At 41.0% G+C, this 72089-nt stretch overlaps 1 protein-coding gene across 1 annotated transcript; it reads right to left on the reverse strand.

Annotated features, from left to right (window-relative positions):
* Positions 1 to 17686: 17686 nt before the first annotated feature.
* LOC121878873 (T-cell leukemia homeobox protein 2-like) lies at positions 17687 to 34995 on the reverse strand. Its single transcript, XM_042385295.1, has 4 exons — positions 34353 to 34995; positions 22718 to 22812; positions 21065 to 21198; positions 17687 to 19705 (listed from the first exon to the last, which is right to left on the reverse strand). The coding sequence occupies exons 1-4, from the start codon at positions 34873 to 34875 to the stop codon at positions 19450 to 19452; spliced, it is 1008 nt and encodes a 335-aa protein (XP_042241229.1). The 5' UTR covers positions 34876 to 34995; the 3' UTR covers positions 17687 to 19449.
* Between the last annotated feature and the right edge of the window lie 37094 nt (positions 34996 to 72089).

Consider the following 72089-nt stretch of genomic DNA (forward strand, 5'->3'; position numbering starts at 1 on the left):
GGGGGGTAGGGGGGGTGGTGAGATGGTGGTTAAGTAGGAGGATAGAAGGAGGAGATCGAGACGGTATAGGATGAGAAGGGGGATGAAAGGGGGAAGGGGGACAGGAGGTATAGAAGAGCCTGGTCCCCCTGGAATATATTGTTAATTCAGGAGTTTAGGTCATCATATACCACTGAAGAACACATATATCACCACCACCACCACGACACCCCCTCACCACCACCACCACCACCCCCCCACCCACCACCATCCCCACCACCACCCACCACCACCACGACCCCCCCTCACCACCACCACATCCCCACCACCACCCCCCACCCCCACCCCCACTGGAAGAAGAAGATGATGATGAAGACAATGTTTCTTTGATGTAGATGCCTTATGCAGATTCCTTTTAGTCCAGCAGTTATTAAAGGGACTGCCGGAGCGTCTGGTAGATTAGTGCTCATGGTTTAGTAAGTGGGGCGGGAGAGGGGGGGGGAGAGAGAGAGGGAGAGGGAGTGAGAGGTTAAGAAGAAAGGGGTGAGAGGGGAGGCGTAGAAGAGAGGCGGCAGGTGTGTGTATGTGTAATAGTTAGCCAGTGCAGTTGGCGAGTTGTCCGGTCTTCTCGAACTATTCCTTGACACTGGGTCCATGCTGCTCGTTGGCGACAGCTTCTGCTTCTTAAATAAATTCAGGCCTAGATGGTCCTAGGGCCGGCCATCCTGGTACACGGGGGGCAACCATTATATTATTATTATATGTACGTGTATGTATGTATGTATGTATGTATGTATGTATGTATGTATGTAGGGAGGAGAGGGGATGAGAGTAATAACCCTCCTTCATTATAATTTAATTTACTAATTTCTATTCTAACTTATCGTCGTTAAATTGTATGTATCATATCCGAGAAATATGATCAATTAACCTCTAAAACACTAAACGGGTAAGAAACATCAATCACCTCAAATCACCAACAGGAAACGGATATCACTGTTAACAGATGTTCATGAGTGTGTGTGTGTGTGTGTGTGTGTGTGTGTGTGTGTGTGTGTGTGTAGCTCACGGGTGATGATATGAAATGAATGGAACAGTGAAAAAATAAACATTGGTAAAATAACCCTTATTTTAAGTGAAACTAAAGGTGATTTTTCCGCCACAAACATTCAAAATATTTGTTACACGTCAAGTATATTAGAGTCATTTATTAATACAGCAAATTTAAGCTTCATAAATCTATAGGTAATTAGATATATTTAATTTTTCAAAGAAGAAATTAATATCACCTTTTAAATAAGAGACACGTATTTATTTTATTTTTCATGGACGTCAGTGCTCGAGGATTCTGGACGCGGGGACAGCGAGCCTTTTTTGACACTAAGGTTTTCGATCCCATGGCCGCATGTCACCGTAACTAGCTCTCGATGCTGCACACAGGAGGAACGAGAATCAGGGCAGCTTCACTCTCTGGTGTTCACAACCTCCGGTGGGATGGGACCAAATGTAAGATATTTCTACGCCAGACTCGCTGAGGTGTTATCTGAACAGAAGCAGCAGCCCAGAAGTTATGTTACAGCCTGGTTGAGATGCCGACTGTCCTTTTCTCTGCTTAGGTTTGCATACTCTGCCTCAGGGGAACGAGATCTTCGGCCCTAAAGCCGACAACGGTCGCAGATATTGACTAAGAGGCAACAGTCACTGAATGCCGCATACTTATGTTACTTGTATATTATTTGTAATTCGTAACCCATTCCCCAAATATGTAACTGTATATTTTCAGCCTTCTGGCCGCCAAGCTCTTTCAATAAACCGTTAATTATTATTATTATCATTATTATTATTATTATTATTATTATTATTATTATTATTATTATTATTATTATTAGATCTGCGGCTCAACTAACTCAACACAGCCAGGATAGCTTCTTATGTATTAGAATATTTAATATTAAGGTAATAAAATGGCGGCGAAGGTGTGGCTGTTGGGGGAGGCTGGAGGCCACGTTAAAAAAAGTAGTAGTAGCAGTAGAAGTAGTAGTAGAAGTAGTAGTAGTAGTAGTAATAGTAGTAGTAGAAGTAGTTATCATTAAGGTGCCGTAGAGCAACTGGTCAACACGTAAGGTAAACAACGGGGGAGGAACTCCAGCTGATTAATATTGAGTAGAAAGTAAATAAACAAGTCTTCACGGTGATGACGGTGGCAGGTGTGTGTGTTGACGGTAGAGTAAATTACACACGTCCATTTTATAAAGATAGATAGATAGATAGATAGATAGATAGATAGATAAATAGATTTTTGTGTTTATCTATTTGAGTTACAATGTAAAGCAAACTGTATATATATCTCGTGTCCAAATATATGCAAACCTCTGCATTCATATGAGTTTTTATACCCAGATATGTATTCAACTCTGCACAAATGTTGAGTGCACGCGCGTGTGCAAGGGTGGCGTTGGCGTGCAGCGGCAGGTGGCGGCCCAAAACCCATTTATCGCCTCCGGTCGTAACTAAATGACTCATGCTCGACATTTCTCAAGCCCAAGTCATTACCATATTCCCGGAATCGAACAGTCTCTCCAGCTTGAGCCACGACAACCAATCATAACTCTGTCCTCATCCCACAGTCACTTGGGATTGGCTAACGTCGCCTCGTCTCAGCAAGGACACCGAGGTTTCGTCAATTAGTCTCTGGTTTATGGCTTGTTTAATTATTTTACTATTGGTTCGTGTCCTGAGGTAGGTCGGCGGTGGCCGTTTGAGACGTCCTGATTGAAACCCTGAAGTAGTCTTGGTCATCACGCACATATACCCGGGTTGTGGTGTGGTGGTGTGGTGTGGTGTGGTGGTGGTGTGGTGTGGTGTGGTGGTGGTGTGGTGTGGTGTGGTGTGGTGGTGGTGGTGTGGTGGTGGTGGGTGGTGTGTGTGGTGTGGTGTGTGGGGTGGTGTGGTGTGGTGTGGTGGTGGTGTGGTGGTGGTGTGGTGTGGTGGTGGTGTGGTGTGGTGTGGGGTGGTGTGGTGTGGTGTGGTTGTGGTGTGGTGGTGGTGGTGGTGTGGGTGTGGTGTGGTGTGGGGTGGTGTGGTGTGGTGTGGTGGTGGTGTGGTGTGGTGTGGTGTGGCCGCCAAACTACACAAACATATAACGCCACAAACTCCTCCATAATGTCAAAATCATAAATAAACATGGATAGAAAATTTTTATATAGTTAACACGGCTCAATGAATTATGTTAACCAGGTAATTAAATGCAATAATTTATGTAATACGGTTTTATCTGATGATGAAGATGTGGCATAATGGCTGAGACTCGTATCATGTTAGTAGTATAGTTTAATATACTTCACACATGTCTAACTCCACACATGTCTAACTTCACACGTGTCACTCCACACATGTCCAACTCCACACATGTCTAACTCCACACATGTCTAACTCCACACATGTCTAATTCCACACATGTCTAACTCCACACATGTCTAACTCCACACATGTCTAACTCTACACATGTCTAACTCCACACATGTCTAACTCCACACATGTCTAACTCCACACATGTCTAACTCCACACATGTCTAACTCCACACATGTCTAACTCCACACATGTCTAACTCCACACATGTCTAACTCCACACATGTCCAACTCCACACATGTCTAACTCCACACATGTCTAACTCCACACATGTCTAACTCCACACATGTCTAACTCCACACATGTCTAACTTCACATATAAATAATTACACCAAAATAAAAAAATATCTATATGTGTCAGCCCATCCACATATCTATCTACCTGTATATCTAAAAAATTCATATGATACGAAATTAACCCTTTAACTACGATGACTTAAATCCTTTTGAGTAAGATGGATTTGTACTCAAGCAGTTAAGTCATCATACTCAAAGGTTGTTGTTGTACTCAGGGGTTAAGTCATTGTATTTAGGGGTTTAAGTCATTGTACGCAGGGTTAAGTTATTGTACTCAGGGGTTAAGTCATTGTACTCAAGGGTTAAGTCATTGTATTCAGGGGTTAAGTCATTGTACTCAAGGGTTAACTCATTGCAATCAGGGGTTTAAGTCATTGTACGCAGGGTTAAGTTATTGTACTCAGGGGTTAAGTCATTGTACTCAGGGGTTAAGTCATTGTACTCAGGGGTTAAGTCATTGTACTCAAGGGTTAAGTCATTGTACGCAGGGTTAAGTTATTGTACCTAGGGGTTCAAGTCATTGTACTCATAGATTAAATCATTATATTTTGGAATTAACTCATTGTATTGACAGACAGACAGACAGACAGACAGACAGACAGACAGAAAAACTGACTGACTGACTGACTGACTGACTGACGGGGGAGGAGAAGGGGGATGGGGAGGGGGAGGAGAAAGGAAGAGGTGAATGAGGTTTAGAAAGAGAGGAGGAAGAGAGAGGAAGAAGAAGGAAAAAGAAGATAATGTAGAGAAGGAGAATGAAAGGGGTGGAGAAAATAAGGATGAACATGAAAGGAGGGGAAGGGGTAGGAGGGGAAGAAGGGGAAGAAGAGAAGGAGTAGAAGCAGAAGAAGAGAGGAGGGGAAAGAGAATGTGTTTGAGAAGAGGGAGAGTTTGAAAAGGAGGATGAGGTGGAGAAGGAGAGGGAAAAGAAGGAAGAGAGGGGGTGGGGGCGGTGGAGAAGTAGTTTGTGAAGGAAGAGGAGGAGAAGGAAGAGAAGGAAGAAGAAAAGGAAGAAGAGAAGGAAGAGAAGAAGAAGGAAGAACAAAAGAAGGAGGAGGAGGAGGAGGAGGAGAAAGAAGAGGAGGAAAAGAAAGAAGAAGAGAAGGAAGAGAAGGGAAAGGAAGAGAAGAAAGAAGAGAAGGAGTTTGAGAAGGAAGAGAAGAAGACTAGAAGGAAGACTAGAAGGAGGAGGAGGAGGAGGAGGAGGAGGAGGTGTCGACTATCCCCAGAGTAATAAACAGAGAGCGTTAATTCACCTCAGCTTCTAGTGACGCCATAAACAGCTCGAGTATTTCCGAGACAACCTTCCCGTGTACGCTGCTGGGTCCTCTACCTGTACACGACAGGTAGACGGGTTAAAACAGACAGATAGACAGGTAAATAGATGGATGGGTCAAAACAGAGAGATAGACAGGTAAGTAGACAGATGGATGGGTCAAAACAGAGAACAGATGGGCAGACAGTGGATGGGTTAAAAAAAAGACTGACAGACAATGAGGAGGAGGAAGTACTGGCTAAAATGTAAAACAGATTAACAGGTAACTTAGAGAGTAAATAGATGTATGATAGGCAGGTAGGGAGAGAAAGATGACAGAAAGGGTGGTGGGCACTCAAAAAAGATGACGTAAGAGGTAGACAGACAGAAAGACAGACATAAGATAGGTGATGAAGGACGATAGGTGTGGTAGACAAAAAGAGATTGGAGAGGCCTAAGTAGGGACAATGGAGGATTAAAATCTGTTGGTAAATTGTTGGATGAGTGGGTATTGTGGGGGAGGGTACCAGGCCCAGGTGGAGAGGGGGGGGGTACATGTGAAAAGGGAGGATAAAGGCTAAAAGTGACAAGAATATAGGAGAGGGGAAGGAGGGGTGGAGGGGAAGGAGGGGGGAGGGGGTGTTCTCATTTAGCAAGTAGGCTAAAGCGATAAACCCTGTTAAATTAGAGATTGCTTAGTTTAGCTAAATGAAAGTTGGGTTAGTTAAATTGTAAGATTGCTAGGTTAAATAAACCCAGTTTTAATATGTTAGATTGTTGTGCTTAGTTAAACTGCTAGTTTACAGATTGTCTATTAGTTAAATCAAATTTAATCAGTTGTTAGATTAGTTAGGTTAGTTAAATCAAGTTAGTTTCTGGTTACAGATTGCTGTGTTATTAAATCTTGCTTGTTGAAAATTTGATATGTAAACTGGTTACCTAAGGAGTGTTATCCTATTAATGTTCAACATAGCGGTAACATTTTATAGTTAACTAAAAATTATTACTACGACCTAAAGGAACTGTTTTATCTGTTAATCGATCGGGTTAAACAGTTTCAGAGTCAGTTACAGTTTCAGGTCCAGTTTCAGTAACGTTCCAGCTACAGTTTCAGGTCCAGTTTCAGTTTCAGGTCCAGTTACAGTTTCACGTCCAGTTTCAGTAACGTTCCAGCTACAGTTTCAGGTCCAGTTTCAGTTTCAGGTCCAGCTACAGTTTCACGTCCAGTTTCAGTAACGTTCCAGCTACAGTTTCAGGTCTAGTTTCAGTTTCAGGTCCAGCTACAGTTTCACTTCTATCCGAGCGCCAGAATGAACACTAAAATGAACGCGTCTCTCCATTGTATGGTGATAATATGTCGCCGGGTAATTCAATTTTAGTCAACCATACATTGTGACCATCCGTGTGTAAAGGAAGAAGGAGGAAGAGGAAATAGGAAGAGGGAGGAGGAGGAAAGGTAAAGAGGAAGAAGGAGGAAGGAGGAAGAGAGAAAAGGAGAAAGGATGATGATATAAGAAGAAAATGGAAGGCAGGCGTCAGGGGAGACTCAGCCATAGGAACTTTATTACCGCGGTCATCAATAACAACAATTTGCTGCATTGTCCGGCCTACTGTCGCCTGAAATAGTGACAATTGACCCGCCTTTGTTGAACCTAACCCGGCCCAGAAGGAGGGAGGGAGGGAGGGGGGAGAAGAGAGAGGGGAGAGAGAGGGAAGGTGAGAGGGAGAGAGGGGGAAAGATATAATGGACAATTTAAAACTATTACAACATTATAGTGAAAGTGGATGGTTGTGTAGAGAGGGAGGAGGGAGGGAGGGAGGGAGGGAGGTGGGGAGGGATGGAAGGAGGAGGGACAGAATGGAAAGAGGAGATGATAGAATGGAGGAAAGAAGGGAGAGAGGGAAAAATGAGGAAAGGAGAGAATGGAGGGAGGGAGGGAAAGGAGAGGAAGGAGGGAGGGAGGGAGGGAAGGGATTATGTTTATCAAAGAGTTCACAAAATTAGATCATTCATACAAGTGATTTTACACATTTTACACACCTTTGTCCCTCCCTCCCTCCCTCGCCATCACTACACAGCCAGTCCTTCACAAGTCACTACCGCAGACAGTCTCATCTTCACTGACTCCACTCCTATACCCATTCTCTTCCTTCCTTCCTTCCTTCCTCCCTTCCTTCCTCCCTTCCTTCCTTCCTTCCTTCCTTCCTCCCTCCCCCCCGCCAGAATACATCAAAGCCTCTTCGTTGATTCAGAATTAAGTTTCATTGTAACTGGCAATTAGACAATAATGAAGGCAGCGAGGCGGGACAGTCGGCTGCCACATAAAGCCAAATAATTGAACAAAACCATCACGACCACGCGGGCTTTTCCGGACAAGTGAACATCGACTTGCGTAATGTTATTAGTCTACCGCCCGACCCCATTATATCAAACCATCCATTATATTTAACATACTAAAGGAGGTACATACTAATTTATTCTCTATTTTATAGGTGTTATTGTGTAATATCCAGGTGAGTGAGAAGACTTTCGATACAGGTAAGGTGATGGTAGTTGGGATGTTCCGGCCACCAGGGTCAGTAGGTGTGGGCGAGGGGGTAATTGATTGCCATCTGTTCCCTGTAACTTGTCGTTTCCCATCTAACAAAGTCATTTTCAGAGACGATGGTTCAGGGTGGCTGCCTTACAGTGTCTCTCCTCTATATTTCTCTATCTAATCTATAACAGAATTCAGTTATATATTCTTCACTTTATACACGGTAGTAACAAGGACTGATCGAGCCACTGAAGAAAATGCATTTTCATAATGGAGATGTCTGGCGTGTGACGGCCATGACGCAAGTTACCCGCGTGTGACAACCACTGCGTCACGCCCTGGGCCTAACCAATAGGCACTCAGAAACCGAACAGGCGCGAAATGATTAATGACCAATTAGCTGCCAGAATGCTCGTCAAATGGCCAATCAATAAACTTTATGGAGTGGGACACACTGTATCAAATGCTTGTTTAGGAGATACGGGCACAGCAGATGCTATCAATCACCCGCGGTAGGCAGAGGAACGTCGACCTTCGAGCCATAAGTCCTAAAGATTACAATGGCGTATTGGAACTACTTTGCCTATCAAAAGGGTTTTCATGATAAATTAGACCGTATTGACACCGGCCATAAGACCTAAAACCTATAGTCGCATAACCTTGATCCCGTTGGTTCGCCAGGAACTAAATAGAATTTTAACGCTCAATAGATTATGGAAATTCGCCAATCCTTTTTAATTACCAATGTGTCCCTTGATGTCCACGCCCCGTGCAGTTTGTCTTTGAATGAACATATAAAAATGTTGGGTCGGGTCTCCCAGCGGGGATTTCCAGCTGAACAGTTTGGATGATGATAATAAACAATAAACATGAGTGTGTGTGTGTGTGTGTGTGTGTGAGTGTGTGTGTGTGTGTGTGTGTGTGTGTGTGTGTGAGTGTGTGTGTGTGTGAGTGTGTGTGTGTGTGTGTGTGAGTGTGTGTGTGTGTGTGTGTGTGTGTGTGTGTGTGTGTGAGGTGTGTGTGTGTGTGTGTGTGTGTGTGTGTGTGTGTGTGTGAGTGTGTGTGTGTGTGTGTGTGTGTGTGAGTGTGTGCTCGGCCACCACAACAGCTGACGTCTTGTATTTCTGTTACGGATGCTCGCTTGACTCCTCAGTAGATGACGTCATATGTTTAGATCCGTACGCTATGGGTTTATTAAATCATGTCAAAAGTTTACGGTACCTCGTCGACGACCATCCATAAATTATTAACACTAGCTGATGAAGAGAGAGAGAGAGAGAGAGAGAGAGAGAGAGAGAGAGAGAGAGAGAGAGAGAGAGTCAGAAAAGATGAGGAGGGGGGGAGGGAGGGGAGGGAGGATGTACTACAGCTACCAAAACAAAAAAAATAAATGTCGAAAAAAGTTCAGAAAATAATAGGTTGTTGTCGATACGAAAGTTTAAAAAACGTTGGAGTCTTAAAGTTCAAATATAATTGTTATTATTTGTTCGTGACTGTGAGGATTACGGAAGGACAATAGCGTGAGTCGAGAACAAACACTCGCTGACATTTTTAGGTGACGGTAAAACAAAATAATATTAAGTATTCTGCACATCACCAAAAGTTACTGAAAAAACTGTTTAAGGAAGGTATATTTTTAGGGGGTATTATTATTAAGTGTGTGTGTGTGTGTGTGTGTGTGTGTGTGTGTGTGTGTGTGTGTGTGTGTGTGTGTGTGTGTGTGTGTAGTGATCACAGAGGAAAAGGATCGATCACCACCCAGACAGCAGGAGGAACCATAACGAGGGGGACATATGCTCTGACACACACACACACACACACACACACACACACACACACACACACTTCATTCGACGTCTTTATCTTCTCACTCATTTTACTCTCATTTGCTGCTTCCTTGATGTCTGTCTTTCTCGCTTTTTTCTCATCTCCTTTCTTCACTCCTCCTCTATGTCATCCACTCTCTTTACTAATCTCTCACTAAACACTTCATTTCCTCTCTTCTAGGGGGCTTATTTAGTTCTCCTTGTCTCTCTCTATTTATTGTTTATCACATGTCTGTCATTTACATTCACTTTCAATTTTATCTTCGTTCACAATTTACTAAGCTGTATATGAGTACCTGTATGTTACCTGCTGTTACCTGTATGTCAACGTTTACCTGTAATCCCTGTAACCAATCACCAACAACAGCTGTAACAACTCAATTTTGAATAAATGATCGACTCTAACTACCACAACCACCATCAACAACTACCACCATCCCGCTGTGGCTGTATACCTAACAAGGGGTGGTGGGCGGGGGGGAGAAGGAGATAGGGGAGGAGAGGAAGGGAAGAGAAGGGGAGGGAAGGGGAGGGTAAGGGAGGGGACGAACCTATCTGTAACCACTGTCAGGTAGTTAAGCTATCACCCTTTACGACCCTTCCCTCCCCTCCTATTGTTAAGGCCAATCGACCAGCCAATCAGCTCTCTATAGTCAAGTGTCACACGGTGTACCAAGGCGCTACAGACACGTGCCGGCAGTGGTAACAGCTCTGTAACAATGAGTATCTAGAGGTGTTTTAGCTTCCTTCCTTCCTTCCTTCCTTCCTTCCTTCCTTCCTTCCTTCCTTCCTTCTTTCCTTCCTCCACATCTCCTTCTCTTCCTCTCTACCTCTCTCTCTCCCTCTCTCCCCTCCTCCCTCCATCTCTCCCTCTCTTCCTCTCTCCCCTTCTCATCCCTACACACCGCCTCTCCCCTCTTTCCCCTCACCTCCTTCCCCTAACCTAACCCAACCCTTCATATCCACCCTTAACACCCCTACCTCTCCCCTTCTTGGTAACCTCCCCTCTCCCCTGTCTCATTTGCGTCTCCCCTCTCTCTTCCCCTCTCTCCCCTCCCAACACCGCTTACCATCTCCCCACTCACTTTCACTCCCCTATCGTATCTTCTTCCCACTCTATTGAACCCCTCCCACTCTTCCTTCTCCTCCTCCTTTCATCATCTCCCCCCACCTAACAGACTTCCTCCCTGTCTGCCTCCCCTACCAAGACCCCCTTCCCTTTGATTACCACTCAATAGTTTTGACTTTTAAACAAGACTTTTTGTATGTATGGGGGTAGGGGTAGGGAGGGGGGAAGTCACCAGCAAGTAGTAATCATAGGAGTGAGTGAGTAGAACTTCTCTCTCTCTACCTCTCCCCTCCCCCTCTCCCCCCTCTCTCCCCTCCCTCCCTCTACCTCCCTCTCCCCTCTTCTACCCATTGTTAAGCCAGAGTCAAACAACTGTTAATTACACTCTAGTACAACTCATCACGGGGGAGGGGGTGAGGGAGGGTGAGAGGGGGGGGAACGAGGGGAAATAAGAGGGAGATAAAAGTGGGAAGATAAGAGGGAGAGGGGAGAGGGGAGATAAGAAAGGGAGGGATAGGAATGAGAAGAAGGGGTAGAGGGGGAGAAGGGGAGGAAGAGAACAGGTGATGAAAACGTATAGGTAATATTAGGATAATTAATCTTCAGGTAACCCAACTAATACCACAAATTAGCTGAAATAACATAACAAAAGCCAATTATAACAAAGACGAACAAAAGTCACCAAGAACTTCAATAAAAAAATCAAGAGACAGTGATGTAATTAACTCAATCGTTTATCAATAAATACAATGATTCTACCTATAAACAATACCTTATACTTTCTTTAATTAATGCTATCTTGTCTCCTACTTAGAATTACACTTATAAACAGGAAGTATATAACAAGTACACTTTTCTACTTAACCCAGTATAAGTAAAGGCAATACCGTGGATGATCAGTCAGTCAGTCAGTTAGTCAGCTAGTCAGTCACTCAGCTAGCCAGTCAGTCAGTCAGTCAGTTAGCCAGCCAGGCAGTCAGTCAGTCAGTCAGTCAGTTGCTTCTCACTGTTATTTACCTGAGTTGGACAATGGAGAGGAGGGAGGAGGGAGGAGAGCTATTATGTAGAGTTTAAAGTTTATCTGGGGTGAGGAGGGAGGGAAAGGAGAGAGGGAGGGAGGGAAGGGTGAAGGAGGGAGAGAGGAAGGGTGAGAGAGGGAGGGAGGAAGAGAGAGGGAGGGAAGGGTGAGAGAGAGGAAGGGAGAGGAAGGGGAGAGGAGGAGGGAGGAAGGGTGAAAGGAAGGGGGGGAGAGGGGAGGGGGAAGGAGAGAGGGAGGGAGGGAAGGGAGAGAGGGAGGGAGGGAAGGGTGAGAGAGGGAGGGAAGGAAGGGTGAGAGAGGGAGGGAAGGAAGGGTGAGAGAGAGAGGGAGGAGGAAGGGTGAGAGAGAGGAGGAGGAAGGGGAAGGGGAGAGAGGGAGGGAGGAGGGTGAGAGAGGGAGGGAGGGAAGGGGAGAGGAGGGGAGAGAGGAAGGGGGAGAGAGAGAGGGAGGGAGGGAAGGGAGAGAGGGAGGGAGGGAGGTGAGAGAGGAGGTGAGGAAGAGGGAGGTAGGGTGAGAGAGGGGGAGGGAGGGAAGGAAGGTGAGGGAGTGAGCTGTGTGAGAGTGCTGTATTGTATTTTATTGTATTATTATTGTATGTTGTATCGTGTTGTATTATTTGTATCGTCCTTTGGGGTTTTCACATTTCACCAATCATTAATTTAGTCACCAGCAGTTAACAGTCAGCAGTTAACAGCAGTTAACAGTCACCAGCAGTTAACAGTCACCAGCAGTTAACAGTCAGCAGTTAACAGTTAACAGTCACAGAGTTAACAGTCACCAGCAGTTAACAGTCACCAGCAGTTAACAGTCACAGCAGCAGTCACCAACAGGTCACCAGCAGTTAACAGTCACCAGCAGTTAACAGTCACCAACAGTTAACAGTCACCAGCAGTTAACAGTCACCAGCAGTTAACGAAGTCTGGGTTCATTAAGTCTGTCATTTGAGGTAACTGGGATGGTATGACTGAGGGGGGAGGGGGAGAGGAGGGGAGGGAGGGAGGGGGAAGAAAGGAGGAAGGAGGAGAAAGGAGGAAGGAGGGGAAAGAAAGCGAAAGAAGGAGACGGAGGAGCAAAGAGAGGAAAGGGGGAGGAGAGGTAGAAGAAAAGAACTAGAAAAGGAATTGAGGGAAGGACGAAAGGAGGATGGAAATGAGGAAGGAAGAGGGGAGGGAAGGAAGGAATGAAGGAAGGAGGAGAGAGGAGAGAATTGCCATACTTGACCCAACTGATAGAGATTTTTTTCAACTGTCTCAATAAATACCAATTCATACTTTTTGTAAGACATGACGTCACTCTCTCCTAGCCAATCACAACGCTGCTGACGGGGCTCTATACGTGACGTCATAATACACACGTTCTTCCTACAGGTAACAACACTTACCTTTATCCTGTAGTCACCTGTGTCCCTGTAGTGATCATGTAGTAGTTCCCGAGTGCACCAAAATTCTTACTTGTGCACTATAATTTTTTTCTTGTGAACCATAATTTTTTTCCTTGTGCACCATAAATTTCCCTAAAACACCATAAATTTCCCTAAAACACCATAAACAAAATTTTGTGCACCATAAATTTTCCTAGAACACCATAATTTTTTCTAGAACATCATAAATTTCCTTAAAACACAATAAAATTTTCCTTGTGTACCATAAATTTCCCTAAAACACCATAATTCTTACTTGTGCACCATAAATTTTCCCAGTGCACTATACATTACCATACAGGCATCAATATGTTAGTTATTTCACATTCACTATGTTCTATGTCCACATGTTCTGAGTTAATACACCATCACTACCCTCAAAAGCACTGTAAACATAATAGATTAAAGCACTGTAGTCAAGTTTCCATGTCACTGTAATAACTAAATTTATCACTGTACTCGAGAGACAACAGTGATGTGGAAGGTTATTGTATTTTTTCACTGTATTTTCGAATCGTAAATAAGGAAAAGTCCATCACTGCAGTAGGTCTTCGTTGTATTTGTTGTATTGCGTAACTTAAATACACTGTTGCGTCACTGTAATTGAACTACATCCGTGTAGTTGAAATTCACTGCTGTGTCACTGTAATAGAGCTGTTTCACTGCTTTTGAATCAGAAATCAACGCATCTTTTTCACTGCTGTAGTTAGATCACTGAAGATTGGACAGACGGGGTTAAATTTGGGTAGGTTAGTGTAGCGTTAGGTCGTGTGTGTGTGTTTGTGTGTGTGTATCGTGTAGAATAAGAGCCGTCGACGTTGTGTGCCTGTAGTATACACGTCTGTCTGCTTGGCTCGTTACTGCGTCGTTACTCCTTCTGCGTCTTCGTCTGCGTCGTAATGTGTGTGCGTCTATCTGTCAACCTTCCTACTCGTGTACTGCCCTGGTCCTCCTTCTCCTCCCTCCTCCAGGTGTTGCCGTGCATGAGGTGGTCACGCTAAACAGGCAAACTACTTATCGGTGCCTAAGTGGTTGTTTGAGCTCTCGTTATGGAGGAGGGTAACTGGGCCCAAGGAACATACTATATGTCTTCAATATTCAAATTACATTCAATAATTTACTATCCTAATTTTTTTATTCATTTATCCATTTAATTACTTATTAATGTTTCTAATTAGGTTATGAAGCTAATTTATGGTGTATAATTTATTCCATATAGATACTTAGGAATATTTGTATTGAAATATATCCCAATAGAGATAAATTTATTCTAGCTAATCAAATGTCTTAATTTATCTTATCCTTTGTATTTTCTAAGTATTTTTCTATCTGTTTATAGTTTATTTTTTATGTTTTATAATGATAAAATAAAGAGTTTTTTCTCTGAGGGTTTCTGTCCAGGGATTTTTTTTTTCTGGGGGATTTTATTTACGGAGAATTTTTTTTTCTCGGGAATTTTGTGTTGGGAAATTTTTATCTGGTGTTATGTCCTGTACTGTGAGGTTGTCTGGGGATTTTTTTCGGGTAGATAATGTCTAGCAAGATTTTATAATTCTGGGTGTTTTATTTTAGTGGGATTTTGTTGTACGTTGGAATTTTATCCTTTACAGTTATATCAAGTGGGATTTTGTCTTATGGGGATTTTTTGGCGTAATGGGATATTATAGATTAGCCAAGACACTGTTTGAATTTCCCATAATTTACGATCTACCTGCATATACATTTTCCTTTAAACAAATTACATGTCTATTAAATGTATTTACCTTATATAGTTCATTATATTATGCTATGTTATAAAATATATATAGTGTTGTATTATGTATAGTGTTATAGTGTTATAGTGTTATAGTGTTATAACATAGATGACTTTACAGGGCATTACGATGTTTTCTTGTTTTCTCTATAGTTTTCGCCCCAGCCAGATCTCTCTCTCTCTCTCTCTCTCTCTCTCTCTCTCACCGGAAGCCAAGCACAGGCAAACGTTTTTAACCCCTTGAATGTGACGTCCTGTGGTCATCGTACACAAGGGGTTAAGTCATCATCCACAAGGGGTTAAGTCATCTTCCTCAAGTTCTCAAGGGGAAGTCATCGTCCTCAAGTCCTCAAAGGGAAGTCATCGTCCTCAAGAGGTTAAGTCATCGTCCTCAAGGGGTTAATGTGTTCGCCTGAAGATGTAATGTACATGTTTGTATATGATCTTGGCTTTTAGCGCGAACTGTTAGGTGATAACTAGTAAATGACCAAGACAAAAAAGTAAAAACAAATAATGAAAGACGAGAGATAATGAGAATATTCGATTATTTAGAGAATATTTAGAGAAACGAACAAGAGATAAATCAACAAGAAGTGGCTTTTAGTCTTTTTGAAGTACTTGTATCACCGAGAATGATTTTAAGCTAAGTGTCAACCAAACATGTCGTCAGTGGTTTAGATAACAAAAGCTTTCCTTATAAACGTTGTTAAGTATATAACTGTACTTTAAAAGCCAAACCTTTCAAGCATTTTTTTCCCTTACAACACAGCGCTAAGTGGCATCAGCTAATAATGAGGAATTGAAAGTTAAGTAGAAATAACGACGTCATGAATATTAGAACCATGCAAGAAACGCTCGGGAAAGGTTGAAGATGGCTGCTTACATTTAATAGAAATTTATTTATATTCTACTGTCTATTTCATACCAGATAAATTTATATGGATTTTTAGGTTAGTAGAAGAGGCATAGATGGAGAGTGAATGAGAGGGATATATAGATGGAGAGAGAGAGAAGGGTGGATGAGACAGTAAGAGAAAGAGAAAGGCAAGACAGAGAAAGGAGGGGGAAGAGTTAAAGATGGAGAGACAGAGATAGGGAGAGAGAAAGCAAGAGAGAATGGAACTGAAAGTGTTGAGAGAGAGAGAGAGAGAGATAGAGAGAGAGATAAAGAGAGGAAGATACAAAATCAGAAAGAAAAAAGAGAGAGAGAAAAGAAGAAAAGAAAGATAGACAAAGCAAGAACGAAAGAGAGAGATAAAGAGAGAGAGAGAGAGAGTCGTGTAATATTATCAGTTCATCGTGAGTTAAGGAGATACACCATTGTATTTTTACCAACACTTACACCTCTTCCTGCCTCACCACTATGCTGCCATCACCACTATGCTGCCTCACCACTATGCTGCCATCACCACTATGCTGTCTCACCACTATGCTGCCTCACCACTATGCTGCCATCACCACTATGCTGCCATCACCTATGCTCACCACTATGCCTCACCACTATGCTGTCACTATGCTACCTCACCACTGCTGCCTCACCACTATGCTGCCATCACCACTATGCTGCCATCACCACTATGCTGCCTCACCACTATGCTGCCATCACCACTATGCTGTCTCTCACTATGCTGCCTCACCACTATGCTGTCTCACCACTATGCTACCTCACCACTATGCTGCCTCACCACTATGCTGTCTCACCACTATGTTGCCATCACCACTATGCTGCCTCACCACTATGCTGCCATCATCACTATGCCTCACCACTATGCTGCCATCATCACTATGCTGCCTCACCACTATGCTGCCTCACCACTATGCCATCACCACTCACCACTATGCTGCCTCACCACTATGCTGCCTCACCACTATGCTGCCTCACCACTATGCTGCCATCATCACTATGCTGCCTCACCACTATGATGTCAGATTGTTGTGTATCAGCTGGTGTCAAGTGGTAGTGTCAAGTGGTAGTGTCAAATGATGGTGTCAGATGCCTCAAACATACCTGTAGTCACCACGCTTAACACAGTGCCATCTATAATACATATGCCCAGGTAACACCACTGAGACACATCTCACCTGTATATGTTAATTAATAATTACCTTCACTTCCTTAATAATATCAAGACGTCATAAGAATTAAAAATTACAGATTATAAAAAGTATCATTATTTTTATTCTTTCTTAATTACATAGACTTAATGACACTTAGGAATTACTATTACTTTTAATTGTATGTTCTATTGCGTAACTACCTGGTATAGAGAGTTGAAGTTAATGAGGTAATTAGTGTAATCACCTTTGTTGTGTTTTTAACGTTGTGATGTCATTATGTAAATTTGGGATCAGGTGATTATTTGTGGGGTTAGGTTAGGCTAGGTCAGGTTAGGTTAGGTTAGGCTAGGTCAGGTTAGGATAGGCTAGGTCAGGTCAGGCTAGGTCAGGTTAGGTTAGGTTAGGTTATAGCTTAGATGAGGTTAACGTTAGGGTCTTTAATCATCAGGTGAAATAACCTTGGGTGTCTAATCTTCACATGATCCAAGAAATAAGTTTATTTTAAATATTTCGTCTCATTATCTCGTCTTATTTACATACACACCTGTTCCCGCCATTAGCTGTTATCTCCCTTTGTTTTCCTTCTGTTGGCTAGATAACTTCCATCATTTATTTATATTTATTTAATTTATGTGTTGGGTGTGGATAAGGGAACACAGAAACCTTAAAGAAGGAGAGAATATGATAATGGAGAGAGAGAGAGTAGTAAAGAGGAAGAGGTAAAAGGGAGGAGAGAGAGAGAGAGAAGTAAAGATTGAAGTCAGTAATATTAATAGAATCATATCGAAATACACAAGAAAATGGAGAGAGAGAGAGAGAGAGAGAGAGAGAGAGAGAGAGAGAGAGAGAGAGAGAGAGAGAGAGAGAGAGATGAATATCGATGGGAAGAGAAATAAAAAAAGGCAAGACAAGGAGAGAGAGACTAAAAGAGAAAGTATACATACCATATTCTGCTAGACGGATACAGAGACAGACAGACAGACAGTATGTAACATCACACTACTTAGAGTTATTTGACGAGGCCAATAAATCACCACCACTTGTAATTATTTCCTTTATTTACATAATTTAATACAGAAACACATTTAGATCAGCATGAGCATTACATTTCGTTATATACAAATAATTTACAAACTTTTTTTTCTTTTTAACTTTGTACAAAATGTACATCAACAAGGTTTGTTTTATTATTATTATATCACGTACACCTACACACAAACACCGCTGAGTCGATCACAAACACATTTACATTTGATCGGTCGCGGATCTTAACTAAGTTGTGATCAGGAAGAAACTTCTTGTAGGGAGAGAAAAGTCTTGAGAAATTTCCCCTAAGGTGGATGAAATGTTTTTATTAGGTGAAGGGGGAGGGGGGGGGGAGAGGTCACCTGGTACTCAGGTGTTATAGCTGGGAACAACAGGTAATATAATCTGGAAACTAATTGGACGCAAGATCACAGTAATATCAACTAATTTGGAACAGGTAAAATGAGATATAAACCGCAGTAATTAACCTGATTGGCCAGGTAAGATGATTTGACATTTACCTGTTGAAAGAACCAGGTACAGTACAGTAAATACAGTTGACCCACCTGAGGGAACAGTTCTAAAACACTCTCCCTTGTAATCACTCGGTGCATCATTATTATTATTATTATTATTATTATTATCATTATTATTATTATCATTATTATTATTATTATTATTATTATTATTATAGACGGTTAACAATCATATGGTAAAGATATAATGCCACACAATCACAATATAGCTTTAATAAAAACTGTCTCAACTTGACGAGTTAATGTAAAATATGTAATTCCAGGCGTCTGCGGGGAGAGTGATGGCGCCACTGTACACCCACACAACTCAAGGGAGGGGCAATTAAGCCATTTGATTAACTATCATTAGGATAAAAGGAGAGTTTGGTGTGGGATGAGTAATTAGCACTAGAGTAACAACAATTAATGGAGGACTGTAGAGGTGTGTTGTAATAACTTGCTTCTTACAACATGTCAGTCAGTCGGTTGTTACTCGGTTGTGAAGGTATCCGGAGAGAATAGTATAGGTTAGCAAGAGGGAAATATCCGTGCGTAGAAATCAACACTAATTCACATCTGGCGGAACAGGTGTGAGAGAGTTAGTGTTTGTTTTGTTCCTCAGTCATGGTGAACATCGAGGTGGGTCCAGTGTTCAAGACGTCAGGAGCGGATGTATGTGAATAACTTAGAAGACTCTGGTCGTGACTTCGAAAACGCTGGGCTTGACTTCAAGACGTGGAGCAGAGGAAGCCAAAAACTTCATATGTAGACGCCTAAGTAAGTCAATACTAGACGTCAACACAAGTCAGTCTGTATTGAGTGAAAGCAAAGTCGTCTACTCGGTCAAGTCTGGAAGTAAACATTGGGAAGCACAGACCAGCCCAGACTTTCAACGTCAAGATCCGTCAAGTCTAGATGGAGGCGTTGAAGTGAAGACCATTATCTCCAGGCGTTGAAGTGAGGACCATTATCTCCAGGCGTTGAAGTGAGGACCATTATCTCCAGGCGTTGAAGTGAAGACCATTATCTCCAGGCGTTGAAGTGAGGACCATTATCTCCAGGCGTTGAAGTGAGGACCATTATCTCCAGGCGTTGAAGTGAGGACGCATCATCTCCAGGCATTGAAGTAAGGTACCATCATCTCCAGGCGTTGAAGTGAGGACGCATCATCTCCAGGCGTCGAGGAGCAGCAGGAGGTAGTGGTATATGGCAGACTATGGCGACGTGAGCGAGCAGGGGGGAAAGACCTGCACTGGGTAACTTCAAGAACAGGTCGGGGAGACAACAGGGGTGCTACCATAAGGATCCTGCTCGGGGCCGGTGGGCGTGGGAGTGGGTTTGTTCCTCTCCGCCCACGGTTTGATGTTCTCGAGGGCGCAGAGGGAGGCGTTAGAGTTGTAGAGGGGCGTGGTGGGTGGGTCGGTGAGGAGGCCCTTCGACAGTGCCTCCGCCTGTAGTGACATCATGAGGCGGTTGGTGGCCTGTCTCTCAGCCTCACGCTCCTCCGCCGCTTGTCTTCTGTAGGAGGCACAGACAGGGACGTTAGTGAGAGATAATGAGGTACTGGTGTTGGTGAGAGAGAGAGATTACAGGTGTTAGTGAGAGAGAAAATTTAATTACAGGTGTTTGCGAGAGAGAGAGTTAAATTACAGGTGTTGGCGAAGAACAGGTGTTGGCGTAGTACAAGTATTCAGACATCGAGTGAACAGGTGTAAAGTGGTGGTTTAAACTAAATTTTTGACACAGGTGTTATAGGTCGCGAGGTAAGCCCCATTTATTAACTATTTTTGTTAAACTGTAAAGAAGAAAAGTTGTTTTTGTAATAAATATCCAGAAACCTAACCTAACCTAACCTAACCTAACATAACATAATAAACTTACTAGCAAATCAGTTATGTCAATTATTATACCATGTCAGATTAGGTTAATTTAGAAAGTTAATTTTCAGGAAACAGACTTCAGTGAATATTGATAATTATAACAACTTTTCTTTAACAAAAGTTTGATGGAAAAATAATAAAGTTTATTTAGTAAAGGCAGTTCAGTATTACCCCATAGTTATACAGTGTTAAATTATACACACTAAGATTATACGCGAGATTATAGTGTATTATTGAAGCGAATCAATAAGTATACTTGAAGAATTATACATTTTCATGATTTATAAAGAAACACATACACACACACACACACACACACACACACACACACACACACACACACACACACACACACACACACACACACACACACACACACACACACACACACACACACACACACACACACACACACACACACACACACACACATACACACACACACACACACACACACACACACACACACACACACACACACACACACACACACACACACACACACACACACACACACACACACACACACACAAAAGACAACTTGAAAAAAAACAAGCCACAAATTGCAGAAAAAACAAACACGAGAACAAGAAAACTTACAAAGAAATTATAAAAAAAACACGACTAATGGTAGATAAAAATTAAGCGAAAGAAGGAATTGGAAAAACAAAGACAATTATAAGAGATAAGAACACGAAATTTGAAACAAAAAAACAAAGAAAGCAAGGTAGAAATTACAAAAAATAACAAAGAAGAGAACAAACAACAACTAAACAAACAAACAAAAAATCAAGGATCAAACTATAAAAAAACAAGAAAAGAAGAAACAAACAACAACAACAAACACAAAACAAGGGAGATATCACAAACACAAACAAGACATTTTAAAAAAAAGTGAAAATAACAAAACAATTAACATAAACCAGAACGAAAAGAAAAAACAAACAAAAAAAACAAGAGATTTAATTAACAAGAAACAACATTTAAAAAAACTGACCTCCATTTGGTTCTCCTGTTCTGAAACCACGTCTTGACCTGAGCATCTGTCATGTTGAGTTGTTTGGCCAGTTGGGCTCTCTCGCTCGACGCCAGGTACTTCTGTTTGTTGAAGCGCTTCTCTAGCTCGTTCACCTGTGGGGGCAAGAGAGCCAGAGGAACGTGAGGGAACGGTGAAATGTTTCCAGTGAGAGTTGAGGTGTGAGAAAAGCGACGAGGAGGAGGAGGAAGAGTTGTCACATAAGGGAAGTGGTGGGTTGTGGTGGTGGTGGTGGTGGTGAGTGGTGGTGATAGTTGTGGTGGTGGTGGTAAGTGGTGGTGGTGAGTGTAGTAGGAATGTGTTAAGTGGTGGTAGAAGGCATAGCGGTGGTAGTGAGGGGCGTAATAGGAATTCGTTAAGTGGCACTATGGTAAGGTATGGTGATGGTGGTGGGTAATGGCTGGTAGGTGAAAGATATACTAGAGAAGAAAGATGAGGCAAACGTGTGACAGAACGCAAGGAAGGAGGGAGGAGAGGGAAAGGAGGGAAGGGGGGCGGATGGATGATAGGCTGTGTTGCACGTGGACAAGAGAGGTAAGGGGAGGTGAAACGTGTCAGAGAAGAGGGAGTAAGACACCACGGAATGTATGAACAAGAGTGACAAGGGACCCCACAAGACCACCCTGTAGAAGAACCCGTCTCCAGGGAGTGAGGAGGGTGTGACTGCGACCATTACTATACTATACCTCAGGAGGGGACTGTCACGCATGAAAGGACCCGTGGAATATAGTATTACAAGGGCGTGGAAGGTTCAGAGGAGTGCCTGAAGAAGGAGGAGGAGGAGGAATGGGGATAGGGCTTGAGAGAGGGAGAACGATATCCAGAGGAAGGGGTTATGAAGTATTCAACACAACACACTGTATCGTCAAACCCTTGAATGGATCACAAGGAGGCGTCGTCGATCGCCTCATGGTATATAGGTGTTGAAGGGTGGTGAGCAATTTAAGGCAGACATGAAGAGCGTGTCAAACGTTCAAAGGGGCATAAGACATTGTAGGAGAGGGGTGTGAGACAATGCAAGCGAGAGTGGTGAGGTGGTGGGAACGTTGATGAATACTGCATGAGAGGTGACGACGGTGTGTGTGTGTGTCTGTGTGTGTGTGTGTGTGTGTGTGTGTGTCTGTGTGTGTGTGTGTGTGTGTGTGTGTTGAAGGTGTTCTGTACAGGTGAATATTACAATGACACCTAAAGGGCGTTACTCTTTCTCTCTCTCTTATAGTTATTTTATCCAAGAGTAATTACTTAAGAAAATAACTCAACTTTTATTACGTGATTTACCTCCTCTTAACTATGTGGTTTATTTAGGTTAAAGGGATGAGTCAACCCAATCACAAATACAAAGACTTATGCAGCACTTTTATTTATATTACACCTTAATGACCTTACCTGTGACTCCACAATAATATCGTAATTGGCAGTAAACCATAACAGTACCTTCTCTTTTAATTACATCTTCCAAAACATATAAATTACCACATAACTTTCGTAAACAAATAATAAAAAATAAATGTGTTTTGATTCCAATCTCGTGTATGACTCAGCCCAGTAGGCATATAATTATTTAAGTGAGTTCCTGTAGGTGTAGGTGAAGGAGGAGTGACTTAAGTAACTCACCTGTACTCTGGTGAAGGAGGTGCGGGGCTTCTTGCGTTTAGGAGGCGTCCGGCTCTGGTAGGGGTGACCCACACGACGTGATAGAGGGAAGGGTCCTGAGGGAGGAGAGAGAGAGAGACACACACTTAGCTGTTGGGCCTTAGCAACGTGGAGCGTCCCTAGCAACATGTAATCTCTTTAGCGACTTTTAGTGTAACCTTAGCAACATATGAGGCTTCCCTAGCAACGTGTAGCTTCCTTAGCAACATGTGGCGTCCCTAGCAACGTATAACGACTCAACAACATGTAAAAGAGTAGATAAATAAATACAAAGTAAACGAGAAAAAATAGAAAAGAGAATAATGTAACACCAGGAAAATTGCTTAATGAAATAAAGAATTAATAACAGCATCAATAATAATAATGCACACCAAATGTATAGATATAATGTTCTTTCACCTATCTTATTAATATGGCTTCACTCATACAAACATCACCTAGCACTAGTGTGATAAGCGGCACGTAGAAACAGAGAAAAAAAACTTAACACTGATATCTAGGACAGTCAATGAATAATAAGCTTTAAAAACACGTTATATATAAACGTTTAATACAATAGAAAATATAATCGGAATCACACAAGCGTTTCTACCACAACCCAAACAAAATGTCACAACACATCCCCCACACACAGTAGCTCACGGCGTCAAAAATATCGCCAGAAAGCTTCACCCATAACACTCACAACAAGGTCTAGGTTATCCACTGGGGAGTTACCATTTTGTTGCCACAGTTGCCACAGTCGCCACGTGCTCGCCAGACACAACAACGACTCGTGGCGGCTTACATGTGATATCAATAGTGTGAAATGTGGCACCGTCGGGTTTATTTGTTTACATTATGTATCGGGAAGTCAGACACGCGATAATTATTCATTTCAAAGATTTACAATTACTTGGAATTTATTAGAGTAGTTTAAAGACTTGCAGTATAGAGATCAGGTTCTAATCTGTTTGGTGATTTGAATAATATTCTTTCAATTATCCCATATCGGTTTAACTCGCCCAGGGTCCAGGACAAACAAGGTAATAAACAAAACAGACCATATTATTCAAGTACGTCTGGCGGTCTGTTATGGTGACGATACAGCGGACAGCAACCAACAATTTAAAATAACAAAATACTTTATTCATAGCTTTATAACCATCTTCAGTCATCTTTCAGAGGCTAAACTTAAACGAGTATATATTTATTTTATCCGAATACTGCAATTTGGCAAGTATTTAACATAGAGAATACGAAATAAACGGATAGAGGTGTTGTGTCAGGCGGTCGCTGGCAACACCACAAGGAGTGCAGACCCCATATTTTACTCGTCCACGTAATCAGTCCGCGCGGCGTTTCCCATAACTCTTTGCTATCTTTCTAAACTCAATACCTCATAATTCTACCATCTAGTTACAATTTATTTATATTCTCCAACGTTTATAAGACTTATTTACATATTCTAATCCATATTTAACTTAATTAATTGCAAAGGAATGAGTAAATAAACCAGGAGAATATTCAATGCTGGTAACTTCTCCCAGTAGAACCAAACCCAGTGACAAATGCTCTATTAGTGGTTTGATTTCCTGTGAATATAAGTGTCCCTGTGAGAGGCCATTTTATCGACTCGCCTGTTGTAATGTCGGCTAATGGAGTTTACTAACTTTACCGGTGTGTCTAGACTCCCACAACCCCACAGTCTTTGTTGTGGTTGTTGTTGAGGGTTGTTAAGGTCCATTCAATACTCCTTTGAAAACTACTACTGAAATATATTTACCTGTACGTATACACAGGCATACAACTTGACGCATACAATTACAGGTGATATTTGTGAATTTTAATATCAGAAACGAGTATAATATAGCTAATCCTTAATTAATACACATATATAAATAGTGTATATATTTATGATGAAGGTAATATAAGAAATAAGATAGATTTAATCTGAGTATAAATAGTAGTACGGGTGTTCCTATAATTGACACGCCATTATTTTATCTTAATGACGTATTATACAGGTAATTAAGCAATTCCGCAGTTAGAATAAAATGTTAATATATAAGTGTAGAGTAGATGAGAGTTATTTGTTGTGATAGTGTAAGCAAGAGGAGGTGCGTGTGTGTGTGTGTGCGTTTTTCACACACACACACACTTATGCACACACACACACACACACACACACACACACATAGACCAAAAGGAAGGTCGGCGACACAATCAATAGAAATATTTAATTCCGTAATTATTGACCTGGTGTGTGTGTGTGTGTGGTGACCCAGGTTCTGTCAACACACATCTTCCCTCCCTAGAATGATATTCCCTCCCTCCTTCCCTTCCCTCCCAGAATACTCTTCCTTCGATCCTCCTCCCTCTTTCCCTTCCCTTACCCCACCTTCCTTCATTCCTTCCTTTCTCCCTCCCCTCTCCTTTCCTTCCTATTTCCCTCCCACTCTCCCTCACTCCTTCCCTTCTCCCTGACACCCCTCTCCCTCCTTCCTAGCCAGCTTTCATCCCTCCTTCCCTCCCTCCGTCGAATCACCAGGGGCGGCAGTTGGGTCATTAGGAGGTAACAAGAGCCAAGGGACCTGGGCACTATAATGAGTGGTTGCCGCAGTAAACATATTCAAAAGAGAGACACTCACACCAGACCTCCCTATTTACGCCCTCAAGAATACATTACTGGGTGTAAAAACCTAAATTGCTACACCCGGGGCCCGCCAAGAAGCCTATATTGTGTAAGTGTGTTGGTTGGTTGGTTATTGGTTGGTGGTTGGTTGGTAGTGGTGGTGGTGGTTGTTGTTGGTTAGTAAGGGAGTAGGTTGGTGGTGGTAGTGGTTGTTGTTGGTTAGTAAGGGAGTAGGTTGGTGGTGGTGGTGGTGGTTGTGGTGGTAGTTGCTTGACAGGTGTAGGATAGTTGTAGTTGTTAAATGGAGTTGTGGTTAGTAGTCGTATTGGTTGTAGTGTGGCATTGATAGTGGTTATTGTTGGTGGGAGGGGGATAGTGATGGTGATAGTGATGGTGAAAGTGATGGTGTTGGGTGTGGGTATAGACTGACAGTAGTATAGTGCCAAATAAGGTCACACATCTTGGCATCAGGTACAGACGGTGCCAGAGTAAGGACGGCAGTCAACTAGGAGGATGAGTTGCCGGATCCAAATATACACTGTTTGTTATTATGTTTGAATTAGATGTGTGAGTGTTTGTGTATGCTTGTGTGTGTGTGTGTGTATACTGTATGTATTTGTGTTTGCGCTGTGTGTGTGTGTGTGTGTGAATACTATTAACAACAAGCACAAAACAAACACACAAACAGCACCACCCTTCAACACACCACAGACGGGCTTTAAAAAACAAACAAAAATATTAACAACAATGATTGAACACACACACACACACACACACACACACACACACCCACACACACACACCCACACACACACACCGTTAATATTGTTCACCCTAACACAAAAACTAATTCATTGCCAATAGTGTGATCCAAAACAATAAAATAACAACAAACAAAATAAAATTGTTCGAAAAAAAATGAAACGCGTCTATAAGGATTTAATTTGTGTTTTATAATTTCGTTCGTACGTTGTGTAGAGAGAGACTTAACGCGTCAATATTGCACGGGGGTTGAGCCGAGTTGCACAAAATGTTGCTCGAGTGTTGCAATTAATTTAGTTCAACAAGAGTGATTTTGAGTTATGTTTGTTTGTTTACATTTAACTGTATATATAAGTGAATATTATTATGTATTAACTCTCCTGGATATTATTATAATCTCTGTGACTGATCGTTGTTATAATTCTCAGGGTGCTTCTCTTGATATGATTTAAATACTAAAATTCAAAATAACATCTGACAGTAAAGTTATTCCTTATTGACAAATAATAATAATAATAATAATAATAATAATAATAATAATAATAATAATAATGATAATTATAATTATAATATAATTATAATAATTATAATAATAATAATAAAAATAATAATAATAATGACGATAATAATAATGATAATAATGATAATAATAATTATGATAATAATATGATAATAATAATAACAAAAAATTAAAATAATAATATAATAATAATATAATAATGATAATAGTCATTATAAAGATAATGATAATGATAATAATTAATATAATAATAATAATATAATAATAATATAATTATAATATACAATAATGATAATAATTTTTATAATGATAATGATAATGATTTTAATGATACTAATAATTATGATAATAATATAATAATATAATAATATTAATAATAATAATAATGATAATGGTAATAATGATAATAATAATTATGATAATACTACTACTACTACTACTAATAATAATAATAATAGTAATAATACATAATAATCATAAACATTAATAATTTTGAGGATATTAAATATAATAAAATTATATTAATAACACGATTGTATTTTTCTAAAGTTCCCGTAATAGTTAAGATAACATTCATAATAATAATTATTATAATACCATTACACTATTATTGTGGACATAATATTAGTAGTTTAATATTTAATTTATATCAATATTAATTTAATAGTTTTCATCACTGTTAATCTAATATTAATATCATTAAAATTATTATGATAACTAATGCATCTTTTTCTCTCATTAATTCCTAGGTACTCAAAAATTCCGCTTATGATCAAGATATAAAGCATTAACCCAACCAACCCATTGAAACTAAATTCTCATTCCAATAAATTTCCATTATTTTCTCCTTTCAATCATTCAACTAATTCCCATTCACTCTAATTATCATTTATTTATCTTAAAGTAACACCAATATCAATCATCACAATAATCATTCATAATTCTGTAAATTCTCATCATGGTTCAGTTATCCAAACCCATCACGACTCATTCCCGGTGACTCATTCCTATTCCGGAATTCCCGAGGGTGACACTGGCGGGGTGGCGGAGCGAGGAGGGTTCGGGGAGCGTGTGAGTGAACCCCGAAACATGGTTCATTGATACTTCCTTCATATTGTTTCGAACCCCTCTAGGATTCATGGACAGGATTCGAGTTTCGTTCAATAAGGTGATGGAATATATTTCGATATATTTCATTGTGGTTTATGACATGTATTCAAAGATTCATTTATTTCGATATATGATACATTTTGAAATATTTATTCAGTGAGAGTTTGAAGAATTAAAAACAAAATTCATTCACTGAGGTTTTGAGACATTTTGGGAAGGTTTATTCGAAGCAGTTATTAGAAACTTCGAAGGAATAATTAATTTCTGTATTTTTTGTTGACAATTATCTTTACATATTAACTACATGTAAATATCACATAAATACTAGCATTAGAAAAGTTTTTTTAAGGAATATTAAATGAAAATAGAGATAAATTATCCTTTAAAATCATTTAATTCTCTATATATAAAAGTTGTTTATATCATTAATGAGTCGGTATTTTAATTCAGGTTAAATGTCCCCCAATTTTAATAGAATGGTTAGGTTAGGTTAGGTTGGGTTAGGTTGGGTTGGGTTAGGTTAGGTTAGGTTGGGTTGGGTTAGGTTAGGTTGGGGCCTATTAGGACCGGGGCCCATTTGACCCATACCCGTTCTCTTGACCAATGAGAAAGCTTACCTATGTAAACAAAGCATACACTAACAACCACAGCAGGGTAGTTTGCATTCACCCGCACCTCTGATTGGTCAAGCGACAGGTTAGTAGCGGCGGTAACAGTATATATATTGAGCTCAAAGGCTGACATCCCAGCAGTTAATCCTCACATTTCCTCAGTGAGAGAAAGTTACCTACATCCTGGACTTGGTATAGCGAGAGACTCTACCTCACTCCTACCTGACTTAAGGTATTGTAAACTATAATAATATTTTTTAAAGTGATTTATTTGTGATGTGAAAATCGTGAAGTGACTTAGTAATTCATGATGTTATTGCGACGTTAAATAAGGTGATTTGTGAGTTATTTATTAATACTGAAGGTAAGTGATTGAATCTACTATCATCAGGGAGTAGCGGTGGGGTATAGTGGGAGTGTTTGGTGGAGGAGTTGGAGTGATACCTGGAGGTTTTGAAACAGGTGAGGCTCAGAGGAGTCTTAGGATCATCATGAGACTCCTCGGGAAACGTTTACCGAGGAGCCTTGTGTGCGTATGTGTGTCTGTGTCCTGTCGGGAATCTTCGTTATATTCATTCACCTGTTCCTCCCTCGGGTAAATTTAGATCTTCAGAGGAAATCCAGAATCGATCGTAACTCACAATTCAGAAAAAATTCCCATCTATAAAAAAAAAAGATTAATTCAGTTAACTATTCCTGAAGTAAAGTCATTCCCGATGATTCATTCCTAGTCTGGTATTCCCAAGGGTGGTACTGTGTCGACGTTGGTGGGGAGAGAGAGAGGGAGAGAGAGAGGGTGAAGTGGTATAGTGAGGACTCGAGCAAGATTCATTCGGATCGTTCATGGTGTTTCGAACCTTAGTGATCGATACTCGACCTCTTATTCCAACACTATATTAATCTTATATAGATCTTAAGGGCCTCGTATACCCACCGTGTTATAGCGAGTTGTACCGAGTTATGCCGATATATATATGTCCAAGTTATACCGAGTTATACCGAGTTGTACCCAAGGTTTATTTTGGTTTATGTAGAGGAGAATCATTGGTTTATATTGTTGTGTTCCCTGATCATAGCGGCCAAGGATCTCAAAATAACAAGAAGAGGTAATACAACATTAATAAAATATAAAACTTAGAATAAATATAAAAGCTAAACTATTTACAATGTGTCTTCCCTCCCCCAAAAGAATTTTTTCTAATGGTGATATTGTCTTCTATAGTATATTTTTATTTTTTATTTAGATAATTAAAATAGATTCAGTGATTAGCGTCTTGAATATGTTTTCTGTTTGGTGTGTCGCATTTCGTTCCCTTATATTCTCTCTCTCTCTCTCTCTCTCTCTCTCTCTCTCTCTCTCTCTCTCTCTCTCTCCCATGCATCACAGGTGAAATTATTCTAATGAGCCAGCCAAGGAAGACAGACACTTAAACTCATTACCTGTGGCCAGTAACGACTTAATTGTCCACAGGTACTAATGAGCTCCGGTAAGCGTAAATGTTTAGTCGTAATATCATTCAGGTATCGGTAATAATTGGAGTAATGAGCGAAAATACGCGCGTAAGATATTATTTCCCCCGTATTCAGGACGTGTTTGGTGGATCATATATATTATTGAGTAACCTTGTAATAGTTGTGATAATTTGAAAGTTATGTTGATGATAATGACATGATGGTCGTATGAGCGGTCGTAAAAGGTGTGTTATTTCCGCAGGTATAAGGTTAAGTCTTAAGTCTTATCACCTCGTAATAATCAGACTTGAGGCGGTAAATGTTTGTAAATTATTACTCTTGAGAAGATAATATTAGGTTAGATATACTTATAAATAATTATCTTTTATTACAGGTGAGGCGGTGATATGTTATATGCAGGTAATGATTACATTTAATTAAGGGGTTACCTGGTTATATATTAAGGTAATCATTTTATGTTAAGAAGATAATGTTAAATTGCCCTCGAGTAACACGAATATATTTTTATAACTGATTTTTATCTTTAATCATATCAGATGAAGGTAAGATAATAATTACATTTACACAGGTAATACGAATATACTTGTAATTACATAGCTAGTGAGGTAGTAATTACATTTATACAAGTAATACGAAGTTAATATTTCTATAATTACATAGACACCAATGTAATAATTATATTTTCACAGGTAATACAAAGATAAATATGATTATAATTACAGAGACCAATGTAGTAATTACACTACTACAGGTAAACGAGGTAAAATACTCCAATGTAATAATTACACTTACACAGGTAACATGAGGATAGTGTACAAATTATATTAACAAGGTGTAAAATTCCTTCTCGTCTCGTAGCGTTCTGATTGGCTCGTGACCTGATGGTAAACAAACCCGGCACGTCTCGTTAGCGACCTGGGGCTGATTGTCTCCTGATGGGGGGGTGGAGGGGTGTTAATTGGCTGATTGTATGTGCTAATGGGTGTTAATAGGGTGACTGTGTGCTAATTAGTGGTGACGTGTGATAGGACTGGAGGCTGGGGTGGTGAAGGGGGCAAGATGATGAATATGATTCGGGAATTCCTATAGGTCTTTCTCTCACTCGATACCCCTATTTCTTTCCTTCCTTACCCTCCTTACCTTCTCTCCCTTACTCTCTCCCTTATACCCTATGCCTTTCATTCTTTCCCTCCCTCCATTCCTTTCCCTTACTCTCTCTCCTTTCCCCTCCCTCCCATCTCTTTCCCACCCTCTGGAATGTTTACACCTCACCGGAAAGGTCGCCTGGAAGCGCTCCCCTCCCTGCTCTGGAAAGGTTACAGCCAGGATATCTTGGGAAAAATTCTTCAAGATGGTCTGTTGGTCACTCAGAAAATTTCCCCCAAGGCGTTGTGTCTAAATTATTTCCCAGAGATTATATATATACCAAGTAGTGAGTGTCCATCGTTGGCGTACCGCAAGAATGTCTCTGGTACCTATTAAGATTATATACGGCTGTGTAGCTCTTTTCTATAACAAACTAGTAATATTTTCATTTACAACCATTACACCACATCAACTAAAATCTTAACGTAATTTATCGTTTTAAAAATCTCACTGATATTTTTTTTACAGAGGTATAATAAAAATATGTTAAATGTTCTTGGAGCCAAAAAAACAATACTTCAACTATTTTTTTCTGGGTCAAAAAATCAGACGGAAAAAGTAAGTACGGTAATAGTGGAGAAATAAAATCATTAAAGACAAGATTAAGATAATAAAAGAAATCAACATGACCCCATCTGGCGGCCTACCACCACACCAGCCGCTGGAAAACCAATAAAAACCAGACCAATTACCAGGCGGCCGTACAGGAAGCGACCAGAGGGTAGGAGGAGGTGGCGGAGTGGTCGGTGTAGGCCTCTACCATCACAAACCTTCCCCCTCCCCTCCCCCGGGGGACTCGAGGTGGGGTGTTGAGCTGGAGATAAAACTGAAATTACTTGATCAGATAATTGACTCGGAGTGAACAATAAAAATCAGGGACGGTAGAGAGATCCGCCGAAATCCGTGGGTAGAGAGTTAGCTTCCAGGTGGCTTTATTGACTGACTGTAAGGAAGACGGTGTTGTTTAAGTACCACGTCACCATCAATACGTCTATAACTTTTAATAACGAAGAAATAACACAACGTACTGATACTGTTAACTGTATATATAATTTTTGGTTCCTTACAAGGTCGATTATTGTTAACGAAAACATTATTATTTGTAAAGGCAGTAATTTATGATTGTATATTAAGTTATAATTACATCAGTTACTTCACACAAAGATGCTGTTGTGTGATCGGTTTGTTTTAGCGTCTTACTGTTTTTTCTGTTGTATTAGATGACAGATTAACTCCTACAATATCCATTGGTCATAATACCTGCAGCACAATACTGTATAAACTATTAATAATATTTTGTTCTTTAGTGACAATATTCTTGTGTTATTGTGACAACTTCCATAAAACACATCCGTTATTATTTTGCTTCAGTTTTCTCATAGTTAGATATAAAAATATTAATTGACTCACTCGTTTAATTATTTTCTCACATCTTTACAGTAATTGTCCGTATAAATAAAATTAATTCTTCCAGATATTTATTTAAAATTTACAAAATACAATATGGCGATAATAGTTTGTTTATTATTTTTGTTTTGTCTATTTTTAATTTATTGGATTTTATTTTGGAAAAGGAATTTTTTATAGGTCTTGTAGTTTGTTCCTATATATATATTTTTTTTTTTCGGAGGAGGTGCAAAATAAAAGGAAATATTCGTATACTTTTGCAGATGTAAAAATAAAACTATCTTTCTAAGTTCACAATTTAACATAACAAAATGGTGAAGGTTAGGTTAGGTTAAGTAAGCTGTTGTTTTGGGTCAGCCTAGGCCAGGAGGAACACTGCCCCGCCACCACCGACAAATTAAACCATCGGTCGTGTAGACACACCTTGTTGACACGCCGCCGCCACCTGCCAAAGATTAATGTGTACAGGTAAATCTCCCTAGTCGACACCGGCCAGGGTAAAAAGGTTTGTGTTCGGCCACGGGAATTATTCATGGCTCTCTTTACCAGTCAGCTGTCACCGGCTGTCTATGGCCCCCGGCACTCTATGACGGCCTTCAATCGGCGATTCGCATTCGATCACATAAATGTGTTATGAGCGGGAGGCGGTGGGTGAGAGGTTGAGCGTGAGGGCTGCCACTCTCCTCCCGGACCACCGCTCTATAAGACGCCTTACATTATACAATAAGGACACAGTAGGCTCACTAGCACGGGGCCCCACTACCTGTATTTCAAGATTATCACTTGCACCCTAACCTGACTTAAACCAACTCTTGTAATTACACAATACAAACAAGAAATATTGAGCACTGTGTCTCCGCGAGCTGTGCTCAGTCCCTGCAGCATAACACAGCAGCTCCGCCACAGCACTAATGAACAATAACAAAGTTGGTCTCCAAAGTGAACATTAAACTTATACCACGGTCGAGGAACCTCAAGTGTTGGCGACTCACTTTCACTCAAGACTCATAAACGAGTTTAATTGAGAATAATTTATAGATCCCAAGAATGGTTGTAGTATTTTTGTGGAGGACGTGTTGAGGTCTGCCACGTTGTTATGGTAGTAGTTGACCTTTACCTGGTGTCTGGTGCCTCACACTCTATACAGTACTTGTCTCTACGTAATTACTGAACGACCCCGCGGCCCAGGTCGTCACTCCTTGTTAGCTACACCAGTCTTTAACGACCCACCCGAGGCGATGACCGTCACCGTCTCTGATAGTCGGTAAATTACTTTAATAATCAGAGGTGTTGGTATGTAATTTTGGTACGTTCTTTTACGATCAGTAGTTGAGTAGTATTGGAGGGTGAGAGGTGTGGGGAGGAGAGGGTGAGAGGTGTGGGGAGGAGAGGGTGACATGTGTGAGGGAGAGAGAGTTAAGAGGGGGAGGGGCAACCCCTGGGGAGTTCGTGTACCCCTCTCGTCTCCCCCACCCCTCACCCCCACCTCTCCTCCTTTTCCTTTCATAGTGGTGATCGGAGCTAGTCACTACCCCAATTTGTACCTGGTGATGACACTGTGGCGCCTGGTTATTTGCACCACTACACAAACTGTTAGTGCACCACTACACAAACTGTTAGTGCACCATTACACTACTGTCTGCTACACTAACACCACAACACTTGTGTTGCCATTAAACGTATGACTCACCACATGACAGTGACGTCACTGCCAGATCAAAATAAAGATAATTGTATAGTATATATCAGGTGCCTCAAAGAGAGCTCAGGTTCTCAACTGGCTCAGCCATGTTAATAGTGTTATTATTGTCCACCCTGTATCTGTGTTTTTCTGGCTAAATAAACTGTTTCAATTCAATGGTGAGGGAGAGGTGGTGAGGGTGATAGGGAGGTAGATGTGACAGAGTGAGGGAGAAGTAGTGGTGACAGGGAGAGACGGTGGTGGTACCTTACCTGTGAGTCTGTCCAGGGTAGGGTAGTGGGGCGCCAGGGCGGTGGGACGATCAAACGGCGACACGGGCAGGCCAGGCATCCAAGGGTGGCCGCCCGCGAGCCCGACCAGCCCTGGGTACCCCATGCCCATAGGTCTGTGGGCTGGAACTCTTAACACCGTGGGCGCTCCCCCTGCCAGCGGGCCGTAGTGGGGCGGGAGGCCGGCCAGGGCGGCGTACCCACCGTGGTAGTCGTCCACCACTTCTTCGTAACTCTCCTCGTCGTCGTGGTCGTCGTCATGGTCATCCTCGTCATCAGTCTCAACTCGTCTGTCCTCCTCGTCACTGGTACGATCTTTGTCCCCGAGGAGCGCCGAGATACTGAAGGAAAGCCTGGCGGCGTTAGCGGCAGGTTTGGGCATCGGGGCAGCGCGGGGATCGGAGAGGCGGAGGGCGGTGGGGCAGAGCGGCGGGTCGGGGGAGCCGGGCCGACTGTCACCGTCCACGTTGATCTCCTCCTCCTGCTCCAGCTCCACTGCTGTCATGGCGCCAAGTGATTGAGGTGTGTCCGTGGTGGTGGGGATGGCGGCCACAGGCGTGCTGGTGCTACACTCTTATGTTCACAGGACCGGGGACACACACGCCCTCGCCGACCACACACTAAGAGGTGAATGGCTCGACTCGACGTAACCCAGCCCAGGCCAGCCCACCCGCTGGCTCCGCCCTGAGATCCAGAGGGGCGGAACGAGGGCGGGGCTCATGGCTGATTGGTCAGCCATTCGCTCCACCCATTCCTAGCGCCACGTGATTGGCCAATGTTAAGTGATGGCTACGAAGTAAAGCCTACAAGATAGGAATCGGTAAAGAGGAGGCGGCCAGCTAAGTTAGGTGAGATTTTCTGCTAAATGAACTCCCATCCCTTTATCGATAGACGAGCGCACAGACCATAAAATCTGTTTTAAGTTAATTACACAGGATTTTCTGCGGCAAATCACAAGGAATGCTTTGTTAGGTGATGGGTAAACGGCCGAGGATCTTTGTTTGTCTACGGAGCAGCCGAGCCCAGTGTAACACTATCTTAGGCGGGCTAATGCGCTTAAACACTTACCTGGTATTATAGGTCCTTTGTCAGTACTGGTGATCTTAAGCTTTGTTTGTCTCTATACAATTGGCTGATCCAAAGACTCGATACAAGGTAATGTTTTTGTTTCTCACCCTCGCTGTCCAGAAGAAAGATAATACCACCTACTTTGTTTAAATATTTTAACCATTTGAATATTTCAGAAATTCATTCAAATAAATCATAAAAAAAACCTTAAGGGAATAAATTACAGAAATCTAACGAGAAAAAAAATCTTCAATTAAAAAAATATTCACTAGTTTATTTTTACCAACTTAATTATATTTATTTTATTACACTATTACGAACATTTTATTTTTCGTTCCATAAATACCAAACAGAGACGAGACAAATATCAAAGTCTAATTTTCCTTCGAAGTAAAATAAAATTGAACCTTTTACAGCAAATGTCAAGAAATAGCGGAACCCGGACTCAGAGCGTGCAATTCTCTCTCCACCAGACCGGGGCCTCCTCCTCCTCCTCCTCCTCCACCTTAAGCCAATTGTGGTTCCTTTGACTCGTAATAGAGGTTCAATGGAGCATTATTTAGGCATTGTACTGACAACTGATCTTTTTGATGCAATTTATCTGTCCCGCGCCGTCCTCACAAAGTCCCGATGGAGGTTCATTGATGCGTGTTTGTTTCAGGGGTTCCACTGCCTTCTAGGAACCCCTGTATGTGTTTCTCTGTGGTTTCATGGGCTCCTCTTACCCCCCCGGGAACCCCACCAAGTGTTGTCTGGTATTTCAGCATTAAAATTTTCTCTTGACTTCATTAGCGGGGAAGATTTCAAAGGACGATAGCGTCTCCTTCAAGAGAATTTCATTTTCACATTCTAAGACAACAGTTTTATCTCAAGTACCATCAGCGCCTTCTTCAGGTCTTAGTGACGCATAAGGACCTATATACGCAAATGGTTCCTAAAATTTTTTAATCTTTCAAAAATTTAGATTCTAAGATTTCCATAATTTTGAAAAAGATCTAAGAGTTGCCAGGTTTTTTTTATTTCCCAAGAGCTTTTGATCTTGTGAACTTTTTGAAGAGTTTATATGACTAATTCAATCGACAAGAGTTCCAGAATTTCAAGGAGCTCCGGATCTTTAAGGAACTTTATCATTTTAAGGAGCTCTAAAAGTACTTGAAGTTTAAGAATTCAAAGGATTTTCAACCTGTTAGGAACTTCTCATACTTCAGGGAGTTTTAAAATCTCCCGAAAGTTCAGAGTCTTCAAGAGCTTTATAGTTTCCGAAAGTTAGGAAATGTTTAGACCTTTACACTGCGACGAAACACAACCATGAGTCCTTCCCTAGATCATGGTAGAGAGATCCTTCAGGCCATGGTTGAGATATCCTTCAGGCCATGATTGACAGATCCTTCAGGCCATAGTAGGTTAGGTTTGAGTTAAGTTAGGTTAGGTTGGGTTAGGTTAGATTAGGTTATGTTAGGTTTCGTTAGCTTTAGGTTGGGTTTCGTTAGGGAAGTTAAGTTAGGTTAGGTTAGGGGTAGGTTTATAGGCGAAAGTTAACCTGTCAGTGATATACAGTTGGGTGGAACTCGAGTTGTTTCTGTGGGGTTTTATATATGAATGTAATATAGGAAAAAAAAAGACCTTTATAGTATGGAAATATAGTCTTGAATTTATTGTTTGGCATTTTTTGTTATTTACTTGTTTGTTTGTTTTCATTTATTTATTCATTTATTTATTTATTTATTTATGTATTTATGTCGTTAAAACCTTGTAATTCACCGAGACCTTTAATTAAGAATATGTATACACCAGTATGATATAAAGTCTCGTATATCCTGTGTATGAACCTTTAAGTGTGTATTTTAGGTTAATACATAATACACTAAAGGCTTTGGGTGTAACACGAGTAAATACACTGTACCAGTACCTCTTAGTCTACACCCGGGCGGTAATGAGTGACGCGGTGATAAGTACTGATGTTTGTAATGGGTGACGCCTTGTTGTTAGTATATATATATTATTTATATGCTTGTGACTCGTTAGAGGAATTATACACATATATTTACACAATATACGCACGCACACATAATATATACGTTGACACACACACACACACACACAAAGTAAATGAATAAAACCTCTCGCAAACAAAGTGTAACGTGTGTGTGTGTGTGTGTGTGTGTGTGTGTGTTTAGTAGTGTGTGTGTGTGTGTGTGCGTGCATAAGTGTATATGTGTGTCTGTATACATGTGAAATTGTCTACATTCATACACATCTATTGTTAAATGTCAGACTGTGTGTGTGTGTGTGTGTGTGTGTGTGTGTGTGTGTGTGTGTAAGGTCAGGTAGTGTATACAGAGACAGCAGCTGAAAATGTGTGTGTGGTTATGGGTGTGTGTGTGTGTGTGTGTGTGTGGCTATGGACGTGTGTGGGTGTGTGTGTGTGTGTGTGGGTCTTCCGTGTCACAACAGCCCTTTCCTCCCCCCCTGACCCCCACCGACGTGATTGACAGGTGACAGTCACAGGTATCACGACATAAAGGCTATAACGCAGCTAAATATGATGGATCACACCTGGCCTCTCTCTCTCTACCTGTACTGGCGCCTCGATAACTCATTTACACATCCAAGAAATGTTGATATGTTGAGGTTTTAATGTTTGACTACACTTCAACATTAACTAAGGCCTTTAACCGTGTATTTTAATTATTACATATACTATTCATCAATTATATAACTTATTACCGAGATTTAACAATTATGAAATTCAACGAAATTGGATAAAAAATAGGACTTTGAATTTTATTGGATTAGGTAGTCGGAAATAGGTTAAAATTGGTTAGGTAGGATTAGGTTAGGTTAGGTTATGTTATAGGTTTAGATATGTAAGATGAAGTTAGGTTAAAAGTTGATTTTAGTGGGTTAGGTTAGGTTATGTTAGGTCAGGTAATTTCAGGTTAGGTTAGGTTAGGTTAGGTTAGGTTAGGTTAGGGTAAGTAAAATTCGGTTACTTTACGTCAAGTTCCCGTAAAATTAAGAAAAGTTTCATTAGGTTAAGTTTTAATTATCTTGTATAATTAAAATCACTCGTCTAATTACTCTATCACGAACATTACCGAAGTTATCACTGTATCACTAATTAAAAACCTCTTCTCTGCTCCTGTACTTATGATCGTGCTAAGTATAAGATATAAGTCTGTACATTTTCACCATTGTAAGTAAGAAAGGTGTGTGTGTATGTGTGTGTGTGTGTGTGTGTGTGTGTGTGTGTGTATGTATGTGTGTGTGTGTGTGTGTGTGTGTGTGTGTGTGTATGTGTGTGTGTGTGTGTGTGTGTGTGTGTGTGTGTGTGTGTGTGGAGGAGAAAATGAGAAGGCTGAATGAGGGAGAGGGTGTTTAGTGACAGACAGACAGAGAGAGAGAGAGAGTGGGGGAGGTAACTGAGAGAGACAGAGAGAGAGACAGGAAGAGAGATAGAGAGGAAGAAGTAACTGAGAGAGAAACAGAGAGATAGAGAGAGTGGGGAGGATGAGTGCCGGGAATAACACTGGGATTAGTGTGGTCCTCCCTCCCTCACTGTGTGGATGGGGGTGATAGGACGTAGGGGGAGGTGAGATGGGGGGCAGAGTGGGTGAGGGAAGGAACAATAGGGGGAAGGAGAGGAGAGAGAGAGAGAGAGAGAGAGAGAAGACAGGGGAGGGGAGGGAAGAGGCTAAAGGCGGGGAGGTATAGAGGGGGATGTGTAGAGAGAGAGGGATGTGTAGAAGAGAGGGGGATGTGTAGAGAGAGAGAGAGGGGGATGTGTAGAGGTAAGAGGGGAGGAAGGTGAATAGGGGAGAGTGAGAGGGAGAGTGGTAGGTGGGAAGAAGGAGGGTAAGGTGGAGGTTTGAGGAATGGAAGATGGAGGGAAGGGAGGGGTGGCTAGGAGGGGGTGGCTAGGAGGGTGGTTAGGAGGGTGGGTTGGAGGGTGGTTAGGAGGGTGGTTAGGAGGGTGGGTTGGAGGGGTGGGTTGGAGGGTGGGTTGGAGGAAGAGAATGAGGTAGGAGGGAAGGAACGGAGGGAGAAGGAGAATACAGAAGGGAGAAATGGCGATGATCATTAAGTATGTAGTAGAGAAGCAGGAAGAGCAGGAGGAGGAGGAGGAGGAGGGGAAGGGGAAGAGCAGGAGGAGGAGGAGGAGGAAGGGGAAGAGGAGGAGGAGGAGGAGGAGGGAAGGGGAAGAGGAGGAGGAGGAGGAGGAGGGAAGGGGAAGAGGAGGAGGAGGGAAGGGGAAGGGGAAGGAGGAGGGGAGGGGGAGGGGGAAGGGGAAGAGCAGGAGGAGGAGGGGGAGGAGGAGGGAGGGAGGAGGAGGAGGGAAGGGGGGAGGAGGAGAGGGAGGAGGAGGAGGAGGAGGAGAAGGGGGAAAGAGGAGGAGGAGGAGGAGGGAGGAGGAGGAGGAAGGGAGGGGGAAAGGAGGTGGAGGAGGAGGGAGAGGGAAGAGGAGGAGGAGGATGAGGGAAAAATTGGGTGATAGAGAATAGAGAAAGGGTGGATGGATGGAGAAAGGGGTGGAGTGGGGTGGAGGAGTGGGTGGGAGAGGGGCTAGGTTAGTGGGAGGAAGAAAGTTGTCGAGTGGTGGAGTGTTGTTCTGAGATGATACATGACTCACCACTCATAAGAGAGAGAGAGAGAGAGAGAGAGAGAGAGAGAGAGAGAGAGAGAGAGAGAGAGAGAGGAGAGAGGGGTGGGGATGATGAGAGTTCTAAACGCCTTTTCCTTTTACCTCCTTCCTTCCCCTCCTTCATATTCTTCCCATACATAGCCTCACTTTCTCTCCCCTCTCTTCCTCTCTTCTCCTCTTATTAGCAACGCACTTACTCTCACTTTTCACCCCCCCTTTCCCCAACACACACACTCTCTCACCTCCTCCCTCACTCACCCAACCCCCTTACCTACTCCTTCACCCAACCCCCTCACCCACTCCCTCACCCACCTCACCTCCCAACCACTTCTCATCCTTCTAACATACAAAAATTCCTCTCTCACTTCCCCTACACTCTCTCTCCCACCCAACCTCCTTTTCCAATTTCATACTTCCCCTCTCACCCAACTATCTCTTTTCTCTTAAAACACATCTTCATCCACTCTCTGACTTACCTAACCCTCCCCCTCTTCCTTCCTTTCTTCCTCCTCCTCCTCCTCCCCACATACAAGTTAACATGCAGACCCAGAACTAACCCATCGTCCTGGCTTCCCTCTCCTCCTCCTTTCCTCCCTTCATTCTCCTCCTCCCGCCCATCTCTCTTTTTTTATCAAAGGTCTTCCTCCTTCCTTCCCTTACCCCTTCCATCAGCCTCCCCCCCTTCCCGTCCACTCCTCCTTTCTTTCACCCCCATTCCTTGCATCTTTCTCTCTCCCATTCCCATCCTTCCCTTCATTCCTCACCCATACCTCCCCTCCTATCCTTCATCTGTCCTTCCCTTGTCCGTCTTCCATTCCCCCATTCTCCTATCCCTACCGTACCCCTCCCTCCCTCCCTCCTTCCCTCCCTCTGTCCTCCCCGTAACCTCCCTCCCGCCCCTGGTCATTAGTACGACACCTGTAATTAGGACAACAATGGCCCCGTCCGTCATGGTTGGATATGGCCGCCTGCCGATTGGCCACGGAAGCTTCAACTGAGAAATCATTTTGTCATGAAACCTCGAGACTTTTGACCAATATGTGACTCTTTTTCTTTTTTCTTCTTTTTTTTTAGTCAATTTGATAGTGGGAAGAGACAACTGCGGTGGAAGGGGAAGTTTGTGGTGAAGGGGAGGGGTGAGGGGGAGGGGTGTGGTGGAGGGGGAGGGGTGTGGTGGAGGGGAAGAGGTGTGATAGAGGGACGGGAAGGGGAAATGGGCAAGATAGGAGGATAATGGTGGAGGATTGAGAGAAGGAGGAGGAGGAAAGGGACAAGAATGACACCTGAGAAATTGATTGAGCTCTAATTAAGGACAGGTGAGGAGGATGGTGGCATAGACGGAAGGGTTAAAAGAAACTATAACACTAAATAAAGAATTAACACACTCAAGGCGCCTTCACTTCTCCGTCTGGCGATCTGTGTTGCGCCAGGCAGAAGAGGTGAACGTTTTAACCTCCCCTTTTTATGTGGGGGGAAAATTATTGTTAGTGTAGGTGAAATAGCCATTGGATTCAGGTGTCTGTCTGTCTGTCTGTCTGTCTGTCTGTTTGTCTATATATATATATGCATGTCTGTGTCTGTTTGTCTGTATGTAAGTATCGTGAGCGTCTTGACCGCTGCCTCCGCTTCGATAAACATCATTATGCCCTCAAGGTAAGAAATTCTATACCACACCGTGAGATCTTCGACCACAACTGCCACCTCTCATCCTCTTGTATACATTTGTCTTGACTTCAGATCTACCGTGAGTCGTAAGGTATTGTTCATGATAAGTTCAGAGAGAGAGAGAGAGAGAGAGAGAGAGAGAGAGAGAGAGAGAGAGAGAGAGAGAAGAAAATAACAAGGGACTCAGACTTCGGCCTTAAGAACACCAGGTAAATAGATATTTCTCAAGGTGTTGTGCTAATGAGTGAAGGTGGTGGACGTAGGATAAAGGCATTGATAATTAATTTATGCTAAAAAGATCTATTAAGAAGACCTTACAGTGTATTAATGTACTATGGAGGAAGTAGAAGAGTGAAGATTTAAGAATACGTCATGGTGAAAAATGTATTTGGATTTGGATATTTGCCTCAATATCCCCAAATTCAAATGGAAATAATCTTCAGAAACAAAAAAATAAACATTCATAGTTAATATAATTTGTGGTTTAGTCATGGTAATTATCAGAGAGGTATAATAGCCTCTAAAATTTAATAATCTTTCGCTAAAAAAGGAAAAAAAAATATTCGTCACTGATGGGAAATTCAACACAAAAAAATTAATAAAATTTCCCCAGATGTGTAAATATTCCTCAAAGAAGAAAAATTAACCCCCTAGAATTCAATAAACTTCCCTAGATGTCTAAATATTCCTTAAAAATTACAAATTAACCCCAAAAATTCAATAAGAATTTCCCCTACATCAAAATATTCAACAGGGATAGATCTCCTCCCCCCTTCTAACCCCCTCAAAGAAAAAAATAAAATAAAAAATAAATTATAAAAAATAAAAAAAAAATAAAATAAAATTCACGCAAAATTTGCTTTCCATTCTGGGCTGTGATGATACCCTGCTATCAACACTCTACGGGGTCACTAGTATCAGAGGTCAACACAGGTCATAGCCACGACTAATGACATAAAGGTACACCAGGTGAACTTTAAGACGATATCAAATTGAGAGTTGCAGATGAAGGAAGACTTAAGATAGCCGGCAATAAAGATGAGGTATGAGGGAATAAAATAATAGGAGTAAGAGAGAAGGAGGGAAATAATGGAAGAGAATTTAGGGAATAAACAGAGTAAAGAAGAATACAATCATACACTTGATAATAAACGAAGGGTGAAGAGGAAGATGAAGAGAGAATTGGGAAACGAGGAATAAAGATGACTATAGTGTTTTTTTAGGGAAATTAGACTATTGTTATTGAGGTTTTAGGGGAATTAGACGATTATTGCTGATTTCTTAGGATTAGACGACTGTTATTGCTTTTAGGGGAATTAGACGACTATTATTGCTTTTAGGGGGATTAGACGAGTATTGCTGATTTCTTAGGGGAATTAGACGACTATCTTTTATTTTCTAGGGGAATTAGACGACTATTGCTGATTTTTTAGGGGAATTAAACGACTATTATTGTTTTTAGGGAAAATTAGACGACAATTATTGATTTTTTTAGGGGAAATCTAATTATAAATTACGTACAGTTACACCACCCTGAGAGCTAAGACTGAATAACAACAAGCAAGAGAGACAAACAAAAGCAAAAACAAATAAAAACATTAATAAAAATAATAAGACAAAACAAACACTAAAATTAATAACCAAAGTAAACGAAAAATTCAGTGAAAATAAAACACATTAAAAATCATTACCATATTTACGTTAATAATGTATAATATTAACAATAGCTTCAGGTGTGTTAATTAATCCAATACAATAACAATATCCTCAGGTGTGTTAATTATTCCAATACAATAACAATAGCTCAGGTGTGTTAATTAATCCAATACAATAACAATAGCTCAGGTGTGTTAATTAATCCAATACAATAAAAGTCATTAGAAATCCCATACCTGGTTAAATGACGTAATTGATAATTTCTAACACACGGAGGCTAATTAACCGTGAAACAGGAACAGGTGGTAAAGGTATAGAGGGAGAATTTATCGGATAATTTGTAGGATAATAATTCAAGTCTCTTCATTTTTGTTGAGAGTTTGAGATGAGGGAATAATTATAATGATGATGATAATGATGATAATGATAATGATAACACAGAAGACATTAAGTTTCTCTTATTAGGTCATTATTTTCACCATCAATTAAGCGCCAACTCCAACGATAAGTTTCAGTAGATTGACATCACCATCAAGTTACACAGTGTTCAGTTTTGTGTGATACTGACATCATCACCAACATTAAGTACATCATCACCAACATTAAGTGCATCATCACCAACAATCTGCTTCAGTACACCTTCCTTATCACCAACAGTTTGTACTTAATCACTACCACCAAAAACAAAATCCAACATCATCACCAACAAACTTCAACATCATCACCAACAAACTTCAACATCATCACCAACATCATCACCAACATCATCAACACCAACATCAACACCAACATCACCAACACCAACCAACAAACTCCAATTTTCAAGTCTATATCTCTGTTCCCAGGATGAGATCAAACTCTTTTTTTCTTAGTTATTTATTTATTCCCCGCCTCACAGGTTCCCATACCACTTAGGGGAGTATTAATGTAATAGAAACAGTACTATGCATCACCCCAATGTCTGTCTGTCTGTCACGAGGGACCGTATTTATGTGTGTGTCGCTCTATCAGCCTGGGGATATCGTGGTGCGTCTGTCTGTGGACTGTTTATAGATTTGATGGGGGAGGGTAAGGGGGGGTAACTGGAGGGTGAGGGGTAAGGGGGTGTGGAGGGTGAGGGGTAAGGGGGAGTAACTGAGGGTGAGGGGTAAGGGAGGGGTAACTGGAGGTGAGGGGGTAAGGGGGTAATTGGAGGGTGAGGGTAGGGGGGGGGGGGGGACATTGAGGGTGAGGGGTAAGGGGGGTACAGAGGGTGAGGGGTAAGGGGGACTGAGGCAACTGGAGGGTGAGGTGGAGGGGTAACTGGAGGGTGAGGGTAGGGGAGTAATCTGGAGGATGGTGGGGGGTAACTGGAAGGTGAAGGGGTGGTGTGAAGGAGGGCTGAGGGTGGTGAGGAAGGGGAAGAGGGAGGGGGAGGTTGGGAGTAAGGGGAGAGGGTTAAAATGGGTAAGGGGGAAGAGTTAGGGGAGGGGCAGGGGGAGAAGGGGAGGTTAGATTATTATTTTTTTTGCAGTTGATTTTTTTTTCTATAATATTGGCAATATTTTCCATTTCATATTTTTTCTTATCGTCGGTCATTATTCATCACTATTGACATCACCATCATCATTATCTAACATTATCACCACCACCACTTATCACCCTCACCACCACCACCACCCTCACCATAACCACCATCACCACCACCATCACCACCATCACCTCACCACCACCACTTATCACCCTCACCATCACACCACACCATCACCACCCTCATCACCACCCTCATCACCACCCTCACCATCACCACCACCATCACCACCCTCATCACCACCCTCATCACCACCCTCACCACCACCACCATGACCGTGAGATAACAGTTTCAGCCAGCCACCATTATTTTCAACACCCTTGAGACCGAAATATTTTTAACGGTGTCAATTATACCAACAATTTAGGTAACGAGGGAAAAAAAGCTGTCAGATGCACAAAAGCTGCCACCAATACCCTGAGGTGTAGTCATGGGGGGGAGGGACAGGGGGAGGGGTAGAGAGGGGGGAGGAGGGGGGGAGGGAAAAAATTGCAATATTGTTGATCTCGTCTAGGGAAAAAAATGAGTTAAAAATTTGAGTCAACAGATCCGGTTTGCAATTTTCAGAGCCATTTATATTTTTCACTGATAGGATCGATATACAACGCCCAAGTGTGTGTGTGTGTGTGTGCGTGTGCGTGTGTGTGTGTGTGTGTGTGAGTGTGTATGTGTGTGAGTGTGTCATGATAGACTATTATTTAACATATTCACTTCATAATATACCTCAATATTTAAATCCTCAGAGAAACGCATTAAAACAAAAATAATGGAATCGAAATAGTATAATTATTTTTTTCAGTATGAGATTTCTTCAATAACATCTATCACCTCTGATGGTCATGATGCCTTTATAATCATATATACCTCATGATGGAGGAATATTTATATCCTGCCAGCCATCACGATAAAAAACCCCGAGGTATTATGAAGTCAATTTTCCCTCTCTCACACCTGGTGATTCTGTTCAGTTTTCATCCATAAAATTAGTCGATTTGTTCCGTTTTCCCCTCCATGTAATAACACCTGTAATAAAACCTGCAATAACACCTACAATAACACCAGTAATAACACCTGTAATAACACCAGTAATAACACCAGTAATAAAACCAGTAATAACACCTGTAATAACACCTGCAATAACACCTGCAATAACACCAGTAATAACACCAGTAATAACACCAGTAATAACACCAGTAATAACACCTGCAATAACACCAGTAATAACACCTGTAATAACACCAGTAATAACACCAGTAATAACACCTGCAATAACACCTGCAATAACACCTGTAATTTGCATATCTCGCCCCAGACTCCAGGTATGAAGTTCCTGCTTATGAAAAACTCACAATGGTGTTACAGACCCCCGGACGCTTCGATATCCACTGAGAGCAACTGACAGCAATGGAAATATGCTCTGGGAGATGTGAAGTGAATTGGGAGGGGGGGGGTCGTGAGTGGGGGTACGTGGAGGGGTCAAGGTGGGGAAGGGGGGGGGATCTATTGGGGGTGGAGATGTATAACCCCCTCCCTCTCCCTTCCTTCCCTGTACTGAGGTCATATCACTGGTTCAAAGTGCTTGTGTGTGTTTTTTTATTACTTGTCTTTTATACTGAAACTCATTCGTTATCTTTACTTACTATTTACTTAATGAACGTCGTACACCTGTTATAGGGAATGGGTTGGAGGTTTTTGCAGTCGAATGTAACATCTTGGTCTGCCCATTATCTGTCCAGTCTCTTCTCGAGGATATGGAAGTATTGACTCTTTGATTTAAGTGTTGATTATTATTTTCTATTGATATTACTTGATTTATTATATAGCAAATGCTTCCTTGCTTTGAGTGTTTATGGTTTGGTGTGGTGTTGTGGTGTGGTGTGGTGTGGTGTGGTGTGGTGTGGTGTGGTGTGGTGTGGTGTGGTGTGTGTGTGGTGTGTTGTGGTGTGGTGTGGTGTGGTGTGGTGTGGTGTGGTGGGTTGTGTTGTGGTGTGGTGTGGTGTGGTGTGTTGTGGTGTGGTGTGGTGTGTTGTGATGTGTTGTGGTGTGTTGTATACCTTGCCCCGCTACACACACTCACTCACACACACACACCCTTTTCATTTTACATTTGTGACCTCACACTATTTCCACAATAGGTCAAAGATCGAACATACAGTATAAGAACATATATAGTGACCTACACGTCCCTCATATATTAACCAATACTGAAGAACATTTCACTTAGATACCTAACCTAACCTAACCTAACCTAAACTCCACATGGCAGAGCACCAACGTTATATAGCTTGAGCCATTTTACAAGAGGGATTCAGAGATCAAATATTGTCACAAAAATACTAGTTTCGTCCGCTGTTCCTTTACGTTTGGTTCACTGTCGACAAAACTCCGGTTGGCGATATGCTTTATAACAACCTCAACTGAGTAATGTAAACAGATTTGCAATTCGAGTCTTGTGTTGTAGGAGTGAAAGGTCATAGAGAGAGAGAGAGAGAGAGAGAGAGAGAGAGAGAGAGAGAGAGAGAGAGAGAGAGAGAGACCTTTCCCCTAGCGCATATCACTGTATCTAATGCTTCGTATTACTCGCTCGTGTACACTCAGAGTCAACACATAATCCGATTCAAAAGAACTTTCAGATTCAGCATAATGAAGAATGATAGATATTTGGCATCAGAATTGTATAAGTCAGTTCATAACAACAGTGGAAAGCTTTGTGTACATATCACCCTGTGTGTGTGTGTGGAGTCAGCAGCTATATACCTCGTTCCTACATTAAGGTTCTCGACACTTTCATGCCTGGGTATAATATTTTATGCAGGAGTCAGCAGCCATACGTCCCCCTCTCCCCCGTTGTATAGTTGCGCCATCACTCGGCAGGCGCGGGAAACACAGCAGCAGCAGCAGGAGGTGGTGGTGGTGGCTGCTGTGTGTACCTTGGGCAAAACACGGCCCTACATGACCCTCCAGCCTGTCCCTCTGTTGTGACGTCGACATACACCAACTCCAACACTTTATTATTTACCTGCATCTTCACCTGTGACAATCATCCTATCATCCACACCTTTATATACCAACAGTCTCACCTGCCCCACCCCGCCCCCCTTCCTCTCATTTATTACGCGACACCAACTGAAAATCTGGAAATGAGAGCCTCGCAAACATGTGATAAAATGAGAGAAATTTAAGTATGAAAACAATGGAACTCTGTATTTATCTTTAGTTCGTCCTATTGTTGCAAGTTATCCATTAATTATTTTTTGTAAAAGTGTTTATAAGGAGAGAAATACAAGTTTTGTAATATTTGTGTTGTCATCTTGTATTTCGTCATGTCTAAAATCGTTTAATTAGTTTCTGCTCACACGGGAGATTATATCGGCACAACATCTTCACCCAAAAGCTTACCAAGTGAGACAGACGCTTCGGTACCATAAAGAAATATATACTGTTTGGAGAGAAACATGAGAGAGACATGAGAGAGACATGAGAGAGACATAACAACTCGTGGCCAAGCTGTGATAATGTTAGGCAGACGAATCATACCCCCCACCCCCACGTCCACTAACTCACCCCAGTCAGTGGAAAACTTCGCTAACACGGGGCTTAGAATGTCACCTGAGGAGATTCAATGTAGGAAAATCCCACACGGAGCTCATACACGGTCATACATAGGTCACATATACACACGGGTCATACGGATTAGAAGTATATTAAAGCAAGCTGACTGTTGAGGCCATGGTAAGAGAAGAAGGTTTATCTGGAGTGAGAGTTTGTTGACGTATATATGAGAGGTATTCCCCACACGTGTTATGGAAAATAAAACTTCAGGATGAGTCAGCTACATGAAGCACGACCTGACCACGACCTGACCACGTCCTGACCACGACCTGACCACGTCCTGACCTGTAGAACCTGCAGTTTATTTACCTAATGTTTATCATATTTTCCCAACCTGCTTCCTCCTCCCCCCCCTCCACCCCCCCCCCACCCGTCCCTTCCCCCCGGATTATGGTGAGATGAAATTCAACATAATACATATCAAACAGTATTATACATATTCTCAAGGTGTATAATGTATATTTATGTATAGAGTAATGGGGAGAAATTATATGTATATGTTGTTTATGTTTAGAATGTCATATAATATAATCTTAGTATATTATATGTTAAGATGAATGATGATGGTGACGATGGAACCAGGGAAGGCCTTTAACAGCCTACTCAGTTAATCATCACCATAATCATCACCATTATCATCACCATTATCATCACCATAATCATCACCATTATCATCACCATTATCATCACCATTATCATCACCATTATCATCACCATAATCATCACCATTATCATCACCATAATCATCACCATTATCATCACCATTATCATCACCATTATCATCACCATTACCATCACCACCATTATCACCATCTCACCAGCTGTTGATGATATAGAATCAACACAGCCAAATTGCATCACCAATTACCCTCACACCTGACACCATCCTGTTACCTTATACACTATTTACATATCCAATTAGCTATTCAGTCTTGATAACAAATTACATACAGCCAATTACCACCCGTGTTATTATTCCCACATTGATAAAATCCAATTACACACCGAACTGTTATTTTTGACGCTGGTAAATATCCCATATGAATAACCTATTACACAGCCAATTATTCATATATTGATAACATCAGATTACGCACCCAATTACACGGGTGTTTATTTATTTAACTTTTAGAGGTAATTAATCTTAAATTGGTAATGTCAACTAATTATAGAACTAGTTATTTCCTCTTTGATAACAGTACCCAATTACACAGCCAATTACATTATAAGTTATCTTTATTTTGATATCACCGAATTAAATAACCAAGTATTACCACCCAATTATACATAGCTAATTATTTCTACCCATTAATACAACCAATTATTTACACCCAATTATGCACAAACAATTATTTCCAACCAATTATTCCCACACCGATGACAAAACTTATTACACTACCCATTACAAACCCATTACATGACTCTTTTCACAACCTATTACATAATCTATTACACAACCCATCATACAACCCATTACACAACCCATTACACAACCTATTACATAACCCAACATGCAACCCATTTCACAACCCATTACAAAACCAATTACACGTTCATTATTTTTATCATCATTATTATTTTTTTTTGTAATCTGTGTGTGTGTGTGTGTGTGTGTGTGTGTGTGTGTGTGTGTGTGTGTGTGTGTGTGTGTGTGTATGTATCTATTTTTCAGTCACATTTCCTACTCTCTTGGGTCAGTCTCTCTTACAGTTATATGAGGATGTTTCTACTTAATTTCTTGGCATCATTCTTCCCTATTCTCCTCCTATCCCCCCTCCAACCCCTCCCCCTCCTCTTCATCCCCCCTCCCTTCCCCCTCACCCACCTCAAAGTCTCTGTACTCTAAGATTCATCACACACAAGAGATATCAGATTAGTATAGATAGAGATGATAAATAGAGAGAGATAGAGAATAAATCAATACGAAACGTGATTGAAAAAGGGAATTATTATATTTAATCTTGGTTATATTAGTCGTTTATGCCGCTGATGTGTTGGTGAAAATAAATGAAATATTAAGAATGGATTTTTTGGTGGGGGGGGGGTCTAAGGAGAAAGAATAGGTAGGAAGGAGATTATAGGAGGAGAAAAGGGGGGAGGGCTGAGGAGAAGGGAGAGGGGAGAAGAGGAAGGAGAGGATATCTTAGAAGTCTGAGAGAGAGAGAGAGAGAGAGAGAGAGAGAGAGAGAGAAGAAGAAGGTATTGTTATCAGATGGCCATAACAACATGCATAGGTGTCATTTCTCTTAACATATCGACCTGTACCCACCAATGACCGCCTCACATAACACCAGGGAGAGGAAAAAGTGGTGAATCTACCTTTACCACAAGTTACCTGGTCACTCACCTGGTTCTCATAAGGCCCAATACTTACCTGGTTCTTACTTCGGTTCATGGTTAGGTTAGGTTAGGTTAGATTAGGTTAGGTTAGGTTAGGTTAGATTAGGTTTGGTTAGGTTTGAATGGTTAATTAGTTGCTTGGTTCTGTTTGGTTCTTGATTATTTCTTACTTGGTTCTTACTTAGTTCTTTGTTCTAGGTTAATGTCTTGTTTAGTTCTTGGTTGATTGTTTTGTTTGGTTATGAGTTAATTGTTTACCTGGTCCTTGGTCAACGCTTGTTTGGTCCTTGTTTAGATCAGTTGCCTCCATTACTGTTATTGTTTATCTTGCTTACATGGTAGCGTTATCTCCCTTGCTTGAGTGGTCACTGTCTTAATACTTTCTTATCTACTTTGAATGGTCACTGTCTTGTAACTTTCTCCCTCCTTGTTTGAGTGGCCATTATCTTAGTACTTTCTTACCTTACTTAGTTGATTATCTTGACAGTATGGTTAGTGCCTTTTGTGTTTAATGAATAACTCAACACAGAGAGACCAAACAAGTGCCCCTACCACAAGCCCTCGCTAGGACCCCGCCAGAGCCTCGTTAAAATATATATGAATCAGAATAATTCGTTCACTTCGACTTTATATCATATATGACAAAAAAATTACAATAACACATCCAACTTGGTTATATGATATAGGAAAATAGAACATACAATTAACAATGGCTATAATATATAAGATTATAAGTTCAAATCTGCTCTTGTCCGTATACCATTATATTGCATTTTGCATTTTTTTTTCATAGAGGGATAACGGATCACCTGAAGATTTTTAGACACCCTAGCTTATTTCACGTGATTATTAAATATTCTAACCCTAACCTAACCTAACCTAACCTAACCTAACCTAACCTAACTTAACCTAACGCTAACCCCTCCAGGTATAACGTAAGGATATTATTTAATTAATCATCAGGTTGAAATAAACTGGGGTGTCTAATCTTCAAGTAATCAAAGAAAACATTACATGGTAGTTATTTACTTATAAAGAATACATTTATTTATTTGTATTATTTCAGCATCTATGAATGAGTTACGTAATAATAATTCCTATGAAGGTCTTGTAGTTAGTTAAACCTTGAAAATTTCTCGGTAATTGCAAAAAAAAAAACAAAAAAAACAAACAACAGCAGTGAAATATGAATCGTAAATGACAATATCTTTTCATGTGTTTATATTGTAACACGGATTTATTGGCGTGTTTTTCTTGGGGTGTTTAAAGGTCGTGTACTTGAGATGGTAATTGAATGATGTTGGGGTGGGGTTTTTTTTTTCGTGCATAAATATGATAATTGATTCATTGTAATTGTTGAGGGAATTGGATGAATTAGTAATTGTATAATCGTGTCTTGGCATTGAATTATATTATTATAGAAAGGTGTATAATTTATATTTTCTTACATGATTATAATGAAAGTTTTATAATTATGGATGAAATGAATGGATTGAGTCATTATATGAAAGCCTTATATTATGGATTAATATAAATAAATTGAGTTACTATAATTATTCGTGGTTTAGGGTGAAATTTATTATTCACCAAATTATAATATTTTTAAGAATAAGAAAATAAATAAGATTTTTTTCGAGTATCAAATTTTTTTCAACTTTAAACAAAAAAATTATCTCCTTATAAATGAAAATAAATCAATTTATTCATTATTATTATTATTCATGAGTGTAAATCTATTATCATTCCCTCACCTCTAACTCCCATCACCTCTTCCCTCCCCACAACTCCTCCCCCAATCCCTCCCACATCCCCCCCCTCACCTCCACCCCCACTCCCTCACTCCCTCATCCCCACTCCCTCACTCCCACTCCCTCACTCTCACTCACTCCCCCAAAAAGCCAAATCCCATCAAAGAGATTTTTCCCTCCTCTGCAAGTCTTACCTCTCACAAATTACCGATAATGGCAGATAATTTCACACGAGACACAACCGGACCTTCACTCTTGTCCCTGTCTTATTCATTTAATGTTTTGCCAGCGTTTAGTCGACTCAACCCACCGCCCTTCCTGACCTGACTGCTCGAGTGTTTTTTTTTTAAAGATGTGTTATTTTTATTATTATTATTTTTTTTTTCCGAGGACGATTTAATGTAGTTTAATACCAATGCTTTCATCATCCTTGTTTAAAATTTGACCTTATTTGACCTTAGGAGTTAGGTTAGGTTAGGTTAGGATTCTTAATCATCAGGTAAAATAAATTGGGGTGCATAATCTTCAGGAAATCCTCTCCTCCCCCTCCCTCCCTCCCTCCTCCCTCCTCCTCCCTCCTGCCCCTCTCCCTCCTCCTCCTCCTCCCTCCCTCTCCCTCCCTCCCTCTCACCTGGGTCCCATCTCCCCATTACTGGACAGGTGAACGAATACCTATTAAATATTCTGTTATTCGTTTCTCAAGCCTTCCCGAGCCTACACAGCATGGATGAGCTAGGGGAGGAGTGTTGGAGGTATATAGGGGAGGAGTGTTGGAGGTATATAGGGGAGGGCTGTTGGAGGTATATAGGGGAGGGCTGGAGGTATATAGGGGAGGAGTGTTGGATAGGGGAGGGCTGTTGGAGGTATATAGGGGAGGGCTGTGGAGGTTGGAGGTATAGGGGAGGAGTGTTGGAGGTATATAGGAGGAGTGTTGGAGGTATATAGGAGAGGGCTGTTGTAGGTATATAGGGGAGGAGTGTTGGAGGTATATAGGGGAGGGCTGTTGGAGGTATATAGGGGAGGAGTGTTGGAGGTATATAGGGGAGGAGTGTTGGAGGTATATAATAGGGGAGAATTAAAATTAAATATGAGTAAAATTAAAATCACAACTTAATCTAAATACATATTGAATCTTGTAAATATATACCTCTTAACACACACATATAAATTGGGATGATCATATACGTAATGGTGAATATTACTAGAATTATATATTATTATAGTGAGGTTGTGTTCAATGATAGAGAAATATACCCGAAGTATACTCCAAGTGAGGTTATTTAGATATATAAGTAGTTGAGAAATATATTCACACCCAAACGCCATGAAATATACCAAAAATTGCATATAAATTAGCCATCTTTACCCCTTCCCCTCCCCCTCCTCTCCCCTCCCTCCCCTCCCCTTCATCTTTCTTCCTCGTCTCTTAAATAAAAAAAAAATATTAACTGGAAACTTTTCAACACACTAGAACACCAGACACCCCAAGCGTCACGATACATAAGGAACAAATCCCCTCATTCACATATTACGATTCCCGACCTTATCAACCCGCGATTAAGTTCTTTCGGTGGGTCTGTTTCTAGTATTTTTCTTACCCCTCCTCCCCCCTCCCCTCCCTTCCTCCCTCCTCCCTCCCCTCCCCTATGTTGCCAACGCTTGTGGCTGCAATTGCACATTATTGAGCGCATAAGAGCTGGTTCGGACGGGTATCTATTGGCGGGTATGACAGAGTGGGTTTTCTCGGGACGCCGCTGCCAGTATCCGAGAACGGGTTTTTCCTTAAGATCCACTAAATAATCGAGGCGGATATTAGCATAATGGGCCCGGGTGACTCGTATATGCCGGGTGGGGGGAAGAGTAGAGTAGAGGGGATATGGGGGGAGGAGGGGGTTAGCTTTATTCCGCATACGCCTTTGTATTGTGTTCTCTGATGCTAACATGGGCTGGGGGGTGGGTGGGGGTGAATGGTGAAGGAGGGAGGTTGTGGAGATGGAAGGTGGTGGAGGACGGTGGAAAGGTGAAGATCAAGAGTGGGGGGCAAGTTGAGATGGTGGAAGGGTTGTGGAGGAGGGGAGGTTGTTGGGTAGGGGGTGTGGGGTGGGGGGGTGGGGGTAGCATTGTCCTAGCATCATTATATTCTACCTGCCTCCTAGTCTCTTCCCAGGATAACGTTAGGATGTATTCGGGATGATAGAATGATTAAAGAATGTAGGTGGGATTGTGGGATGATTGTGGGATGATTGTGGGATTGTGGGATTCTGGAAAGCCTATTTATTCAATATTTTCCTCAACTTATTATTATCATTTTAAATGTTATCTCCCTTTATCTTATTATCTTTCCCCCCTTACTTACTCTTCTCCCTTAGGCTCTTCCCTCCCTACTCATCATTCTCCCTCCCTCCCTCCCTCCCTCCCTCACCAACATCAACCGTTGTCACTTCGAACAAATTACTTACCGACAAAAAAACAATAAAAAAAAAAACAATAATAAAAACACAATAAACACCAACTGAACAATGTATTCGAGACATCTTTTGTAGTCAATAATGAACGTGTTTGTCTGTGTCTGTCTGCCTGTGTCTGTCTGTCTGTCTGTCTGTCTGTGTCTGTCTGTCTGTCTGTCTGTCTGTCTGTCTGCGATAATAGAATCAGATAAAGTTACATACATATATCATTTACATTGTGTTGAATATTCAGTAGGAGTTTGTTAATCCTTATCTATAACTGGAGAGTATTGTGTGTTGTGATTGATATTGTTAATTCAGGGTTAAGAAATACAAACACCCATACGAGGTTGATGTTATTGATGTTATTACGTTAACTGTTGTACTGAATGTTTGTTAGGAGTAATTGCTTCTGTGATTTAGTGAGTGAGGACAGTAGTGAGGATAGTAGTGAGGATAATAATTGAGGACAGTAGTAAGTATATAATAACAGGCAGTACAAATATATCCTGTTGAAAAGTAAGTAACAGCAGCAGTAGCAACATTATTTAAATTGTATTAAATAGATTTTGTTGCACTGTAATGCTGCCGTCATCAAGGAACACAGTAGTATGGGTAATGATCGGTATTAAGCCTTTATGACCCAGAACGATAGAGCATATTTTTCCTTGATCACGAGGTAAGTAAAGTCGTTAGGGTATTAAGGTTTGTGGTTAGGTTAGGTTAGGTTAGGTTAGGTTAGGTTAAGTTTGTGGTTGCTTGTACACCAGAATATAAATAATGATGGTGGGGAAGGTGCGTTTGAGTGAGGGACGGTCGGGGGGTGAGGGGCAGTCGGGGGTGAGGGAAGGTCGGGGATGAGAGGCGGTCGGGGAGTGAGAGGCGGTCGGGGAGTGAGGGAAGGTTGGGGGTGAGGGGCCATCGGAGGTGAGGGACGGTCGGGGGTGAGGGAAGGTCGAGAGTGAGGGACGATCGGGGGTGAGGGAGAGTCAGGGAGTGAGGGACGAGTGAGGGGTGAAGGGCAGTGATTGATAAGACGACTGGACAAACTAAGAAATTAAACCTCTTCCTATTAGTATCAAATTATATCCAGGTGGAGGAGTTATGGAGCCTTGTGTTGATTTGTGGAATGGTTCTTGTTGTGTTACCCTTTGTGAGAGTTAATAGTGGTTAGTGGTAGTTAGTGGTGTTGGTGGTTACTGATACTGTATAGGGTGGTGTTGGAAGAGTAATGGTGGTCATGGTTAGTGGTGTTATAGCTTGTTAGTGACGCCATGGTGTAAAGAATTTGTTTTTATCTTTTAATGTGAATGAATATGGTTTATGTGCACTTATATCTCACGTACATATACACATCCATGTAAGCACAAACACATACACACATATATACACATAAATACACACACAAATGCACACGAAAAAACAAAAACACAATCAGACACACACACACACACACACACACACACACACCATGCTGTCCCCTTCCACTTACAGTCCTCAGGTTAAAATTCTCTCGTCACCTTCGCGTCTCACAAACGTCGAGTATGACAATACTTTGTTATTGCTGCCCTCAACACTAGCCTCGGGGGGAGAGGTTTTTGTCCCCATCATCACTATTAAACTTCTTGCGTGCCGGTCCAGACGGTGCCGGGCGTATGAGCAACGAGTTAAGAGAGATTTTGTTGTTGCCGGGAGTATGAACAAAGTTGACGCTGTTGTCGGGCGTATGAGCAAAAATTCAGATAGGTTATGTTGTCGGGCGTATGAACAATGGTTTAGAGAGATGATATTGTTGCTGATCATAATGAGGACTGATTTAGGTTACGTTATGTCGAAGCATTTTACCTTGGATGTGGAAATCTTGTTGCCAGACGTATCAATAACTTACGTGGCGAGAGTGTAAGCATAACCAATATGGATTTAATCTGACTTGATTCTATACTAGCAGTTTTTTACACGCTATTTACCCCGCCAATATATCATGTCATTACCTGTCTATGACTCTCATAAATCAACATAAATTTAATCTTCTAATAAAAAAATTTCAATAAATTATACTATTTGGCTGCAATAAAATCGTCTTAAATATAGTCTAGTCTGACAATTTATCTCCCACCAGCAAAACATTTCCTCATCACAGAGACAAACTTAATGCACTTGTCTCTCCATGCGCCTCACGTGTCTGGCTGTGACCTTTGACCTTTTAAAATGTACAAAAAAAGACACAATATCTGTCTAGTGCTGTAGTAAGTCCTGGGTGATCACTTAAGGTATAGCTTAATTATTTGCTTAAGAACTCATGTATGTATGTAATGTTTGGTGACCTCTGACCTCTGACCTCTGTAGAATGGGCAAAAAAAAAACGTAATCTCCAAAATTATGTGTAAAAACTTTAATGTCTGCACCGAATTATCTTTGTATTATATATTAAACTTATTATCATTGAGTTAGGGCAGACTAATAAACCAAAACACTCATATTGAACATTTTTTGTGATCTTTCCCACCTGTTAAACGAAGATAGATTTATGTCATTATTCTGTCACTGTGTAATCTACGTGTTTAAGATATAAAACTTTTGAGCCAATAAAAACCTTAAATAAACCAAAATTATAAGCAAAATTAATATTAAAATGTCTTCAGGGATTATATGGTTACAAGATACAAATTTCTGATGAGTTTCAAAATATCTCAGAAGCGAAGGAGTGACGATTCATAACCTAACCCACCGTAGCATAAGAGTGTTTAATCATCAGGTGAAGTAAGCTAGGGTGACTAAGCTTCAGGTGATCCATTAATTGTTTCTCACGAAGAAGACAAAAGAGATACACTCTCTTATCCTCCTCTGCATAACATAACCATGACCTCTTGAACTCTCCTCTTCACACGGGCATGATGACGTCTATAAGCACCAGCAGATGGACTCGAGGGACAATGATCTGACAAAGTTCCGAGACAGTGAGACACTAAATGATGACAGCGAGTCAAAGTGATCCGAAACTGTTTCGAGATAGTGGCGGAACATCTGATGTTTGGGAACGAGTTATATGGTGATTCTGAAGTGTATTGATGTTGTGAGTCATTTAATGTTGTGAGTTATACAGTGATTCTGAAGTGTATTGATGTTGTGAGTCATTTAATGTTGTGAGTTATATGGTGATTCTGAAGTGTATTGATGTTGTGAGTCATTTAATGTTGTGAGTTATATGGTGATTCTGAAGTGTATTGATGTTGTGAGTTATATGGTGATTCTGAAGTTAATGTTGTGAGTTATATGGTGATTCTGAAGTGTATTGATGTTGTGAGTCATTTAATGTTGTGAGTTATATGGTGATTCTGAAGTGTATTGATGTTGTGAGTCATTTAATGTTGTGAGTTATATAGTGATTCTGAAGTGTATTGATGTTGTGAGTCATTTAATGTTAGCAGTGAGTCAGTGTTTCTGAAATGCGTCAAAAATATTTAGCATGATATTATTCTCTGGAAAATTGATCAGGAATATGAGTGGTCAAAAAATTATTAATAAGTTATTTGGGTCAAAGTGTCAGCCAATTTTACTCGTGCCATCATACTGTCAATAACTAGACGATGGTGCCAGTGGGTGTCAGGGGTGTCAGGAGTGTCAGGTGGTGTCAGGGAGGCGGGTGACCACTAGCCATACTGTCGGGGGCTCTCCTGGGGGTAGTTTAAGGGGGAGATGAATGACCTACGGGAAATCAATCTGGAGGGGGGGGAACAGTATCTCCAGGCAATCCTGTCACCCAGTCAAGATAAGACAGGTCAATCCAGGTCAGGTCAAATCGGCAGTAATGTTCCGGAAGACCATTAGGCCAGAGAGTCTGGGCAATTGAAGGCTAGCCAATCACAGTGGCGCTAGTGAGGGCTGGTAAATGTTGTTCGACTCCTCGCTAATGGTTTTCTAACGATGGAATTGTGCGTAATCCTGCGTAACTTAATACACTTGTCAGGTGCCATTACTTACGCCGCACCTCTGATAATTGGAGGCCGCCCAGGTGAGGTGAACGTAAAGAGGATACATCACACTGAGGAGATTGGATTTCCGTACTTAATTTAACATGTGGCATAGCGTTATCCTCCTGCTCACGTCTGGTAGTTTAACGTGGCTGGTAAGATGGGAGGTGCCACTTTACTGCCCGTTGAGACTGATCAAATATTAATCAGGTTTCATTATTCATCAGTGGTGTAATGAGTATTAAGGGTAATTAGTCTATAATGGTAAGGAGAGTCTAGGAGTGAGACGAAACAGGCGAATCACAAACACGGCTTAACGAGGTAGTGTGTTGAGGCTTCGTGACAGGTGAGGGACGTGTATAGTACAAAAATAAACATTGAGGTGAATATTTTTTTAGTTAGGGTTAAGAGTCAAATAGGGATTAAAGGTAGATTCTTACCTTTAATTCCCCCTCACAGGAAGACATATTTGTTTTGTTTATATAGAAGATGACTCAGCTGATCTCTAAACAGCTGAGCGTGTGCCTTTGTTTACATCTTGACTCCGGTTGTTGTTGGCACTCACCCACAACCAACAATCCACAACCTTCACCTCCCTGACCCCCTATCTCTACCACCCCACAACCTTCACCTCCCTGACCCCCCTCTACCTCCATCACCCCACAACCTTCACCTCCCTGACCCCCCCTACCTCCATCACCCCACAACCTTCACCTCCCTGACCCCCCCTACCTCCATCACCCCACAACCTACCCCTCCCTTACAACCCCTCACCTCTGTCAACCCACAACCTCCGTCCTACAACCGATGCTGAAGTTCTTGAGCAGTAGAGAGAGTGTGTTGCTAGTGGCATAGGTTCTATATGGCATTCTGTAGACTCTTAGTTATGCTGGGATGTAAGGAGGACGCGTTTGAAGAAGTCGGTGAATATATGCAAAAAAAAAAAAGTAATTGGTAGTTTCTTGGTTCAACTTTATTAAAATTACAGCTATTATTATTATTATTATTATTATTATTATTATTATTATTATTATTATTATTATTATTATTATTATTATTATTATTACACAAGGAGAAAAAAATATTAAAATTCTTAAGAAAGCCGAACTTATCGTACAGTAGAGCCTCCTTCTCCTGTCTCAATCCTCCTCCTCCTCCTCCTCCTTCTCCTCCCCCTCCCCCTCTTCCTCCTCCTGCTCAAGTCGTTTATATATGAACGAGACATATCAAAACCTTCGTCCTTTACTCATGATAGTCGTACTAAGTCGTAAATAGAGTATCGTACCGCATCAGCTATTTACCAGGCGTTGTTATGAAGGTAAAAAAAACGAGACAGCCTTTGTGTAGTGAACTTGTGTGTCACTTATGAACGATTCGACTCGCTATAATGAATACTTGTAAGAGATTCCCGCCAGTTTATTCAGTCACTTCTCGGATACGTGTATGTGGTAGGTGTTCTAGTCATTTTGTTACAGTTTGAAAGACTCCCGTCAGTTTTTGAGACTTTTGGAATGCGATTAGATATTAGTTTTTAAGTCTTTTTATTTCAGTAATGCCAACCAGTCTTTCAGTCTTTGGATACGTGTTAATTTGTAGTGTTTTTTAATATAATTTGTAAGACGCACGCCATTGTTTTTTAGTCATTGGGACGTATATATATGTGTTAGATCTTATAATCATTTCTCACATTTTGAAAGATTCCAGCAAGTTTCTCAGTCAACAGGATTCTTGAGTCATGATTCTAGTCTCTCAGTTTTGAGGTTTAGATTCACACGTCTTATAAATATTGAGAGTTTAAAATTATTACTTTTTTGTTTATATATTAATTTAAAGCTTTAGTCTTGTTGTTGGTTCTTGATGTTAAGGTTTCAAGTCGTAAGTTTTTTTTTCTTCTGATATTTCATTCCGGATGTTGTTTGATATTCATATTTATTCTATTATTCTGTTTGCATGTGATTTTTTCTTCTTCTTAGTTCTGTTGTGTTTTTCTTCTTGGTTCTAAGTGATTTATTGAAATGATTTATCCACATGGGGAGTCTATCAGGTAGGTACTTCAGACGGTAGAACTGTCAGATGGTTCTACAGATGGTAAGACATTCAAAGGTGGTAACATAGATGGAGAGTCAGCGAGATGGTCCTCCAGGTGGTGAAAAGTCTCATCCAGATGGAATAAAAAGCCAGATGGTGTTCCAGCTGGTGACATCCAGGCAGGGCGGAACACTCTGACAAAACCTAAGCTCTGGGCCCCTCCTCGGTCCATACCTGGAACACACATGCCTTTCCTATCGCTAATTTGAGCCATTATTTAGCGCGAATTTATGGAAATGCACAACGTGGCGAAATTTAGGATTAGTAAAGACACAGTTTTGACTGGAGATGACAGGATTCCTGCGGCAGGTAATTGGTAGGGCGCCCCGACATTAGGGATGGTTGGGTGTGTGCTGGCCGGCGACGCCCTACCACCTCCAGGAGTGACACTCAGGTGTTCTTGTCGTGTGTGTGTGTGTGTGTGTTGCAGGGTATGTGTCACAGCTGTTGCGGTTGGTGTTGTGTTGTGTTTGTATGTTATGTATGTTATGTATGTTATGTATGTAATGTATGTTATGTATGTGATGTATGTTATGTATGTTATGTATGTTATGTATGTTATGTATGTTATGTATGTTATGTATGTTATGTATGTTATGTATGTTATGTATGTTATGTATGTAATGTATGTTTATGTATGTTATGTATGTTATGTATGTTATGTATGTTATGTATGTTATGTATGTTATGTATGTTATGTATGTTATGTATGTTATGTATGTTATGTATGTTATGTATGTTATGTATGTAATGTATGTTTATGTATGTTATGTATGTATGTTCGTCAATATGAGCACATATTTATTTCCACACTCTGTGTCATCTGTGTGTGTGTGTGTCTGTACCTTAGCCCTTTATAACACGGGGGAGCGAGTTGTTAATTTAATTGGTGACCGAGCAGAATAAATTGTGTAGCACCTGTCAGGTAATACTCTATCTGCAGGTAATTAACACCGGCCCGTATGGCGAAGGGGGTTATTGGTTTCGCTGTGTGTGCGTGTGTGTGTGTGAGTGTGTGTGTGTGTGTGTGTGTGTGAGTCAGTAGAACAAGTGATGTAAACTGGGTCGTGGCCATGTGTTTGATGATTCACAGCACAAAAAAAAAATGCCCTACGAAAAATGTTTAATTCGAGGTCAATTATTCTGTACAATAAAAAATACATTGTTTTGTTTGTGGACATAAAGTTATAAAGGCGACAACACATACATCAGTCAGCAGTATTACGCAAGTGACAATTATCTCCTCCTCATCATTTATTTCCAGGGATTAAAAACAACCGCCTACCTGCTATATAAAAATAATGTAATAGTTCATTCAGTTAATTTACCAACCAAATAATAGACCGGGGATATTTTATTAAATCCTCTGGAAAAATAATAAAACCAAATACTTCAAAAACATGAAATTATATTAAAAAAAATATTATAAAATGTGAAAGAAATATTGTGAGTTTTAGCTACAATAGTGTTTTAATTAAGAATATATTTGTTATTGTTAAAAGGTTTAATTTGGTCAAGATAAAATATAGAAAGAGTTAAATTGTTTTAATCTTAATGTTTAGATTTTATTAATGATCGTCTTGCATGTGGACTAATTTCGTGTGTATAATGTTTAAAGGCGCTTGTTCTTGCAACACAGATCTATAAAAACAATAAGAAAATCGAAATAATAATAACAACAACAATAATAAAAAAATTAAATAACAATGACAACAACAATGACAAAAACAATGATAAAAACATCAACAATAACAACAATAACAAAAACAGCAATAATAACAACAACAATAATAAAAACATCAACAATAACAACAAAAATAATTAAAACATCAACAATAACAACAATAATATCAACAATAACAACAACAAATACTAGGAACCCTATTTGTATATTGGGTTATAATGAAATCTCTTTATTAGATATATTTTAAATAGGACGATATATTACTTCTTAAATATAATTGTTTTATATACTGTATCTTCCTTATGAAATGGTTACAGTGGTTGGTTTTGTCCCTGGGTGACTGTCTTCCCCCAGCCCAGGTACAGTAAGTATTGTACCTTTCTCAACTTGTACATTACCTGACCAACCAAATCCTAACCTAACCTAACTAAACCTAACCTAACCTAACCTAACTTTACCTAACCTAACCTAACTTTACCTAACCTAACCTAACTTAACTTAAAGTAACCTAATCGACCACAAACCTAACGTGCCCTTAACCAGTGCTGTAACAGCTATATGCATTCGAGTCTGGACTTGGCCATGAGACCAGATTCGTGTCCAGTTTTCACAGACTTGGACTTGGACTTGAAAATGAAAATGTCTAACTTTGACTTGAACCTGAGCATACTAGATTTGTTAAATCGAGTTGAGTCCACGTTTAGTCCGTGTTGAGTCCGTATTGAATCCATCCGTCCGTCAAGATTAGAATTACAGATTATGTTTCATCCATACATCTTAGAAATAATTAGACTCCTGTATAAATACTCTCAATACACACATCAGGTGAGGTGTTGTCAGGTAGGGGCGGTCAGGTGTGCACCCCTCTCAACCTATACCTGCCTCCCACACACCTCTACATCTCCCTTTGTTTATGGTCGTAAGCAAACCCAGAACCAATCACAGGTCGTAACTTGTAATAACAAATGCAGTTGAATTGATAAAAAATAAATAAATAAGAAGAAATTATACATGTGGGTGTACTGTATATGTTAGACAGACAGACTCACTTGTTTAATCTGTTTTTAACTTGATTACTATTGAATGTAATGTTAGTTAATGTGTACTAATGAAATCATTGTCTCAGATTATAGCCAAACTACAGCATCTAGGGGCGAATTATAGACATAGGTTTAAATCCAATAAATAATTAAGTTATTATAGATCCTCATTATATTACTATTATTACTATCATCATTACCTATATAATTTAAAGGTCTCTGACAGACACACAAGACTACGTTGGCTGACAAGAGTGACAGTCAATACACACCTCAGCTATCGTCACCAATTTACATAGAGATAAGCTAATTATTACCTCCCGTGCTCCCAGGATTGTACTTAATGCAAATTGGTTCCTCGTAAAACTTATCATACATGGTTGTCTGAAGTCTTTATTTCTCGACACAATCACCTGCCTGGTTAACTCACCTTTTGCAAGTCAGATCAGGCCGTATCGAGAACATTTTGGTGTGTGTGTGTGTGTGTGTGTGTGTGTGTGTCTGTGTGTGTGTGTCTGTGTGTGTTGAGTAAATGAGCTTTGTGAACGTCTTGAGTAAATGAGTTTATTGAGTCTTTTTATTTCATTCATACTGAGTAAATAGATTTTTAAGCTAGTTTAGAATTTCCACTTAGGCTGACAAATATAACCTGGATGAGTATAAGCTTAAATTCTTTACGTTATCAGAATATATTATTACCAGTAGGATCTAGTATACTATATTTATTTTATATTATTTCCTATATTATATCATTGACTATAGGTTATTTTGTGTTTATATTTATTCTACTCGTATATTATTTGATATTATTATATAGTATAGTTAATATATCATTTGAGGTAGAGACTTACGCAGCCTATACTTATCTTGCATTATTTTATACCATTATATATCAGTATATCATTGACAGCCAGGCCTTGACACTCCTATATCATTTCATATCATCATATATCAAATCATTCAGTGACAGGACCTTGTATAACTATATCATGACGGGTATAGTTTATCGTATAGCAAATATATCATTGCCGTGTGAATCTTACGTGAAGAGTGAATGAGTAAGTGTGAGTGGGTGAATAAATGAGTGAGTGAATAACCAAGCGTGAATATAAATGAATAAATGAGTAAAACTGTGAGGGACTGAATGAGCGCGTGTAAGAACGAGTGAATAAGTGTGAGTAAAAAAAAATTAATTAATGACACAATGAATAAATCACACGAGTGAATGTGAAGAAGTGAATAAGTAGAGTAAATAAATAAATAAATAAATAAATAAATAATCCTCACTTATAATATATAACACCAATCTCCACCAATCCCAACAATCCCCAACAATCTCCACCAATCCCCACCAACCCCCACCAACCACCACCAATCCCCACCAACCCCCACCAATATCCACCACAGCTATAACACCATCATCAACCAAAGCTAAAAAAAATATATATATATATTCCTCCCTCGACTGATTACTTAATATTTTTACTTTAGCTGATAGAATTATAGCTGACTTGGGAGTGACGAAGCATATACTCCAATTTCTTTATTTCTCTCATAAATTCCGCCGCCCCTCATTTGCATACATATGGCTGACAATACTTTAGATTCAGTACAGGAGGCCATCCAGTCTCTGTTAAAAAAAAAAATAAATAAAAATCGCTGTATTCTGTTAACATGTTTGTGATGTATGGGAGGGTATGTCTTTCTTTCTTTCTTTCTTTCTTTCTTTCTTTCTCTCACCGCATTCTGTCAAAACGCACAATAATCGCAGGGTCTCTCTCGTCTAAGAAATTCTCCTATGACTCAGGATTCATTTTCTTACCTGAATCACTTCTGAACTGGGCGTCTGCAAGTTACTGAAGAGACTTATTGGGCTCTGTTACGACATATAAGAGATGTAATATAGATGGGGAGGGGCTGGGTGGAGGGGACTGATAAAGGGGACTAGTGGAGGTGGTGGAGGGGGACTGGTGGTGGTGGTGGGGGACTGGTGGTGGTGGAGGGGACTGGTGGTGGTGGGGACTGGTGGTGGTGGGGAGGTGGAGGGGACTGGTGGTGGTGGAGAGAGGACTGCAGGAGGGATGGGGGGTCTCAAACGCTAGCATTATCCACGCACGGCTGATCCCTCCTGGACGTCCTCCCTCGCTGATTGATATTCATAAATGGAAAAAAAAATTCATATGGACGGCGCCTGTTGAGAGTCGCCATCTTTAACTGCCGGAGTTATGGTCATACTAGGGAGAGGTCGTACCCAGGTCGTATCCAGGTCCTGCCAGGTCGCGCCCAGGTTATGCCCAGGTCGTGCCCAGGTCGTATCCATGGTCGTCCCCAGGTCATGCCCAGGTCGTACCACTAGTCGTTATGTTCAGTTCTCCTGTAGACATAAAGGAATGCTTTATTTTTTAGACTGCTTAATATATACATACATATATAATTTTTTTTTCTAAGTTCTGTTTATTTTACATCATATTTTTATTTGTCTTTTTTATGGCTTTTGTTATAAATTTTTAATTAAGTTTGGGCATAAGTTTGTATTAAGGACAGAAAAAGGTGTTTGAAATTTGCCTCCAAAATCGTGCGGCGTCCGGGTTAATAAATTTACGTTGAGGTGTCAGGATTTCTCTCTCTCTCTCTCTCTCTCTCTCTCTCTCTCTCTCTCTCTCAGAAGACAAACAGACACTGGATATTCGTACGTTTAAATGTTGCGCCAGACGTTGTTCTTTTTTTTTTAGTGAATTTGTCTTTTGTATTTTTTATTCGCACCAATTACCCATTTAGTGTGCTGTGGCGGAGTGGATACAGTGCTCAGTTTCCTGTCTTGAGAGTGGCTGCTTCTCGTCCAGGGCGCCCTTAGTCCACCCAGCTGTGAATGGTTACTTAACTTTATTGTTGGCAACACTAAAGGTGGAGCACTCAACAGCCTTCAGCATGTTGTGATAAGTAAAATAATAATAACCAAAAAATAAAACAATAACAGTAATAACAATAATAATAATAATAAAAATATTGAGACTAATAACAAGAATTTCCCAAGTCTTTCACTCACACATACTCCCACCAGATCTTATGTTCCAATATACAAAACAGAACAAACTCATTTAGAATTACAACACCTCCACCAATTACTTGAAGCACTAAAACAAAAAAACAAGGTTGGCTAATAATTACTTTATAACATCGTTAGTTTGAGAGAGCTGATCGTATGCCTGGCAGCGGATACTAAAAACTCCTTATACGGAAAAAAATCATTGGTCAGTTAGTCAGAAAAGGCATGTATTGAGCTGACTAAAGCATCCTGAGTGAGGTATATATATAAAGCGTGTTTGGTCATCTGGGGGGAGTTAGTTCTATTTATAGCGACAACACCCCCGGCTGCTCTCTCTCATCTTCTCGTTCATGAATAATAGACATATAAAAAAAGTATCGTTTCAAAGTTGTATTCTATGTGATTCTTCCTCTACCCCCAAGCAATTTTCTCTGTCTGTCTATTTATCTGTCTGTCTGTGTCTGTCTATGTCTGTCTGTCTCCTCCATTTTTCTCTCATTTATTGTTTTTTCTCTTTCTCTAGATCCTCCCATTTTAATCCGTATTCATATCCCTTCCGTTTTCCTCCCTCCTCATCCTCTTTCCCTATCTTCTTCTTATCCTTCTCCTTTACCGCTTTCATCCTTCTCTTCTCCCTCTCTTACCTCCATTCTTCTTCACATCTCATTGCTCCCTCTTCTCTTTCCTCCTTCTCCTGGCTTCCCCCCCACACCCTTACCCTCCCTCCCCTTCACCACAACCTCCCAGGGGTCTCTCCTTGGAGGTGAACTTATCATTTCCAAGGAGCGTGGGTTAGGTGGGTGTGTGGTTAATGTGCCCACTGTTCCCGGCCAGATATTACATTAGTCTCCTCAAATTACAACGTATTGCGTCTATTACCGAGCCCCCTCCCCAGGACCACAAGGACACATCCACCCGCCATCCTGCCCAGGGGCTACCAGTCATCTAGGACCTCCCCGCTGCCGCCACCACCACTACCATCACCCCTCCCACACCTCCCCTGATCGCCCGGTATAAATATCTCCCTCTAAAGCGACGGAAATAACCATGGGGATGTCATTCTCTGGGGGAGGGGGGGTGGAGGGGGAGGAGTTATGTAAGATTGGACCCCAGGCTGGAATCTGGGGGGAAAGTCGTGTTCTTGGGCTGTCAGTCATGGCAGGTGGGGCTAACACAGTCCTCTCTAGGCTGCCACGATTCAGGTCTCGGATACTCAAGAATTCATGCGTTCAAGTTTCCCCTTAAATAAGACTTAAGAGAGCTGTCTGGTTAAGTGTCGAAAATAACATCAAGATTATATTAAGACTCATCAAGACACACTCATTAAGGTTGAACAATTAGAGCGGGATCTTATTAACTCGGATTCTGATACCCAAAGATTCTTACCTTAACTCTTTAACTGGAGATAAGATACGATGGTTAAGGTTAATTTCGACGTCACTTTGACCGCCATCTTTGAGTCATGTCCTACGCCAGCTGGTCGTCATCCACGCCGTAGAAGCCTGAGTTATACTGAAGGAGGAAACAGCCTGGTGGAGGAGTGTGTTGTGCAGTATACTGTAGTAGTAAACGCTTACTCCACCAGGGGCAAACTTCACCAACTTGATTTTAAACTAAGTGTTGAAAATGTGTCCCTCCTCTTCTCAGGTGTGGCTTGTTCCGTGCGGTGTAAAAGGGTTTTCAAGAATAACAAAAAAAGGAAAACGCAAAAAAAAAAAGAAAACTGACCGGGAGCAAAAAAAAAAAAAAGGAGCACGTAGCAGTAATGGCTGTGTAGCGATCAGTGGTACAAGTTGAGCGGCTGAGCGTTGCCGCACTGGCCAGCCACAGCCAGGCATTACCACATCTTTAATCCAATTTAATTTTTTTTATTCCCTCGCTCACAACGATAAAATCCTCGGGTGCTGGGGTTCATATAACCTGCCAGCACTACTCTCAGGAATCCTGCCGAGTGTGTGAGGGAATCTTGTCGTAAGTAAATGTTGTACTAAATATTTGTGGCTTGTGTTAACCTCAACACGGCTCCCGGGCAACAAGGGCACTCAGGTGAAGCTTGGGGGGCCTGTTAAACTTCGAAGCTTCGTTTGTTACGCTCCTCCCTCCCCCTCCCCTTGACTGGAGGTGTGAGAGAGACTTGTAACCGAGTCCTTTACCTCAAGGCACAATGATGGTGGCAAAAATGATGACGTCGGTTTTGCCCTGAGAGTATTACGAGTAAATATGTTCACCTTATCCCACCAACATCAACTTACGCACCTTTGGGAGAGACCAGGGTGCGGCCCCCCCAACGACGCTTGTGTCCCTCTTGCCCCGGGAGCGTAGTGGAGATCATAATGGAGACACGATGGGGAATATAACCGAATATAACCGTATACCTCGGCGGGGAGGTGTTCTTACCAGACGCTAATGGAGTGGAGCATACCCAGGTAGATCACGGGGAAGGTGTGTCTGCCACGCCTGATGAGTATACTTAACTACAGCCGCAATGGTCGACGAGTGTCAGGTCGACCTCCGGGTTTTTGTTTTTTTATTAATAATTCTAGAGACGCGATATACACCTGCAACACAACTCAACACCACGGCATAATTTTCATCTTCAGAAACACACTTAAGTATAATCTATGGATGCAGTATACTTCTGTAATACAAGTACAAGTGTATCTTCAGGGTATACTCCAGTATAATCTAGGAACGCGGTATACTCCTACACCACAAATGAACATCATATAGTGTACTTTTATCTTGGGGGAATTACTTAGATGTTATTTAGGGACGTGATATACTCTCGTAACATAAAGCAAATTCTATGATATGACATCGTCTTCATGGACATACTCAGACAAACATCTATTTACACGAGAACCTTTACATTATCCACTAAATAAAAAAAATAAAAAACTATCACCACTAACCAAAGGAGAAATGATTTAATATTCCACTTACTTCACCATAATGAAAACGACATGAAATAACAACAGACAAAACAAATCACCAGAATTAGACACAAGACAATTTCGTATGTTGATGATTACAAAAAAAGAGAGACTTACTTGAGCCTCTACTGATACGGTGACTGTTTACTCTAAGGCTCGGAGAAGCAGGGAGTGGTAGCAGCGGGTCAAGGCTCGTCCACCACAACAACATCTGGCTTAATAGGTGTTGTTGTGGTGGTTGGTGAGTGTCTGTTGTTATGTTGGATCGTGTTGTGAGTTGTAGGAGGGTGGTGCTAGAGGGGCAGTTGGTGTTAAGGGTAGGGCTCAAGGGACAGCTGGTATCAAGGGGTAGGGCTCAAGGCACAGTTGGTGTTAAGGGTAGGGCTCAAGGGACAGCTGGTATCAAGGGGTAGGGCTCAAGGCACAGTTGGTGTTAAGGGTAGGGCTCAAGGGACAGCTGGTGTTAAGGGTAGGGCTCAAGGGACAGCTGGTATCAAGGGGTAGGGCTCAAGGCACAGTTGGTGTTAAAGGTAGGGCTCAAGGGACAGCTGGTATCAAGGGGTAGGGCTCAAGGGACAGTTGGTGTTAAGGGTAGGGCTCAAGGGACAGCTGGTATCAAGGGTATAAGTGATCAAACCACAGCTGGTATTAGAGCGTCATAAATGTTACCTGTGTAAACATTAGGGGCGCCGAAGATTACCTAACCTATAACCATGTGTCATTGGAGACCCTCGACCACATGATATAGAGGCAGACAATTAGAGATGATAACAGCTGGAAGCTCTACGGAAAACTGACCACCCGACGCCACACCGGAAACGCGTCCCGAATCTCATGTTTGATCGAGGTTCCGTACGATAATTTTTCCCATCTACCTGGTGCCTCAGTTAACGCATTCACCTGTTCATTGAGTCTCCAAGAAGTTTATTTTAATACCACTTTAGATGTTTATATTTGTGTTTTTGTTTACGTCAGGTAGATAGATTCTCGTATCTCCAATTATGAGGGAATTTTATTATTATACGAATATTGAAGAATCCGAGAATTTGGTAGTAAATGTTGATTGACTCGCCAGATAAGGAAGGTCGAGGTGAGGAATGTTATTTTTTTGTCTATTGTAATGGCAAATGTTACCTCAGGTGTATAACTTTCACTGAGAGATGTTATAATTCAGTAGACAGATTATACATTGGAATTTTTTTTCTTTTTATTCATTCATTTTGTGTCAGTTTATTTCATTCTATTTTTTTTATGTAAGGGTTTAGTCTATATGGTCATCAACCTCCTCCGTTTATTATTTCTTAACTCTACTTCCTCCCTTTATCGTCCCCGCCTCCTACCGTTCATTCCCTCTCTCTCTCTCACCATAGCTCCTCCTACTCACCATCAATTCTCTCCTCTAAAAGTTCACCATCAACAGTAACAACTCCTTAAAAAAATTACCTGTTGCAGTGACGAGTAACAGGAGTCCAATCGTAAACAAGCTGTGTTAATGAGGCTCTGGTCGTCCCCCTGCCAGTGCAATGAGTCTTACTATATTATATAAAAAAAAAAGACTCCCTCATGTAGTAAAAACTTTGTCGGTCAGTCAGTAGGAATGGTACAGGTATTGGGCGTGTTTAATGTAGGTAAATATTAAGTATTTTTTTCATAGTACAAGAGAAAAAGTGATTGAATTTTAGGGTTAATTAAATCTTTCGAAAATAGAAAGTTGAGGGATATTTTCTTCTTCTTCTTCTTCAACACCTGGATGCAGTGTTAACATGGTGACCTGGGTGTAGTGTTAACATGGTGACCTGGGTGTAGTGTTAACATGGTGACCTGGGTGTAGTGTTAACATGATGACCTGGGTGTAGTGTTAACATGGTGACCTGGGTGTAGTGTTAACATGGTGACCTGGGTGTAGTGTTAACATGATGACCTGGGTGTAGTGTTAACATGGTGACCTGGGTGTAGTGTTAACATGGTGACCTGGGTGTAGTGTTAACATGATGACCTAGATGAGGGTGGGGTGGTTGTATGGGTTGGGGGCGTGGAGGGGTGGGGAGGGTGATAGGGGAGAGAACAACCATTATCTCCCCAAATTCCCCTTCAATAGCGAATAATTTGATCATCCAATCACAGCTTAGTAGCTATAAAATCAACCAATGAGCAACGAGGAATCTTAGCCTCTCCACCTCCCGACGGACCGCAGGCAACAGCCAGTTAG

The sequence above is a fragment of the Homarus americanus genome, unplaced genomic scaffold (genome assembly GCF_018991925.1).
Source record: "Homarus americanus isolate GMGI-L3 unplaced genomic scaffold, GMGI_Hamer_2.0 scaffold19969, whole genome shotgun sequence".
Lineage (NCBI taxonomy): Eukaryota > Metazoa > Arthropoda > Malacostraca > Decapoda > Nephropidae > Homarus > Homarus americanus.

Excerpts from the sequence above, each read along its gene's own strand:
- LOC121878873 (XM_042385295.1), bottom strand. The coding sequence starts at position 34,875 with ATGACAGCAGTGGAGCTGGAGCAGGAGGAGGAGATCAACGTGGACGGT. Across the intron at positions 22,813-34,352 it reads TACCCTGGACAGACTCACAG|GACCCTTCCCTCTATCACGT; the intron begins GTAAGGTACCAC and ends CTCCTCCCTCAG. Across the intron at positions 19,706-21,064 it reads AACAGGAGAACCAAATGGAG|AAGACAAGCGGCGGAGGAGC; the intron begins GTCAGTTTTTTT and ends TGCCTCCTACAG.